The sequence below is a fragment of the Haemaphysalis longicornis genome, unplaced genomic scaffold (assembly GCF_048455015.1).
Source record: "Haemaphysalis longicornis isolate Haplotype H1 unplaced genomic scaffold, Haemaphysalis longicornis Haplotype H1 scaffold_1, whole genome shotgun sequence".
NCBI lineage: Eukaryota > Metazoa > Arthropoda > Arachnida > Ixodida > Ixodidae > Haemaphysalis > Haemaphysalis longicornis.
The window spans coordinates 373,650,454-373,722,542 of record NW_027526203.1 but is presented as its reverse complement, the minus strand read 5'-3'; the positions used below and the strand labels follow the sequence as shown (position 1 = coordinate 373,722,542).

Genomic DNA, 72,089 nt, shown 5'->3' with positions numbered 1-72,089 from the left:
TTGGTGCTAGGAGGTTCAAATTTAGTATAAAGGATAGAACGTTATGAAATCTCTTGAAATATAATAGGGAATTGCGGAAACGTGTCTTGTGTCAATTTAAAAAATTTGGAGGCATTCAAACAAAAAAAACAAGTGAGTGGGCTTTGATACCGACCGCACCGCCGACCGATGGAGCCGTCGGACAACTTCCCTTTCACTCTAGGCACAACCTGCAAAAACAATGCCCTTCAAGGTCTCCGCTTTGCATCCGATTGTCAAATGCAGCCGACTGTGCCAGGATCACATCGAAGACAATACAGTCATGCAAAGTAACCCTTCAAAACCTTTTATGGTGCGAGGGCCACGGCGCCGAATGCCCCTTTTTCGATATAATACAACAAGCGGGGTTTCGATGGAGCCTAATGAACGGGCCTAAGTTCTCCGCCCCGCATTAACTGAAGGTGGTTCCATCCAGTCGTCCAGCATTAAGGCGGGACACTTGCTGAAATGTAGGCCTTGCCTCCGAAGTAATGGTTCACATATCGTAACCGAATAATACGGGGTCGACGCTACGCCCGGCCCTCGTCCTACTCTTGGGAGCAGCGCGGCTGCCGCTGCTCGCGGACGCCGAAGATGAATTAAGGAGCCCTAGAAACCCGTCACTGCGAAGGCAGCTGACCAAGACACCCCGTATCTCCCTCACCGGCGGCGCAGCTCGGGAGCGGCTCTGGCGGGCTACGATGCACTGATACACTAACCAGAAAAGCTCAAATGCATGCGTCGAGCACATGGGCGAGGGCGGTGAAGAGGCATAACCGCGGGTTATTTCTTGGAGCTTCCGAGACGGATCTATCGCTCGCGACCTTTCACTATAAGAAGACTTGGTGTCCAGTCTGTAAAATCGGCGAGACAATGTCTGAAGCCGCTTTCGAGCAGAGTGTTGGAGGAGAGCCCCTGCTGCCTTTCACGGCACGTGCACAGAACCCCGGCGGCACGGGAGGCGTATTTGACGAATCTGCCCGCCTAGGCGCACCCCGCGGTAGCCTCTTTTTCGCGTCGGAAGAGCAAAATCGAGCAAGTAATAAACGCTTTTTTCGGCTAAACCGGCCTAAAAGATACCAATGTATCCTTATTTTCGAGAAGGATGCGCAGAATTGAACTAGGGGAGGATGTTAAAGGAAAAAAAGGTCGGTCTTACGAAAACATTATAGCCACCGGAGCACGAACCCATGCCGTTACCGCGAAAACCCGCAACTCTACCCTTATAGGCAATTGGGTCCGAACAGCGAAGCCTGTTTAACAATTTCAAGCGAATAGGAATACTGTTCCAAGGGAACCAGTATTTGGCGCTAGTGGGGCTACACCGAGTCGTTAGAGATGTCGATAGAGATATCGTTAGAGATGTACAGGGCAGAGAAACTGGACATCGGAAAGAAAAATTTCTGCGATAATTCCAAGGGCAGTGCTTTGCTTTTTGAGGCTAAAGCAGGTTGCGTAAGAAAGAAGAGCTTTCTGGGGAAGTATGCACGTAATGATTGGGCATGCCTGATCACGGGAAAGAAACAGAAACTATGCGGCGCATAGTGTTGGAATGCGAGTCTGTTTATCCAAATGCACATGAGGGAAATATTCGGCTTCACGAAGCCCTGGGATTTTAAGGCGCCATGCCGACAAAATACGAGTTTGTTTTATTTGAAAGATTTTATGTTTTATAGTGCTCCCAGCGCTTTTCCGGCAGCAACAAGTGCTGTGTAATTCATTGAGAAATTAATCAGTTTAAATTAAAATTTGGTTCTCCCGCCAAACCGTGTGTTTCGTGGCGTCTGCCATGACGTCACATGTACGGGATTCAAGTGCGCATTTCAAGTGCCCATTTCAGTAGGCAGCGAATTGCGGAGCCTTATTTGCCGTCAGTCCTCCTAGATGGCATCACCATACTGCTCCGCACCGCTATTCGCCTTCTCTTTGTTTTTGACTGTATTTGCACCTGGTCAGTAGTAATCGTTTCGTAATGTTCAACAAATAGCGTCATGTAGGTCAATGGCGCTTACGGCGATCGGCCAGTGTCACCTGAGACAACCCCAAAGCGTCGCACTGCTGTGCAGCTATGACAAGCATAGCACGTACAGTACCAACAGCAGTGCGCACTGGTCCTTCTGTGCTTACGTGTACTTTCGTAACTTCCATTGTTTCCCCCCATCATTCTTACTGCTACAAAATCAATATGAATTACACTTATGCGAAAATAGCTCGTTCTGCAAGCTTATAAGCCCTGCCTAACTTGCGTTTACTTTTGCCGGCCTCAGCCAATCGCACGGCTGTGTAATGACATCATAGGTTCAGTTGCGGGAAATGAGGTAGCGTGGTCATTCCCTTGTTTCCTAATTATGTAACTCCTTTGAGTGAAGTTTACGTTAAAAGTGGTGTCAGTATGATTCTAACGAGACAATCTTTCGAATAAACCAAACTTGTGCTTTGTCTGCATGGCCCCTTTAAGGGTAGCACAGAGAGAGTAAACTCCGATGGTGCCGAGGTGACTAAAAGAAAATTAGAATGCTGGTGGAAGAGGGAGGGAGAGGGAAACACAGTCGAACCTCGTTATAACGAAGTACTATCGGACAGTAAATTAGTTCATTATATCCGAGATTCGTTATAACCGTGGAGGTAAAAATCGGTTTTAATAAATCTTCCTTCTGGCTCGCACAACAATCCTATATAAAAAACGCATTTTTCTAGGCTTCGAACCCACTATAAACGACGTAGTCCTTCCTAATCTGTCTCCTTGTGGCATTTCAAATTAAACAGACCGAAACGTGAGAAAGTCACATTAAAACGGAACAAAGTTCGTTCAGCAAAACAGGCCGGCCTTCCTATTTACTTAAAGGAGGCTTTTCACAGTCTGAGCGGAATAAAGTTTTTCACGGTGTATCGGACTACAAAACGATTGTTCTGTCTCACTTTTTTTAAATTTTGCTTTTAGTATGCTAGCTGCCGAGTTTTGAGCCTCGCGGGAACCAAATATTTCTTCCTTATAGCCGACATCGCGTGGCTCTCGAGGATTCGGTTTCGTTATTAAAAGAATAGGTGTCATTTAAAGGAAGCGTGACCAAACAAACTTCGTATTTAGTTCGCTATATCCGATAATTCGCTATATGAGGGTTGACTATAATGCGTTTCGACTGTATTGCTTAGGACAGCTGCCGCATGTAGCAGAACAAAAGTTATTTTGACCGTGCCCTAAAAGCAGCGGTAGAATTAAACCAAGACTACAATATAGATATATTAGATTCTTTGGTGAGGTGGCACGTCATCACGCAGTTACAAAAAGCATATCATTAACAATCAATCAAGGCGGCCGGGTTTGTCATCACTAAAAGCCAGATTTTGAGGTATTAAAAAAGCGTGTTTTAGGCGCAAAAAACAGGCACGCAAGACAACATTTTAGGCCTCCAACGTCGCAAAAATTAGGCACCATAATTTTTTACAGAAATGCAAATAATTTCAAACGATGACGTGCGCGACCTGCATCTAGGACAAGAAAACCAAACATGTTTTTGTTTATGATGGCACAAAGGCGCCAGAAGTTGAACATAACCATTCAATTGTCCCATAAAACTGCTGGACTAATAGCAATCCATTGCCTTAATTCAACAAGCGCACTGCTCACAGAAGAGCGGAAAGTTGGGCTAGTTGGTATGTGTTCATTTTGGTATGTGTTCATGCGCTTCTGTTTTCCACCAAAATGAGCACTGCTCACATTCGTGTTCAATGGCCACTATCGCTTGCTCGAGCGTCGCATATATAGTGAAACTGGCATAAAGAAGAATACTCGATCGCTGGGAATATTGATTAAAAAAGTGTACTTTACTTGTACCTGACACAATTTATTTACGGCACAACAAAAAAAGACAAATGATAAACGCAAAAGAGACGACGATCTATCAAGAAAATAACGTGCTATTGTTAAGTACAACTGTAGCAATTTTCTCATGTAGAATGATAGCATCCCAATTCTACAGGCAAGACGTCCTAACATTGTCAAATACACTTCCACAAGTTTGAAAAGCATTTTTCAAAATTTATTTATCAACCGAACAGGTCTGGGATAGAAACCATGTTTTAGAGCCCTTCGGTAATGCGAACTTTAAGGCGTAAGGAAATGCCGTTTTCTCGTTGGCTCTTCGATGTACACACTAATATTCTTTACACCATTTTAAGTCTAAAACGGTGTTGTATAGGTGTAAAAAGGATCTTTGAAGGTCTTTTCCACCCTTTTTCTTATTAAGTTCCACCACCCTTATTTGCAGCTTTACACCCTTTTTTTGGAGCAAAAAGGGTGTTGACCGACTGCAACACCATCTCTTTTCTGTAGGGTGTTAAAAGGGTGTGAAACGGGTGTTTGTTGTTTGATTGCGGCGATGATTATTAAGGCAACACACGTAGTTTAAAACACTCCCACTTCACCAATGCATCAAGTCCACCGCCGTATATCCTTTCGAAGCAGCAAGGCCCCCTTCATATTTGGATCAAATTATTGTTATGGAATTAACAGATGTTACACAAATATTTACAGCACACCAATCAGTCGTAGTCCCTGGAAATTATATCGTTGTAAGTGCTGCTGCAACTTAAAAATTGTGTCGTTCGATTTTTTCATATTCTATATATCATTTGCTCCTATCAATACGAAAGAATTTCTTTAGAATAGTATAAAAAATAATTACCTGAATGCGCACACTAAACCCTACGCACCCTCCACACTCTCCAAAAGCCGGGAAAACTGTTGTGAGGGGGTTACGCCCCCTTTTGGTGCCTGAACACGCTTTTGCACATTTTCTAGGTACACCCTAATGCTGTTAAAGGTTTTGTATCGTGGTATTAGTGTGTTTGGAGGCGATTACACCCTTTTCCTTGGTGCCTTAACACCCTTATTTTAGTTATGGATCTAATCACAACCATTCTGTGCAGCGGAAAGGGTGGTGGCCGACTGAACACTCTCGGTTTCTTGTTGGGATACTGAAAGGGTGTGATATAGGTGTTCAGTTGTAAATACATTGGGCCCATATATATTGTTTTAAACACCATGAGGTGCGACACATACCCCCGCTCGTAGAAAATCTTCAAGTTCACCCCAGTAGCTCCTCGTTTCGAAGTAGTACGGCTCCCTACAAATCTGGATGAAATAATCATTATGCTAGTAACAATTGCGGCCCGATAATTAAACAACGCACCAATCAATGCTAGTCGCCTGAATATTTTTTCTTGCTAGTATATTGCAATGAGACTGAAAATTGTCGTAAATCGAGTGGAATGATAACACGATATTTGCACAGTTTGCTCGTATCAATACAATAGATTTTTGAAAGGAATTGACAAATTGGTTCTCCGAATGCACACACCAAACATTTTACATTCCAGTTCTCTCCAAAAGCTGAGAAGAGTTTTCCAAGGTAGTCACACCTCTTTTTTGTTGTGCCAGCACCATTTGACGCATAGTATAGCGTGGTAAAAGAAATCAGTCACTTTCATCTGGCGAGAAAAATGGCTGAAACGCGAAGCTTTCTTTACGCGAAATTAAGCAAGTGGGTGTTCGGGATTGATTTGTTTTAATTCGCCTTATTTACGAGTTGTAACAGCAGGGGGAAATTTAAATTCCAATATATACTAACTTCTTCGACCGTGTCGGAATGGCGAAATCGGCTAGACGTCGGCTTCACAACGCGAGGAACCCAGGTTCGATTCCGATCACGGGAAGCGCGTTCTTCTTGTTTTATCATCTATCATCATTATCATGTGCCCTGATGATGATTGATGATTGCTATTGGTTTCCCCTTTGAAGCGGGGTGATGACATGTCATCTTACCCTCCCGTTGTGTAATTTTGGCTTTCCTGGAGTGCTTTTAGGTAGTAACAGCGCTATCAGTCAGACCAAGAAAGCTTCGCTTTAATAATGAACACCCTTCTTGGAGGGTGTTGAAAGGGTGCGGAATAGGTGTTTGGCAGGTAATGAAATCCCGTTACTTATCGAACATACTAACTGTAGCAGTTTCCCCAATGCGCATACGATTAAAAAGTGCTTGCAGATCTGCGTGTTTACTTGTTTTTGGTGACAATAAAGAGTCTACTTCCAAAATTACCGCTAAAGTATTTCATTTTTGCGACAAGTTCACCGACCCTAGCAAATTACTTTCCTCTGCTGGCTATAAAAGCAAGTAGAGCAGACGCATTTGTAAGGCAACGCAACTACGAAGGCTTTACTGATGTTCCCACTGCTGTGGCGTGTCATTTGGAGCGTGGAGCGTGTCATATGAGCCATTTGGAGCGCGAGTGGCACCTATAGGAGTGGAAGCCTTCCTTTTGCGCTGGTCTACGCGCATTATAGTGGTCAGGAGCAACATTTTGAGCGTGTCTGTAGTGCCTTATTGAGTTCAGCATAGTTTATGAACTCTTTCTTTAAACGCTGGTGAACTTTGTGTGAATTGATTTGTAGTAGCTTGTTGCCCACCCCATACAATTTTTGTGCAGTGTATTTATAACAAATTCTCTTTACCCCCCCCCCCCCCCCCCCCTTATGTCCTCGCGAAGGTCGTCCCGCCTCCTATTTATCGGCAACCTTCCGAGAGCGCGGCAGGCACGAACGTATTGAGGCGTGTGCTAGCTCTTCCTGTGCGGCCCGTTATGACGCGACAGTGTTGCCCGTTTTGACGCGACAGGAGTCTCGGGGCTTCTTTATACCGCACGGCGCAAGGTGCATACTGTCTGGGCAAACTGAGACGTGTGAGACCGTCTTCCTTGCATGCAACACTGCCCACTACTTTTGGGACGAAATACAGACGTTCTTTCGCTTACGATGGCAGATAACCTGGTCGATCATCAGGCACCTAAGTGCGAAAGTGGAATGTCCGATCCTCCGCGATTGTGCTCTCGTCCTGGGCCTCCACTCACTCTTGAGGGCATGGGTGGACGCGGTCGAGTGCGCGGTGAGTTCAAAACCCACTTGGCGCCAATTCGTTCAAAAGTTTAACTGGGAGACGAGTGCGTTAGAGGGACCCGAGTCGGACCAGGCATTGCGAGAGGCACTGGCGAAAGGTGGTCGGGCGGGGAGTTCCTTTAAAACAAGGGAGGCCATCCGCCGAGACAAACACGTGTTTGTCTCGCCTACTTATATCGCGTAGCACATACGTTGCACTGGGCGAGGGGGCGTTGAACGCATTCACGCCAGATACTGCAGGTTGCAGTACTTACCTTATCCACCTCTGTATTTTCGTTCTTTTCCTTTGATCCCTCGCGTCGTCTGATTTATGATTTGTATATATACCACAGAATCCGCAACAAGTTAGTGGCGTGTTTTTTTTTTTTTTTTTGATGAATTGTGAAATATATTTTCATGCTAGAAGCCTGTACCCGAGACCTTTTTCCTATATACATATGCGTTTGTGTGTCCATATGTAATAATGTCTCTCGGCTGTGCTCTTGTGTTTTCATTTCACATCTCTCGCTTCCAGGTCAATTGTACCCGTATTTATTTGTGTAGTAAAGTTATTGTTGAGAAAAAAAGTATATACTAGCTCTCTTCGTGTATCCAATTCGTTGGTTATCTTGCTCAATTCATTTGTGGTCCAAGTCTCACTGTTGTTCGTGTTGACTGTATCTGTATATCGTACTGCGCCCTCAGCCCCCACCCTTATTTTAGGGGGTTATCAGAGTTACACTCATACTGCAGGGTGTTCACAAGCACACCCTTTTTTCATCCTTACACCATTTTTTAGTCAAAACACCTTTTAAAGATGTGCGCCATGGGACAATATTTTTACACCCTTTTCTAGCAAAAACACGCCTTGTTCGCTGATCACTCCTAGAGGAGTAACCTGCGAACGAGGCGTTTTCGATGCTCAACCGCTGCGTTGAAAATAGAGTTGGATTTGAATATGCTTCCAGAAACAAGGATGCGACTGCACATGTTAGAAGAAATCGGTTTGGAGAGCATGCAGAACGTAATCTAAGAGTAACTGCTAAAATTGTGGAAGCAATAGTAAACTACCACCATCTCCAGATTTTTTTGTTAAAAATTGTGCCTCTTGTCACTGAGAATGAGAGTTCCATTCCACTGTTGCTAGCGGTTGTTCTCCGGGACTTGGTTGAACTAGAGGAGGACTTGGTTGAACCATATAGACTTCCGTAGAGTCAATGCTGCCCGGTAACATTAATAACAATCTGAGACTGCACTCGAAAGTAAAAACTGAGTCTAATTGGTGTTCATATAGACAGCGATTTTGAAAATAGGCATTTGTAGGCATTTATAGACGTTTAGGCAGAAATAACAAAATAGGCATTTATAGGCACTACAAAACACAATAAAAGCCCGTCTGAACCTATAATTCGTGATCATATGTCAAAGTGGCACAATAGGAGAGCAAGGAACAAAACAGGAAGTTGCCTAAAATCCGGTCTCTAGTCATCAGGCGCACGGTAGGGAGAAACAATAGTGATGCCGCTCTCGGCACCTGCAGTTTATAACTCGCTCACAGAAAGGTTGATAAGGTTGATGTGCAGTAGAGGAAGGGGTGGTGCGGGTATGCCATGTGCCGACGTTACGCCTAACGTCATCATTTAAAGTTTAACGTCGTCAATCGGTGCCCGCAGAATTACTTAGAATTACTTACAATGCGTATGGCGGTGCTTGGCTTGTCGTAAGGCTTATCTTGAAGGTGACCTAACGTTGATCTAACTATAAAACGTTAGGTTTAATACCATGATGATTTGATGTTTAACGTAATCAACCAATGGAAAAAGTAATCGTTATGCTCAATGTACTTCCAGCTGCACGTACCGGTTGATGTCGTAGAACCTCAGAGGGAAATGTTGAGGCTAAGCTCCGGCCGTCCGGCTCATACTCGACAGTTGCCGCTCTCATTCTAGCAAGGCTGTTTATAGATTGCCGTCCAACGGTACAATAAGCTCTCCACTATACTGATGTCCACTGGCGTTTCGGGGGGAAAAATACCGCGCCTGGCACTGCACCGCTCTACCTAACGTAAAGTAAGATCACCTAACCTAAACCAACCTAAACTAGCATAACATGACCTAACGAACACGAAGGATAATTTAAAATGCCAGAAACTAACCTATGTCATTAAATTATAATTCAATTTAAACGTGAAAAAAAAACACAATCGATTTAACAGCCGGTCTCGAACCATCGTCCATGGCATCAAGAAGTTATGACGGAACCCCTACAACACAACAGCTTCGTTTTTACATGGGATTTATTGCACTACAGGCAACTGTAGGAAATGATTTTTACAACACATATACAGGTATTTACACATGCAAATGAGTTGAATACAAGATGAAAAATAAAACTAAACACAATGAACAATTATGTACATTTGGTTTAAAATGGGTACAACAGTTAACAACCAATAAGCAGGGAATACCAGTCAGGGCGAGAATCATTTCGGTCGGAGACATATTTAAGACATGATAATTTGGCAGAAGTGTAATCTGGAAGAAGCCATAGGTTCAGTGTGTCTATCCAGCATTAGCGGTTTCCATAGACTATGCATAGCTATTAAAAAAACAATCATATGGCACATCACCGTCTGCGGGTGATACGAGGTACCGTATACTATGTGGAGTCAATTTATAGTCCTTCTTAGGAGTTCTTTGGAGGACATCCCAAAATAGTATGGCATCCTTACAAACTCTGAAACAGTGCTCATTTCCGATACATCTCACAGGCAACAGTTTACAGAACACACAAAAATGTTCCGGCTGTGCATCAAATCTTAACAGGCAAAGTTTTGGTGTGCAGTTTGAAGAAGAACGTTTTTGTTGAGAGAAAACGGCATTTTACGAACACGCAAGAGTACATCTTGTCCAGCCAAGTTATAATAAGCGGTTCTACACAGTGGTACGGGGGAAAGCATAGAAACTAGGACCTTGTAGAGTTCAACACGAGACACAGTGAACATATAATCCGAGAAAAAACCAACCAACAAAAACCGTAATGAAGTGTACACTTCATACATAAACCCCCACAAACAAGGTCTGGTCGAGAATGATGATGGCACAACAAGATTAAGCAAATCATTGGCGAGGTAAAAAAGCTCTATTGACAGGGTGGGTTGAGTCCAGAAAAAAGGAGAACCGTGCAACTAATTCTCGCACAGAGATGGGTTAAGCCCAACCCGCCGGTGCAGACCGGTCTAAAAAGGTTGTCATGCCTCATTGGCTCTATGGTAGACGACCACACAAATGTTTCAATTACCCGATGGAACCGCTGTATGGGACTACAAGCGCAATGAAGAATTTGCATTACATAGAAAACGTTTGATGCCAAGAACATGCTACATGGCTGGACCCTTCGAAAAATTGACGGGTTATGTGGAACGAAAGACTGTGAATGACTATAAGCGGGTGCTGTGTAGATAGGAGTCCACCGGAACGCCGAGATATCTAGGTGGTGCACAGGAGCATTGGATGGCGGCATACTTGGTTGGTGTTAGTGTCCATGAGCCGAACTAAAGTCCAGAGCTCTTCAAAAGTTTGACTTAAGCACCACAAACTAACCCGAATTCGTTTGTCATAGAAATAACTTTATGAGCGCTTGGTTTATCACTATACAGAAAAAGTCCAAGTTGTCAGCCTACACCACTTGTTTGAGTTCGGTTCCGAGGATATCAAAACCCCGAATGCTACTGCATTGGAGTACACTGCGACATAAAGGCTCTAGTAGTGTTCAAAAACTAAAGGGAACAGCGGGTAGCCTTGCTTTACTGACGAATGTAAAGGCGCGGACTTCGAAATGTGACAATTAACAATTAGGCGGGTAGAGGAGTTACTATAAAGACGCTCTCCCTTTAAAACGACCGAAGCAACGTTGGCCGGCTCTCACAAAGGAGTGGGAAACAAGATCAAACGCTTTTGAAAGATCTATCTGAAGTAACGCAAGCTGCTCATAGGAATCTTTACAGAACTGAAGGCATGTTCGAGCAATGTGTAAATTGGTCTGTATTGATCGGTCGCGCAGTCCATATGCTTGATGCTGCCCAGTGAGTATGGACATGTCAAACTGCAGATGATTAGATAATTTGTTCGCGAAAATGTTGTAGTAAACATTTAAACATTTGTTAGAGTGATTGGCCTGTAGCTATTCATAAAACACAATTTTTCACGGTCTTTACTCCTCGGAATTAGTACTGTATGGGTTATTGTGAGTGAAGGCGGAAGAAAATTTACATCCAGAAAGGATTCACAAACTCTAAAAAGAACTGGACATAAAAGAGACTTATACCCCTGCCACACGGCAAATTTAATGTCCTTCTCATCGAATGTAGTTTATTCAAAATGACATTTGTTTGCTGGCACACGATAAAATGTAATGAAATTCGATCAAAATGACATTAGGGATCGAATGAGTTTGCGGAACCCATTCGACTGCGTTCAGCCAGCAAACGTACTATCTCGAACCCAGAGACTCGGGGGAAATGCCCACCCAAAACAGATTACTAAAGCGTCAGTACCATTATAATATTTTTACATGCGTATAATGTTTTAGTCCTTTATTTAATTATACGAAACAAGCCGAATAGAGTTGTAAAAAAGAAAACTGCTAGTATCGCTACTAGGCCAGCCTCAGCCGGTGGGTGCCAGCAGCCATGTTTGTTCATATGCTCCGTGCTGGTGCGGCGGCAGTGGGCGACGTTGAAGAGCTCCAGCGTCACTCGTCGGAGTTGCCGCCTCAAAGTTTTCGCAAACATTGAAGCGCTTACTAAAATATTTTCTCTACGCAACTTTTTACCCATCGCTGCTGCCATAATTTGCACAAGGCATGAATTTTTGCCGTGTAGCAGTGCGTCAAGAAATTTTTATTAAGTCGAACGAATGACAGTCCATGGAAATGATATTAAATTTGCCGTGTGGCAGGGGTATTAGAAGCCTTATGCAACTCTCCTGGCAGTCCTTCGGGGCCAAGGATTTTGAAGCCCGAAAACTGATCGACTGCGGCCTCTATCTCGTCCAGAAAAACATAAGGCGGTGCTGACCTTGTCCTAATTATTTCATTGTCGTCGGGCGGCACTCTAGACACAGGGTTCTAGCAAAGTGCTATATACCGCGAGAATTGCACATAGCCAACGCTTTATAAAAATAATCTACGCTGCTGTAGCACGCATATTTACAGACGCTGCTGCTGGGACATGCACCAAGCAATCAATGAATCAATCAATAAATCAATTACTTAGAGCGCAAGCACTACATCGGACGACCACAATAATTCTGTTCCCGTAGTCTTACTCCTGTGCGCCTACTCTGAAGCATGGCAAGGAGTCACACACATGCAATGCAGCCCATACCCGCAGTGGGGTATTGGACAACACTTTAACAAGAACGAATGCTGTCTACGCGCGACATTCCGCGTTTGGCGCAACCAAACCGACTAATCAAAGCTTTTGTAGAACATTAGCACTCTTGCGCGTAGCTCGCGTTGACGTAGTTAAAAGTTCCTATAGTTCTTTACTAATTACCCCGCAGCACGCTTCCTTCCTTCGTGGTCTAAACCAGAACGGCGCAATGAAGAAAACACAAGCATCGTATACGCGGCCACACTTCTCTCTGAAGACAGGTCCTGGGAGAGGGATCTGGACTCACCGCCGAGGTCGTTCTGTTCCGTCTCGTCTGCTGATGCGGCTCCGCCGCCGCAGCTCACAGTGCCGCTTTCTATTTTGCTGCCAGCGTTCCCTTTCAAACAGAATGTCCTGCGCCCCTCCTCACTCCTGTCCTGGGCCGCTAGACGAACCCCGTTCCGGCGCGTATATAAGGAACTGACAGTTCGATCGTCAGCCATAACGCAGCTTGCTCTTCGCCAGACACGAGCAGCATGAAGTCTACGGTGAGTCTGAGCGTTGCTCAGGAACTCTGGGCACTGCGAGCATTCATGACTTAGCATACTATAAAATTGGGCCGAAAGGGGTGAAATCTGGCCTTACATTAGCCCCATAAGGGTCGTTACGACGCGTAGAGCGCCAATGCCCCTAGATATGGCGGTTCTGTAGTGAGCTCATTGGCCGTATAGGCAACTCCCCTTCGGTTAGGGTTCGTTCACGCCAGGGAAGCGCCGAATTTGAGCGTAATGCATCTGACTATTTAAAACGGTTTGAAGTTATCTCAAGACGTGCATTGATTACCTGTCAGGCAAGAAAGACTCATATAATAGCATAAGAATTGCTGTTGGATTGAATATCAATAATCAGCGAGATGTTGCAAGCATACAAAGCAAATTTTTAAAGAAAGAAGGAGAAGGAGGTACAGACGCCACGTTCTTTTGCAGAACCAATCTTCAGCCTTTAAAATCGGCAGATGGTGGAAATATAAACCAAGCCTATGGTATATTTTTTCTGGCATCTATAGGTTTTGTGGAGAGCGTGTATTTCGAATTAGGCCACTAAAATGAGGCAAAGCAGAAGTAAAGAGAGATGAACGTTCTCAGTTCGAATGCCTTCTTTCCTATTCACATAAAATATGTTCTTCCCGTTTTCGTCTTACCAGAGGAACATACTATAATTGGTGCTTGGTAATTGTTTCGGTCACTACCATGAACAAGCGCAGTCACGAAAAGCCTGGAAGTAAATCTCGGTTTGAAAAACTACTGTCAGTATTTGTATATTTTGTCTATAGCTGCAAATGGGCGCAACAGGTAAAATGTGTGAAATTTCGGTCATAGCAGATAAACACACAGACCATAAGGCCACAAATGTATCTTTTATTTTGGTATTGGAAGATTCGAGTCATCTACATTAATTTTACAGCCTCCCCTATTCTGGGCAGATTAAGGAATCGAATGTTACGCGTCTCAAGTACCGATATTTTAACATATCCATACATGGATAAGTCGAATGTTTTTGATTTTTCAATCAATGGAGCTAACAGTGAAGTATCTTCGCAATGCAATGTCTACCATACAATTTGATTCAAAAGTTCGGTCTGCGCTGGTGTATCACGCAAGATGCCCGTTTCAAAACGTGGGCTCTCCGTGAATCATCATTTACTTTGTGACATCAGTGTACGGTCACGAATCATGAAAACTTAGGCGCACAAAGATGATATTTGGACGTCAAGCAACATGCGACCCGTAAGGAACAGCGTATGTCTGACCATGTATGCTGTTTGTTACTGCGTGATTACATTAGTTGTGTTCGTTATCCGCGTTAATTAGTTACCCACACCATCGCTATCAGGCCAAGCAGAGGCTTCAAACTATTTTTACTTGGATGTATCTCCCTACCTCACTTCTTTGTAACAATAAGCGCACAACCGTGCAATAAAAATGCTGATTTCTAAATTACTTCTTCTGACAGGTATAAATTTTTATTATATGCCTCCGATTGAAAGCTTTTGTAAATTAATCGTACCTCGCACATTGTTCTGCACTACCATCCCAATTTCGTCTTTTTTCACTCTCTGGGAAAGCCTACAAATATTGCAAAAGATGGCGATTAGCGAAGCCATTGGGTGCAACCCAGTTTCGACGTAGCTTTGCTGACCAAAACAACCTGCGCAGGCTCTCCTGTGCGGTTTCCTGCTGGTTAACGCTGCCAAGGCTGGGTTCCTTGGAGGCGGTGGTGGTGGACTCGGAGGCGGCGGACTTGGAGGTGGCTCATATGGTGGTGGTGGTGGACACGGAGGGTTTGGCGGCGGTGGTCTCGGTGGCTTCGGCGGTGGCGGCTTCGGAGGCCACCACGGGGGTGGTGGCTACGGAGGTGGTGGATACGGAGGCGGAGGCTTCGGTGGCGGCGGTGTCGGCCACAGCTCTACTTACCTCGTTCGTACCGTGAGCACGACACATGGTGGAGGAGGCCTCGGCGGTGGAGGCTTGGGCGGCGGCCTCGGTGGATACGGCGGTGGCTTCGGAGGCTACGGAGGTGGTGGATACGGAGGCGGAGGCCATGGTGGCTACAGCGGCGGAGGCTACAGCGGTGGCGGATACAGCGGCGGAGGTTTTGGAGGTTTCGGAGGGGGTGGCTACGGGGGGGGAGCCTCCGGCGGTGCCGCCAAACTCATCATCATCAAAGGCGGAGGAGGCGGGGGACTAGGAGGAGGAGTCGGCGGATACGGAGGTGCCGGACTCGGAGGTGTGAGCTATGGTGGCGGCGGATACGGCGGCGGTGGATACGGCGGCGGCGGATATGGTGGCGGCCACCACGGCGGTTGGAAATAAGGATCTATCAATAGTAAGTTTTTTTATATCAAAACTTTCTTTGAGCACGCTAGTGGGCTCCTGTTCCGCAGCAACGTTTATACTACTCCATTAATTTTTACTGCCTACCAAGCTTCTGTCGACAAGCCAATCAACGCTTACCTCTATTTTCTTCCACCAGAGGTGACTAATGCTGTTAGGCAGTGAGGTGACACAAGGTTTGCGGGAAACATGGTACAGAGAAATTTGATCAATGAAGAAGAAGATATCACTCTCTATTTCGGTGCTTAGTAGTTCAGGTTTTACGGTCGCACACATGCACGCTCAAAAACGCAGCTCATTAGTAAGGAAGGGTACAATGGATTGCTAAGATAATATTGATCTCAGTTGAAAGGTGATATGTTCAGTGCAGACGGAGCTGTCTGATACTGCTTCCAGTTCCTGTAATGCCGCCGCAGGTAACATAAGCGTTCATATCCCCGCAAGCATTAAAAATATGCTTGGTATGCTCAGCTTGAGAAATGCAATGTACTCTTGTTTTTATGGAGATTTATAAATTTCTTGATCTTGAGTTTCGTGCATTCTACAGGCGCCATATGTTGAAGCACGAGGTTTGAGTAGTGACTCTGCAAGGTGATACATAACTTCATGCATAGAGTGAAAATAACCTCACTTTTACCTCATATTTTCTACAATCGACGAACTGCTGACCTGTAACTGTGTTCTAGGTTTTACAATTTTTAGATTATACCGCTAAGATATATTCTTCCCCCTCCCTCCGATTATTCTCCCGTCATAACAACGTAGAGCGGTCCATACATTTGCCTGTAACACAGCTCTTCGTGCTTTTGACCCTGAGTTTACTTGTACGAGAGTAACCGAGCAAAGCTACTAATTTTCTGGGAACTCCAAGCCGACTACATCAGTCTACCATTCGTTTGAAGAGTTTGCGCCGGCACTATTTATTCACAGGTATAGCTAGTTATAGCTATACCTATAACTATGTATAACTATAACTCTGGTATAACTATCTATAACTATAACTATCTGTTACAGACAACTGTGTTACGTGTTGTACAATTTCCGGACTCCCTCCATTCTCCTGGAATATAACGCAGATGTTTTTGTCCCACCCGCAGCTGGAATGCATCGCTCGCCAGACGACGTCTCAGCCGGCCGCGATCCCCATCGGGCTATGGAAATAGCAGCCACTAGAAGAAGCTGGAGTCGACCGGGCCGCATAGACCCTTGCAACGTCACCTGATCGTCATGTTGTTATTGTTATTGTTTTTGTTACGCTCGTTGTTGCTGGTCCACGCATCTTACCTGTGGCAGCTCGGTTGCATATCTCGTAATATGCAGCTTAGCCATGCACTACGGGTAAAAAAATCACCCGAAAGAAAAATTGCCTTGTAGCTATTCCTATTTTTGTTGATTCTCGAAATATCGTCAGCCTGCGCTGTTCAAAGTTGTTTTTTTTTTGTGTGTGTGATTCCGTATGTTTAGAACAGTGTGACTTTAACACGAGTGGATTAAAAAAATTGAAAAACTACTTCGGCTACGTGTCACTTCCGTGTCTTGCTCTCTACTCTCACGGAGCGGGAACCGCGGATCCAAATGCTTTTGTGCTATTTAGACTTTTTTTGATGCTGAGCATCAATGTTTGACATGAGAAGAAATGCGTCATGGTACTTCATGAAAGCTACGTCATTCGCAACAAAAAGGTAACACGAATGAATACATGAGGGATAATTTTCGTCCAAACCCTCTGTTGACTTGGTTATGCCCACTCAGGGGTGATGGCATGGAAATAAAGAAACCACATCCTGCTTAAAGGTACGGATGATATGCTCCAGTTATTCTAGCTTACAAGCGATACACACAGACTCTACCAGAGAGCTTAAAAAATCCGTCTAAAATTGAACACACCAAGTAGCTCAAAGAGCAAGAACATTTGATGTCGAAAGGGTAATTACTGTACAGCATTGGTTCTTGCTGAATGAAGTAATACCTAATTGTTAGTCATGCGCTGAATAAATGCCATGTATTACTTTCGATCACCCAGATCTATTTCTGTCTAAATCTGTTCCCGTGCATTTCTGAGCTTCTAGAAAAATAATTATTAAAAGCTTAAAAATGTAACACCTTCAGGGTCCGTTTAATTATAGTTTTGAAGATTCTAAATAACTGTTCTTGGTCAAGTAACTACATTCCAGGGCAATTCTGTGGTTCAGCGTCTCCCCAATGCCTCTTATTTAACCATCGATGGAGCCAAGACTAAAACATCGTCGTGTGACGATGTCGAGCATCCGATTTGACTGAAAAGTTCGGTCTGTGCAAAAGTGCCACGCAATACCAGCATGCATTACTTTGTGAAGTGCGCGGTGCGTCAGCTCAGTCCACATTTTTAATGAAATGATGTGCCCGTTGCTTTCATTCGCCAAACTTGCTTTGTTGGCGCTATGCATTGGCCACTCGTGTGCATTCTGGTGAAGCTGCACCACGGGATTGACTTAGACAGCGTATACTTCCATTTAAAATCCTAGGATATAACATTCCCGAGGTTGCAGGGTCTAATAGCTAACTGGTCATCGCTGATGCTACCGTTTTTGAAGTTATCCTTACATTGAAGCCATGTATTTAGTGAATTCAATAAAACGTGTCGTTGGGCTAATTGGTACATATGTATACTTAATGGGAAGCTTAGCGCAAGGAAGACATACCTATGGTGCATCTATTATTTTATCTATTATTTTCTTTCTTTTTTCTTCAGGGTACGTCTGTCATATATATGCGTTTCCTTAAGCGCTTGTCTCGTCCGCCACCGTCCTCGTCTTCCTTGCGCTAAGCCTCCCATTAAGTATTTAGTGAAACACGCAACAAAATATACGACGTCATTAAAAATTTCCCAGGCCTTCATTCTTATTGATACGTTGGGGTCTGCGCTAGCACTTTGATTCCACCTGTGTGACAGATTTGTGTTGACGAACTGAGTTCACTTCACCCCCCTCCCCTCCCCTGTATAACTTTCATCTCGCCTTGGTGCTTTCTGCGCACGTCTTAACAAACATGCATGGGATACGCGAGTGGTCAGTTTATCTTGACATTCAACTCAGAAGTTCCTATAAGGTCATTCGACTCTGAGGTGCTGAGTGATTAATTTCCAAGTTGCACCGAACCGCTGCATCAGAATAGTGTTATATGGAACGTCATATAGAACATGTCGCTGTAATAGTTTCCGTGTCCGTTTAGTAAGCAGAGTTTCGATACTGTAGTATATATTGGTCTTCAACTTGCGGCCTACGGACCCGTTTCAAAATTATAGTATGTTGGATTGAAATTTGGGAAGGCAGTCAATGTGGTTTTGTGACCGACGGTCCGTGCATGGGCTGATAATATATGTGGGAAGAAATGGAAGAGAACGGGATAATGAGACATCTTGAAGGTAGCGCACTTAAAACACGGACACTAGGGAAGAAACGACAAACCACAGCGCTGACTCACAACTGGTTTTTATTAGAACAGACACACACTTAAATACTACAACCTAAACCCATGTGACCAGACATCATGCATACGTCACAATCCAGCGTATCATTTCTAAAACATGACAGGCATGAAACAGACTGTGTGGATAAAAATCAGACTGTGTCTAATAAAAATCCGTTGTGAGTCAGCGCTGTGGTTTGTCGTTTCTTCCCTAGTGTCCGTGTTTTAAGTGCGCTACCTTCAAGATGTCCCATATGCATTACCAACTAGTTGCATTACTAGTTGCATTAATATGCATTACCAACCAGCCCAGTTGTCACTTCTTCTACAGGATAATGAGACCCCTGGCCTTTATATCGGTCATCGTCACCGACTTGCAGCAGGCCTGCCAGAATTCCTCTAGGGGTTACTGTCAGAAATCAATCAAGGTTGTGTGGGCTCCGGCGCATCACGGCATCCCTGGAAACAAGGCGACTGACGCCGTCGCTAGTCGATTAACCCCTCGAGAAGACGCCGAGAGCCTCGTTGCCGAACCCGAGTGCATGTAGTCATCGAGTTCTCGGGCTGATATTACGCAACATTATAGACTGTCGCGACAAACACTAGCCCCACACAGAAACGCCTATCTCGAAAGCCCAAATGGCATTTGCGCACGCCCCTACATACTAGGCTTCACCTATTTAGCCTTCAAAACTCCCCACGTTGTCGATCTCACACGGAACCCGCAATGCTGAGACATATGGTGGGCGGGCACGACCAATTTCGACTAACTCCCCCCAACCTTTACCTTTCCGCAACCGACCTTTGGGAGGCAGCCTTGGCGGGCTCCAGCCAGCTTCCACTGTTGCAAAGGGCTTTTCATGCCGCCCTTGCTCATAGCATCTTGGACTGAGGACGCCTCCCTGAAGCTTGAAATCAAGCATTATGTAATGAATAAACGCTGATCAACTCTCTAGGTTTGTCGTGACATGCCATCGGTTTCCTTGTTGGGAAACTCATTCAACTCACTGTGAAGGTAAGGAGAAACACTTTCGAAGAAAAAAAAATATCTAGGGGCTCACTTTTTTAGTGTCTGCCCGCCTTGAGGTTGGAATTTATCATAGGTGAGTTAATATGACCATTTTCTCATAAAACCCGTGGTGCTCGTGGAAAGGGACACGCCTCAACTATTGAAAACCTCGGATCAGACGCGTCCTTATAGTATAGTGCCTAGAATATACTAGTGCCCAGTATATTCTAGGCACTATACTTATAGACGTCAGTATACAGGATGCATGCCACGGCCGTTTTGGCTATCGGAAGCACTGCCAGGGCTCGGCCCGTAGAGGCTCTCTCCCTTTGGCGCGAGTTAGGGTGCGGTTTAGTGCTGCAGAAGGAGTGTGAATTGGACAAGTTGGTACTGGTTCCTGATGAAAAAAACAGCGCAAAAACAACGGACTTGGAAAAGACGGATCTGGTACTTGCATGTGACTCAAATTTAATTCGACAACCTCCGCATAATTTCAAATATCTTGGAGATCGACTTTGTTACACACTAGCAAGTACTACAAAGGCGTGATGGTCAGTAGCGTCCCCCCGTCGTGGTGGCTCAGTAGCTAAGGCGTTATGCTGCTAAGTACGAGGACGCAGCTTCGATTCCCGACCACGGCGGCCGCTTTTCTGATGGAGGCGACGAGCAAAAACACCCGTGTGTACGAGATTTCGGCGCACGTTATAGATCCCCAGGTGGTCACGATTAAACCGGAGCCCACCACTGAGGCGCACCTCCTCCCCTGCGTTGCGTCGGCGCGGTAAACCCTACAATCAATCAGTAGAGTCAGCTTGAGGATTTTCTTAGAAAATACCTGAACAGCGCCACAGCAATAACCTTCGATTTTAAAGCGAAATCTTTCTTACGGGACCGATCAAAACTAGTCAAAAAACTAGTGCATTTCCCCACAGACCGGTTGGTCGACCGAAAAGCTCTGATAAGACCTCTGGACACGCGGCGGGTACGTGAAACCAGGCTTTCATTGTGTCATACCGCTTACTTGAAAATCGCGAAAATGGAATGGTCCCAGGTAAGGCAATACACGCGTCGATCATGAAGCAGGAGTACAATAGTGTACCTTTTGGCGCACTTTCAGAGAAAGCTGGACGCACTTTTAGCGAATGTTTTGACGCCCTTTTGACGAAGTTTTGATGATGGAACATTTTCGCGGTTCTCTCAACTTTCTTTAGGAAGGGATGGGAATTTTTTTGGACAAGTATCACGAAAGTAGAAACATTACCGAGTAAGGTCCCAAAGTCGTTAATGGAGCCCACGGTGTTAACAACGGGGGTAATGATATAATAAATTAGGCTGCAATAAGTACCAATACAACCAGTTTGTTAGGGAAATTTTAAGAAAGGCACTACAGAATAAAAAGCATGAATTTCTTTCATGTAAACAATTGAAATGTAAAAATTCATCAGTGTAAAAGAAACAAAATCGCCGCATCAATTAAAATTGAAATTCTGCTTAGAATAACGCCAAGTACTCCCAAAGCTGTTTGTTGCTTTCTGAGTAACCATTTACGCTCGTTACTTACAGTGCTTTATAATTGACGTACGCGTGGAAAATGGTTACGCACACAACATGGGGCGCTTTCACGCGCTGTAGACATTTTGACGAATGCCCGATACACTTTGTGCATTGGATTTTACCAAACCCCCTCCCTTTCCGCTTATTGTTACCATACCTGTCCTGTCATACAGTGCTTTCCGGGATGGCTCACTCGGTTTGACCAGCTTTTATTCTCTCTTTTTTTTTTTTTGAGCCTACTGTAGTACGTGAGTCCTGCTACATGCTACATTAGCGGCTGTAGTCGGGCGTGTTTTCCTTAGTCTTAGCTCACATATTACACAAATCCTCGCTGTAAGTTGTAAGTCCGCACCGCGCAGTAATTTTGATCAAATTTATGTTCTTTTGCACAAGTGAATTCCAAAGTACGCTCTCTCCCTTTTCTGTGTCGAGTAGGCCAACAATTTATTAATTGTTGACCTACTCGTCACCGGATTTCTTTTTTTTTTTAACAGCATGCGCATTTTCTTACCACCCTTTTCCTGTTTCGCTATAATTTGTGCACCATTTTCTCTGAACGAATACAGTCTGAACGCAAATGAGCTACATGGTCGACTAGTGTCGATGCCAGGCTGTAACTGCACCTAGCATAAAATCCAGCCTTCAGGCAACGCCGCGCACCTGGAGCACAGAAACCAAATTTCCTTTAAAGGAGCCATGAATAGAAAATGCAAGTTGGTTTTATTCGAAAGATTTCGTGTCTTATAGTGCCCCCAGCGCTTGTCCGGATACAAACAATGCTTTATTCACTGAGAAATTAAACAATTTAGGTTAAAATTTGGATTTTCCCGCTCAATCGTGCGTTTTCGTGTTCCCAAGTGACATCACAGGAACCGACCGCTCTGCAGCCTAGAATACCTTCATTCACGCATTCGCCGTACAGGGTAGAGACACGTATACGCTGGCGCCGCCATTTTCAGTTGCTCGCTCGCCGCCGAAGCAAGTCATTGTGTCAGAACCGCTCTAAAATTATCGCCGCAAAGCGGTTTACTAAAGAATTTTGAATCATATTGTCTGTTTCGCGTTGCTAGGTCTCGTGGGAAACGAAAAAAACAACGCAATGAGCACGTTGGCCCAATCGCGGCGGCACAGGACCGATGAAAGGTTGTCTCCACCCTGTATAGCGGTGTTGGTTTGTTTCCGCGTTTCTTTACGTTTCCCGAACCTAGATGGCGCCACCATACCGTGGCAAGCGTTTGGTTTGTTTTTGCCCGTATTTAAACGTGGCTTATTTTTTTTCTGGGAGAAAATATTCGTTCCCTGAAACAGTGCTCGCTCGACAAATGTGGTCACGTAAGACACCGTTGCTTGCGTCAATCGGCCAGTGTCGTCTGAGACAACCCCAAGCCCCGTTGTGCTGTGCAGCTAAATCAAGCATGCTGTGCGCAGTACGAACAGCAGTACGCATCAGTCTTCTATGTTTACATGTGCTTTCGTAACTTCCGCTGTTTGTCCCATCATTCTTATTCCTTTGTAAAGAATGCGCCCTAAATTTACGCGCAAATCGCTCGTTCGGCTAGTTTGTAAGCTCTACCTAATTTGCGTCTGCTTCTGCCGGCCTCCGCCAATCGCAGAGCTGAGCTCATGTGACATCATAGGTTCAGTTGCGGGAAATGAGCTGGTGGGTCGCATGGCCATTTCCTTTTTTCATAATTATGTAGCTTATTTGACCGAAGTTTACGTTAAAAGTGGTGTCAGTATGATTCTAACGAGGCAATCTTTTGAATGAACCAAACTTGTGTTTTCTCTTCATGGCTCCTTTAAAGTTCCCGACCTTAACGTTACGGTGCTCCAGTGCGTATTTCGTTTGTTTGGTGGCAAGGATCTGACAAATGTCGCTTACTCTGGGAGACATATTTTTAGGTTTACATTTACTTTTATTAGCGGAAGAGGTATTGAGTTAGAATTCAAATTTAGCTTCCGTTTTCCTAAAAGCTGGATTGATAAAATTCCGCGCCCTCCTAAGCACGGCATAAAAATAAGCCCCAGATACGATTGTATTTGCGTTTAAGGAAAACATATATTTTGTGGGGAGACGTCGCGTTATTTTTGGGTTCTCGCTGAAGCACGGAAGAAGCGGCCAAGTCCCCAAGTACAACAGGCTTGCTTCACCAAAATTTTTATCTCTTGCATCAGATGTACACATTGACGGTGGTTACTGTGGTTAAAATGCTTAAAAGAACGTGCTAGTAATTCAGTTCCCGCAGACTAATGTTTGCTGTACTTCAGCGCGGCTTCCTCGGCTTTAGCCGCCGTGTGCTATATCGACGCAACATCCCGGCGTACATGATGATAATGACATTGGAAATCGTGGTGCGGTAAGAAGTCTTTATCAGCATTCCAACACACCTTTTGAGAATAAAAAAATGCAAGAATAAAAGCAGAAAAAAGGAATGGCATAGCCCTTCATATGTGGCGAACCCACCGGGAAAACAGCGAAAATAGCAGAACATAGGTGGGTGCTCATTCCAGAAGTTATGCTCGTGCCGTTAGTCCAGAAGTCCATGTGCCTTGTCGGTCTTGCCGTGTGGTCTTCGCTCTCGTGAAAACCCGCGGGAATGTAGAGGAGGATCATTTGTTTGAGTATTGGATCGCTTCCATCGCAGGCACTCGGGAACTGAACCAACATCGCTTTCAAATCTGGAACCGCTTCCTCTCACATATACTGCAAGACACCAGTGTAGTTGCTCTTATTTTTATCAAAATAATAACGTCCGAAATCCCATAAGCCCCACGGTGGCTTTCAATCGGAACCATTCGTGTATATGCATTTTCTATATATTAGCGACATGGGGTTAATCTCACGGGCCTAATTAAGTCTGTAGCATATTCACGTGCTATCGGCCACCTTACTCTCCGTGAACGGTTCGTTCAAAGCTCTAAGACCACGTCGATTTGTATTTATAATAATCATGTACGTCACGCGGGAGTTAGCTCAAATTTCTGCCTTTAACGAAGCTGAACTTTTAAAGCGAAGCTGTAGTGTCATCACTGATGCCGTTGTACGCCAATACTCCGCAGGAAAGCCAACTTTGTCTGACAATGATGAGGACTGATTGTGGGTGGAGTGAAATAAAAGGACGCTTCCCGCGGCCGGAATCGAGCCTGGGTTCCTCTCGATATGAAGCCGGCGTCCATCCGATTGCTTAGAAGCGAACGCCAAGCAGCAGGTACCGATATGCCGTACACCCCAAACCCAAACGTTAGGCCTACGGAGTGTACACCCGAGATTTGGTGTGGGTATTCTAGAAAAGTGGTGCGTACCTCCAGGATTGCGCATACTCGCCGTGGGGGATTGGCCAACCAAATAATCCATCATGAGAAGGCTCGCGTTCAACCGACGTCGTCGTCGTTAGACGGAGGGGTGCATGATTTTTTATCAGGGCCGTCAGCGGAACGGTGGGGAATTTGAAAATGCATATAAGAAAAAGTGACGCGTCGTCTTTAGCGCGCATTTTAATTGCACTTTTGAACGTACAGTTTGCTTGCTCCGATAAACACATGATAGGTCTAATTAGATCACCGCTGTTGAGGCTAACGCAACACGTGATGCTAAAGCTTTCTGGGGCCATGTCCGTTCACAAACATCTAAAAATTCTCCAGGAAATACTACCTCCTCGATGAGAACGGAGAGATCATTTCTGACATTTCTAATGCCTTTGCAGAACAATTTCTTTCCTCACACGGCAAGAAAAGTGTAGCTGGCCCCCCTCAACTATCTTTGGGGCTCTATAAATGCTCAGAAATGTTAAGGTCATAAAGACGTGTCTCGAAAGCTCTAAAGGGAATGAAGTCGTCATTTTCATGCAGCCCTGACGGCATTCCCTCAAGCAGTATTTAAGGCTTTTGGTGCTCTCCTTGTAACTGTCTTGACGTGTATATTTCAAACTCCCCTCAATGCGGGCCGATGCCCCGGCCGATGCCCCGCTCGCTGGAAGACTGCGCGAGTCGTTCCTGTTTTTAATTGTCATGGTCAAAATTCAAACCCGCGAACTACCGGCCAGTCTCTATTCTATGCGCTGCTTCCAAGCTCTCTGAGACAGTATTTGCATATGCTACTCCCGTTCAGTATAAAAACATATTAATTCCTGAGCAGCATGCCTTTTTCACTGGGTGATCGACACATCCAATCTCGTCAATTTCATGCTGCACGCCTCGGCAGCTGTGGAGGGGAGAGGCCAACTTGATGTCGTTTATTTCGATCTAAGTAAGTCTTTTGATGTCATCTTCCACGATCTATTATTGAACAAAGTGTGTAAACTCGATATACACTCCTCCCTCACCTGCCTCTTACGCAATTATTTATGTGAAAGGTCATGTTTCGGTAGTGTAAATGGGAAGTCCTCCCTTTGCTATGAGGCGACTAGTGGTGTCCCTCAAACATCTGTTCTATGGCCACTTCTCTTTTCAATTTTAGATGCACTCTTGCTTGGTGCAATCGTCGAGCCCCTAATTGTGCACTTTACGGACCACAAGGCACTCATTCTCGTCTGAAATAAAGACCGTACCTGAGCATACGTGTACTGCATGTGCATTGCATGGTGAAAATGGAAAATTACGCCCACCTCCCCTTCGTGTGAGAATCCCTGCTATAAGCGTAATCAATACGATGGGAAACGCCAATGGAACCCGCCATGATATGCGTTGCATCACACCAGGGTTCCCGCGAGGGGAGGTGGGTGTAATTTTTATAAATAATGTTTCGCCAGCATTTAAGAATTGTAATTTCCTCTTATATGCTGACGATGTCAAAATATTTAAAATTGTTTCGAACACTGCAAGCTGTTCTGCTCCCCAGACAGCAATCTCGTCATTTTCGCACTGCTGCGCTTGCAACAAACTTCTTATCAGTAGATCTAAAACTCAGGTAATGACATACACAAGCAAAACTGACAACATCTTTTTCTCACATAACATTAATGGAGAAGTGCCACCTAGTGTGGCAGAAATTAATGACCTAGGTGTCAACTTAGACAGCAAGCTGAGCTTCTCGTCTCATATCTGGTTAATTACTCGTAGGGCTGCTCGATCCCTTGGTGTTGTGTGCCGGATATCGAAGGAGTTCAAAGAACCGAATTCTCTTGTCAATCTCTGCACTACTATTTGCCGCTCACAGCTTGAGTATGCTTGTGTTGCTTGGAATAACACGTGTAAAACAAACTGTATGCTTATTGACAGGGTCCAAAATAAGTTTATATCTATCTTTAACTAACGCTTCACTGGCAATAATAACTCTGGTTCATCTTCTGCATTAACGCTACCGCGATTAATCTCCAGGCGGAATAGGGTGGATCTCCTTTACTTATTCAAAATTATTCACGGCTCAGTGGCTTGTGAAGTAAAGCTACAACATAATCCGCAGAAGTTGACCAGGAAACACGATGCTTTTCATGATCCGAAATGTCTGTGTGGATTGAGCCCTCTGTTCCGAATGCAGTGTTTGTACGACCGGTACTCTGAATACTTAGATATTATATAATTCCCCGACTCTGTTCCGTAAGCATGTCCGTGAGCTTGTCATGCCATAACTTTACGTTTTTCATTCTTGTAGCCTTGCCTAAAGCGCGAGAAGCAAAAATGTTTTTTTTCTTCTTTCTTATTGCTTTTTTTTATTTTCTCGTACCTTTCCATGTATACACTCTTTATGCTGTTTATCTCAAGTGGTTGCCATCGTAGATCACTCCGTTGTACGGCGTACATTATTCCATCTGCTTATTTCTCTTGCCAGGATGTGTGCACGCGTCAATAACCGTTCCCGTGCTTTGCCCTTTTGCTATAGGCATTAAAATTTTTATGTATGTATGTATGTATATATATATATATATATATATATATATATAATGTGTGTGTGTGTGTGTGTGTGTGTGTGTGTGCTTGTGTGAGTAAAAGCATGTAATTTTTGTTCAGTGTAACCAAGGCTATTTTCTTTTATTGTGTGAGATGTTTTTGGTTTTGCTTTCCTCCAGCTGTTCCTGGGCACATTATAAACACTGATTGATTGATTGATTGATTGATTGATTGATTGATTGATTGATTGATTGATTGATTGATTGATTGATTGATTGATTGATTGATTGATTGATTGATTGATTGATTGATTGATTGATTGATTGATTGATTGATTGATTGATTGATTGATAATGTAGTTTGCGTACAAATAAATTACAGGATTTAAATCTGACCCTTCTATTAAGCAGTCAGTGACTAGAACCGGAGGCAGTGATACTATACGAGTACTACGTAGCCGGTGTCACGCGTGATGTGTATGGACGCTCTTCGCAAGTCGCAACAGGCTCATGCACCATTGTGTGCCCAAGTGAAGAGTACGCTGTTCTGTGCTCCTTTTTGTAAAAACGGATGTGAGGAAATGGCCCCACGGTGACACGCTGATTAAACATCCGAACTACTACACCGAATCAGACGGGAATGCTGCACAGCACGTGACCGACAACCAAGCAAATTTTGTCAGGGCGTGCTCTGTTATTGCGTCAACCAACGCGGGTCGCACTAAGCCACCTTAACGATACCAACACAGTAATTCCTATCGTGATGTGGGGCACCTCCTCAATCATTTTCTCGCGCAACTCCTGATTGCATGCGTCGCGAGCGCGGAAACTTTGACACCTCAGGTGTCAGCGTCCCTGCTCCGGAGACATTGCGTTGTCCCTATGACGTTTAACTCTGATTCTATCAAATACGGATGCAGCCGGCTGGTTCTCGGGGCCATCCCGGCCCTCCTGCAACCCACAGCAGAGAATATCCCATGATCAGAATTATTTGTATGCATGTTCGCTTCCTCTTCTTTGGTTGTGTTAAATATATCGAAAAGCCAGAACATCTGAATGACACACTTTCTAATTAAGTTCTCACGTTTTATATAACGAAAACTAACATTGTTATGCAGGTCTATTCCGCAGACCAGACATATTATTTTACCACTTTGGGGTGATACAACCAGTAGCATCTTCCGAAACTTTCAGATCCTTGCTTTCGGGTAAGGATGCCTGGACAAAGCCGATGGTTGGTTGACGCGTTTTGTACGCGCTTCTGTATCATGGGAAACGTAGTATGTCACTACGGTTTTGTATGTTACTGCAATTTCCCTGCGGTCCACACAAAAGGACGTCTTTAGCAAAGATTACCTCAAAAAAAGGCTCACTGATGTAATTTACAACACTTTTTATATTACGGAAGTTTGCTATTCAGCATAAGGAAAAACTGAATGTACAAATACACTCCAGATTCCCGAAGGAATCGGAGAAGGGGGCCATTATGTGGGCCTTGTATCCACGCCATGAAATCTGGCAGACGTCCGGGGCGCGGGCCGCAGGAGGCGATGTGCGAAGGGCAGGGCGGCTCCACACCAAATGCTCTGCCGCTCCACAGTGATCTGCTCTATAGTTGTTGTCTTCCCCGCTGAAAAATGTGCAAAGGTAACATAAAAGACTCCGTACTATCATAACGCCAACTCACGGCGTGCGTTGGCGCGAGGCTGCAATTGGAGAGGGAGGGAAAGGTAACATTTCATACTGAGGCCATGCAGTTCATTCTCGCTTGTCACGTGAGGTCCTTTGGAGAGAGGAATGACGGGATGCGCAATGGAGCTCCAACCCGATTTTCAAAGAGTGATAAATGCGATAGTAGTTCGACTCCTCAACTCCTCAAAATACTGCCTTGCTGAAATATTTGCATCACAGTGAGAGAAAAAGTGGGGCAGCTTCTGAGAAATCGGTAATCACTGGTTAGGCTTTCCATGTTTCGAAGACTGTCATCTATTTAGGAGGTACTTGCCTCTAAGAAGTGCGCTAGCCGCGGGCGTATCGTTCTGCTCATCTGGTGCTACTCTTCACATACAGTAAAAGCTCGTTCATTTCACCTCGAAGGGGACCATAAAATTGTTCGAATTAAGCGGAGTTCGAATTACCGGGCGGCCGCTAGAATGAATGAAAATCACGCCACACTGCGAGGGCAGAACTCAAAGAAGCCACCTCTGTACTCGTTATCGCGAATGAGGCGCTAGTACACGTTTGTGGCAGGTGATTTCGCAAAAATTGTTTCGTAAATAATAATGGCGTGCGCCGGAGCAGTGGCGCCGGTGGCTCGGCGCCCTCTGTAGAAGCGAAATAAGCTGTTGCAGGAGCGTAGCGTGCGCTCCACGCTGTTGTTTCTCTTTTTTGTTGTTTTGCATCTCTGATAAATTTGCTTTCGTTTGGATTTGAACACATTGCAATCACTCTGGGTAGACTTCTTCTGTTAGGAGCGATGGAAACCAGGGGATCATACTTAGAATTAACCATTCTGGATGCCGACGCGTTCGAAATATCGGGAGTTTTCCCTCATTGAAATATACAGGGCTGTGCCGCGACAAGAGCGTGAGTTCGAATTAACGAAAAGTTCGAATTAACCGAGTTCGAATTAACTAGCTTTTACTGTACCTGCTTGCCGAAGTATTGCGTCACAGTGAGGGCAAAAGTGAGGCAGCTTTTGAGAAATCGGTACTCGTTGCTTAGGCTTTCAATGCTTCGAATAGTGTCATCTTCTAGAAAAATTGTGCTTTGTAGATATCACAGTTTCTGTGCTTCAATGGAGCATGCCACAATTTCTGAGCATACCAACGCTCAACAACCGCCCCCCATCACATTACCGGGTCCTAAATGCTGCCTGATCCGGTCATGACGTCGCCGGATACCAAGGGAGGTTGTACAAGATAGGTTCAACTATGCTAGGTGAGGCTCCGAGGGACACAAAACAGCATTTCCTCACCAGACAAGGATTTGGCAGCCCTGGTTGAGTAGATTTGCTAAAAAATCGTAACGATTATACAGTCACAGGCAATCGATAAGAGTGGCTGGAGACCTTTGGGAGAGGCTTTAGTCCGGCAGTGGGCACAACAAGGCTTACGACGACGATGACGGCGACGACGACGACGACGATGATGGTGATGATGATGACGATGAAATGCGATTATGAGGCCAACAAAGATGACATGGTTCCTGACCTCATGGGCCTTTATTCAGGTTCTTTAAATAGAGAAATACCCGCTGCCTCCTAAGGAACAGTGGTTACCTCTGTCCCTTGCGCGCACGTCTGCAAATGAGGACGTTCATATTTGCGGGGACTAACGAGGCCATTTTGGGCTCACACTTAACGAATGCCGCAACTAATGCGTTACCTTATCCACGCGCTTGTGCTCCGGGCTGCTTAAAACCAATAGCTGTTTCACTTAGCATAATCTCTGCATAAATCACGTAGCACTCTATTCTCACTGCGCCTTTGATATTCTGAAGAGTTGTAGCCCTACCACCACAATTATGGCGATAATCATCGGTAGCATTCCCGCTGCCTCCATACGAATGTCTCACGCCCGCAAACCCACGCGCTCACGAGCTATTTCTGAATCTTAGTCGTAAAATACATTTCAGAAATCCGCCAAGGCCTTCATTCATGAACACAGCATTCTCACTGATATAGTTCTTTAGACACAGCGAGTACATGTCCCAGTCATTACCATATCGAAAACTTTCTAAGTGTTTCTATCTCTTAGTTAAGCTCCCCCTTTTAACTTATTTTTTTTTTTGTAACGGAGGCGAAAAATAAGTGGTCGCGTGCCAGAAATTGCGATGTGTTACAGATCTCCAAGTATTCTAAATTAATCCATAGCTTCCCACTATGATTTTACGCGCGCCATAGCCTCGGTGTGCCTTTGGCCCGTAAAACCTCATTTTCAGGCCTTCTCTTGAACGTATTACCGACAGCATACACAAACACATGTCTACAGGCCAGTAACTAACATCCTATCTTTTCGCTGTGGCACACTTCACTGACGCTAACGCAACCACAGATCGTACAATGCTTGGATTAGTTTACAGTCTACCATTTCTAGGCAGTCTGATTTAAGCTCAAAGTTGTAAAGTTCTTGTGGAATATATGTAAAGGTATGCCTACACCCCTGGTATGAAACTCATCGAGGGGCTTGAATCTGCGTCAGCAATTCAGGAACGACTGCTCTTTCACAGAAATAGAGCAGACCACGAAGCACTACTGTTCAAAAATCTTCATCGAACTCTACTCCTTAGACTTTCATGTCACAGTCTAGCGTCTGATGGCTAGTGCCCACAACGAAGTCGCACTGTTCGTAGCCAGTGAACACAAGACGCCCTGTGCCTGATAATAGCGGGCGTGTTTCTCTTTCAACTTCACTTCCTTGTCTACCAGCTCAGAGCAGAAAATTTGTCCCAGCAGGCTTGTTCATGTGTAAGCCCTTTTTTTCGTACCCGTGGCCTCTGTACAATTCCATGCAACAAAAAAAAACCGATAATCTCTGCGGATGTGCAGCCAGTTGCTAACAAAGTAACAGAATTCTCTACAAGGTCCCGCAGTTCCTTGTGTTGCTTAATTCCGACAGGTTGTATCCGTTTATCTCAATTCCCTCGGCTTCTAACACTAGAAGATGTCCTTCAGGATGCTGCACGTTTTCCTGCCCTCGAACCTGCTTGAACATGTAGACCATCATGCAACCAGTTCGTCCCAGGTACCACTCAGTGTTGTCAGTTTGGTCAACGGTGGTCAAGCGTATTTGCTGTCGTTAACGCTCACCTATGCCCTGTGAGTGCCATGTGCCCCAGGAATATTTCTGCTTTTAGTGAAGTGCAGATCTAAGGAGTCTGGAACCACAGGAACCAACTTATATACAGTACTTCCCCGCCAGTCGCATGGTCAATAAAACCACCTGCACCTTCAAAAGCGTCGCACACCGAAACCTAATGAGGCCAGGATTAGCGCTTTGAAGTTGCTGGGACAACGCGATTGCATTGACGGTAGCTGGTGCCAGCTTGGCATGCAGCTTCCTAGGTGTTCCCGTTGTCCTAGCCTTTTCTGTCTTGACCTTCCAGATTGGAAATTCTTGGAAGAGCACAGCTAGTGGGCGCTCATGTCTTGATCGATGTAATAAACCGACTATTATTTTTCTTGACAAAGTATTTGAACGTCCAAGTATATTCACTAAGCATGAGAAGGAACCTGGTGCACTTTCAAAATTTTTCGCAATGGCACGAAAGGCTGTGATTGTGAAATATAACGCACAATGTAATAAAAAGAATACGCTTTTGCATCAAATAGTGCCTGTCCTGTTTGATATCCTGGCACTACCTGTTTGGTCAGGAAACACCTGTCGCTGTGATTCTGATGAATGAGTAGATACATCAAGCCTGCAAGACGGCCCAATCTGTGCGAATTTTTGTACGCTGTTTTCCGTGTAATTACTATATTAATGTTGCAGAAAGGATGACATGCCGTTGCGCCCACTTATAAAGAACCTGTCCACTGCAAATAGAATGATCGACTGTTACGGCATTTTAAACTTCATGTATTTATGAGCTGGGCTTTAACAAAGCAATCAAATGGGAGCAAGAGGTACAGTGCAAGTTCGCTTGCACTGAACGTGTCGGACTAGTTGGCTTCTCTGACGATGCCAGCTACGTAACTTCTCTCCCCCTTTTTGTCCTTTCCTCTTGCTGCAACTAAATTAGGCCACTGTTGGTTTAGCCTTATTTTATGAAGGCTGTTCCTCATGCTCGTTTTGAAGGAGCATGAGGAACCTATCCTTATAATGTACTTAAAGGAGCCTATCCTCATAATAGGCTGCTTTTTGAAGGAGCCTATCATGTTGTTGCGTGCAAGCAACACAATTTGCAAGCATTGCAGATGCTGCATGTAGTCGTGGAAGATTTGAAGAGCAAAGTTGGAATGTCTTGTACCAGGGTGTTTACATACATAAAATTCTTTTGCACAATTCTTATTCTTCGATGCGCTCATGAATGGTATGCGTTTTGTGATAACAGCTGAATTCTTCACAACACAAAAACTGGGCAATGAAACGGAAAAGGAGGCGCACAAAACTAAGAGACAACTGATGGTAATGGCTGGCATTTCAAGCAGAAATAAAAAAAACATTGTCTGAAAACTTCATTGTAAGTGAGCATTACAAACTCATGCGCGCACATTGCAGAAGCTAAGGTGTAAACAAATATTGGAGCACTTTAAAAAGTGCCCTTATCTTGTATTTAACAACAAGAAAGCCCCAGTTGGTTTAGTCTTCCGTTGTGAACGTTGTCCGTCGTGCTAATTTTTGAAGGAAAGCACACTGAATGCGCTTTTTATTCGAGCACAGTATATCATCACTCGTGATACCGATGTCTAGACGATCACGCAATTGAATAAAAGCGTTGTTGTGAGCTGCAACACTTGTAAAGATGTCTTATCGAAGCCGTAGCAGAGGGGCATGCGCGGGCATGCGCACCAAGTACTAATGGACTTTTTGTCTTCTTGTAGCCCAACCCACGTGTTTTCATGTCTATGCATTATGGACTGGGCAGATCAGCAAGTGCGTATAGAAAGACCGCAATGTGTTGGCATATCAGTATAGTTCGGTATTGGTATAGTGAACAAAATTGCCTGTCGAAGATACAAACGATTGCCTTCCTTCAGAGACATTATCAATTGGAAAGCGCCATCGGTACTTTCCGCCTTTCGCACATTCTTTTTGACCAGAAGAAAGGAAACGCGCAGACCATCTGTGGTTGAAATAAATACCTCAATTCTAACCTTCCGTTACTGGAGACCTCCAAACCCATACCAATGGTGTGTGCGCACTAACGTGTCGCTCAACAGTGAGTCGAAGTAATTATGTTAAAATATGCTTTAGAACCACTGCTCACAGCATGCATTCGATTCTCACTGGCTGTAAATATTATCTGATCACCAACATGTACTTTTTTTAATTGATAAATGATGGGTACCCTGCTTATTGCGACCATAGATTGGCCCAGGAATTTGTGTGATATCTACAAAGCTTTGATATTCCTCGAATATAAAACAGTGTAGACACAAACAAACCAAACCAACAAAACGCTCTTGCTTGCCGTGAAGTCCATCATTTCCTACAAAGGCGGAAAGTCGCTTCTCTTTCTCCCAGAACCGCCCAGGACTAACCCTTCTGCGCCGTCTTAGTCTGGTCTTGCAGAGGCACCTCGAGGAAGGCGGGCGCACGAAACGCTGTAAAGGCCGCAGGTTTTCCCACAGGGGGAGCTAGTTTACACGGCGGGCGTTTTGAAATCCAATCGAAGTGTAAAAGCTCAATTTCTTTTTTTTCTCCGCCGATATCATATATTTGGGCATAAAGTGAAGTTTGGTTCATGAGTTATCGGTTAATGCAATATAGTTACCAAAGTGCGGGAAGGTTCGGGAATACGTACATCCCAGTGCCGACGAGATCAGTGAGACGTACACACCTATACCTTTCATGTCCCATACTCGGGAGTACTAAGTCGTAGGCTAGACGTTATCATCTGTCTTAAATATCATCAAATCATCATTTCGCCTTTGCTGCCTTGCTTGTTTGCTTGAAGTAAAATACGAACCTGTGCGTACGTATATGCTTACAAAAATGTTGAAATTGACGGCAATGAGTTTGGCATAAATCAAACCCACTCAACGTCCCTACCACACAGGCATGGTGTCGAACCGAATTTTTTCGGGTTCGGTTACGCGTTAGGTTCTCGAGCACTATTCCGTTCCTGTTCGAACCGGTTCAAACGGGTTCAGAGGGGTTCGGAGGAGAAAAAAACACGAGTGTCTTTTTTTACTTTTTTAGTGCTGCGTTTTCGTTTCTTCGTTTCTCTGTCAGGTCGGTATAAAAAGAAATTCATAATGTAGGTTTTTTTTTGTAAATATTGACTTGGCCAACTTGACTGCGCAATCCACTGCAAAATGGTTTTATGAGGCCAATGATTAGAACACTAACTCATGCGGAATAAAAGGTTACTCTTTATGGCCAAAAGTTTATATTTATTAATTAATTTTAGTACATTAATACAATTAGATATAGTTACATTCTCGCCTCATAAACCCGCAATTTAACAGAGCGCAATTGCTTTATTGAAAAATTACGCCCACCTTCCCTCGCAGGAACCCTGGTGTGATGCAACGCATCTCATGGGGGGTTCCATTGGCGTTTTCCATCGTATTGATTACGCTTATAGCAGGGATTCTCACGCGAAGGGGAGGTGGGCAGACAACCGTCGACTGAGACCGCCGGAGCGCGGCATGCCGCTTTATATTCACAGCGCCCGAAGGAGAGGAGAGCGCGGAGAGAGAGAGTACTGCACATCCGCAGCGCCGAGCGCAGCGCCGCCCACCGGCGCCTAGCAACGGAGTGAGAGCGCACTGCGCCAACCCGCAGCTGTTTGGGAGAGAGTGTTCGCTATTGGAGAGAGGAGAGAAGGAGAGGCGCAGCTGTGCGGACAACGCCGGATAGACGCAGGAAGGACAGAGGGGTGAGCATGAGATGCGTTGCATCTAAAAGAAATGGCTCTACGTAGCCGCCGTGGCGTCGCTTTATGCTCCAATCCCTCGCCGACCAGTGGCGGGCAGCGCCTCGTCTCCAAATAATGCATCTTTGGGAAGCCCATTTTCCGGCAGGCAACTTTTCTGGACAGCACAAGGCCTGCCCGACTGCCATCTTTCTTGGTACCATCAAATGTCGTCCCACACACACGCACGCACGCACCCGCACACCCACCCACACACGCAGGACATCCACACACACGCATACACACACTCACGCACACACACAACACGAACACACACAACACGCACACGCGCACACATCAGTATTGCGGAATGGACAACCCATTCCATTGCAATTCCATTCCGAAGAATTAAAAATTTCGGCAATTCCATTCCTTTCAATTCCGCGGAATGCCAAAATTTTGCCCATTCCCACTGCCGGAATTGCCGGGAAGTTGAATTCCATTTATCTAAGTCCTAAACGTAGAAATTACTTCTTGGTGGCTGTATCGAGTTACAAACGCAACCTAACACTGACGTCATCAGACGCGTTAAGAACTGTAAAAATTTGCCGGCAGGTAGCCAAAGTCGAGGTATGGCAGCAGCTTGCTGACATCTCGTGCAGAGATATATAAAAAACTATCATAATAATAAATAATAAAAACAATAAAAGATATCGTAATAATACTATATAAAAAACTATCGTAAAGAGCATAACTGCTCTTAAATCGCGCATAAATCGTGCAAGTTAGGATTAACGTCGGGCCATGGCCTACCCGCGTCCACCACTTTTTCGCCAGTTGTTTAGCTGGTTACATTTCGACAATTTCACATCTTTTCTTAAGCCACCGGCCATTCCTTGCCCAATAAAGATTTACGATACACCATCAGCCTTTTTGTGCAGCCACATATCGCGTACCAGCCAGTGCGGACGTCAGACCGGCGCATACTCGCGTTTGCAGCCAATAGAGTCGCTGGGTCAAATACCCGCATTCGCAGCTAATATAAATTTTGCGCCCATGCCATATATTGCCCCCCACCGTATATTCCCCGCTATGCTGCTTCTGCGAAGCCTTCGGGACACTCTTTCAAATGGTAGAGGGCTTTGCCCACGCCCCAATACATTCGCGCAATCCCTCGCTTTCTTCGCACGAGCTTTGGGAGAGAGCTCTGAGCAACTCTGACTTCGATGTTCAGTGCCTGCTGGTGTTGAGGGCTGTTGAGGTGGCGAAAGCTCAAGGGGTCTTGGACGGAGGACTCCTCCTTGTTGCTTTTCGCAATAAAGACGTTACTCTCTCTCTCTCTCTCTCTCTCTCTCTCTCTCTCTCTCTCTCTCTCTCTCTCTCTCTCTCTCTCTCTCTCTCTCTCTCTCTCTCTCTCTCTCTCTCTGGCGTCCCGCATATACGAGGACAGAGCGTTTTTCGCCCCCTGCACCTCGTAATTCTTGAGCGAGGCTCACCTCTAAAAGGGTTCCCATGCGTGCCACCCTTCCCACTACATCCCCTGGTAGCATTCCGCGTCATACCCCTTATAGCGCATGTTATGTGCGCAAAGTAAAGCTTGTACGCATTAAATTAAAAGCGAACTCCTGAACTGAAATGTTGGGGCGTGAAGCGGTGACAAATTCCATCACGTTGCAGTTCTGTCAACGTATTGAAATATAAGGCCGCAAAGCAATTTGAAAGTGTTACCGTGTCATAATCGCTCCCAATTCATAATCGCTCGTGTCATAATCGCTCCCAAGATGAGATCCACGGCAGCAGAGGTTGGAATCTCCATGGCGGGGAACAGTGGCCGCACTTGCTGCTCTGGGTTTCGACGATTGCGCGGCTGAGGAAGGTGATAGTACTCGCGCTGAGAAGTCACATTGCCGCCCTTGCGTGCCATAAACATTTTACCGGTCGAGAGGTTTTCTTTTGGCGGATACACTGGGTGTCTCCACGTTCATCCACGAGTTCACAACAGACGCCGAAAAATTATACAGCAATTGGCCGCTTCGGTTGCAGGGATGCTGGTTCCAGAACCAGCTTGGCTGTAGATCGCAGCTTAAAGGGACACTGAAGTGATTTGTAAACATTGCGGGATTACGAGCGCAAATTGTAGCCTGGAGCCTATATAGGCCATGTTTCGACCACTCGCGCTGCGTTTACGCAAGTTTATTCACAAGAAAAATCAATTTGAAAATGCTGTCCTCCACTCTGACACCTCGCCCATTTTCTGTGGCATTTCGTATGACGTCACAAAACGGTGGCTTGGCTTGACTGCGCTGCTGCACGGCTCGCCGACCCACCGACAGAGTCAGTCGGCCCAGCGTTTAGGCCACCGACAGGTCGTCGCAATTCGTTAGCTCAGTCGAAACGAAGCCACGACACGTTTGTGAATGGAAGAATCTGCCTTTCTTTACTTTCTTAGTTTATACACTGTATCAAGTAAGTCCAGGTAGCTCCCCACAAGCGCTGCACAGCGCACATGCGACGCTTCGCTGACTAGCACGGTAGTAGGAAAATTTAAGACCAATTGAAGGCGGGAGAAGAGTCAGTGAAGTTAATATATAGGAAATAAAATCAACCTAAACTTTTACCGAACAGCGCAAAACTAGGGTGCCGGAAGCACTTTTTTTGCGCTAGGTGAATAAGCACAGCGATCAGCAGCGCGACCACTAACCTGCGAGAGCTTTTCTGTCTAAGAAATGCAGTTGCTAGACTGGAGATATTGTGGGAATTCGGGGAACAACTACTGCACAAGCGCTATACAAGGAATATAGTCATCTAAGCTGCTTCAAATGCTAAAATAAATAAAAATTTAAATGGGTTATACATTATATACCTTATATTTCGTACATTAGCACCGCTGGCTCGTGGTCCAGTGGTCTGGAGGTCTAGGTGCTGTTGTTTTGCAAGTCGCAAGTTTGAATCCCCGAGAGTGCATGCTCTTTTTTAGTTAGGTTTTTTTTTTTTTTTGGCCGATGTTTTCTACAGTGAATTCCCCATTTTTGCGCTGCCACGTTCATTGCTCCACGAGCGAGTTCTCAGAATGGATACATGTAGACTGATACTGACGCGCTAGCGAGTTCTCGTTCGCGTGCTGTTGCCATACGCACCGACTTCTTGAAGCCAGAAGGCACAGTCCCTAATCCACAGACCCTTCGCCTGGTGCGAACATGCTTTTTACGATACAGGCATGAGCCAGGCAGGCTCCAAAGATGGGGGAAAAGCGCATCACATTTGAGCGTCTGCGGTGACGCGGAGGGTGTTCATCCACTAAGCACGCTTCGGCTAGTCATTGCTCCGACTCCAAGCCGTCCAGTACGCTTATCCGACGCATTTTACAGCCGACAACATGGCAGAAGCGCGGTACGATGATTACTGAGATATCGAGCATGCCCATCCAACGATAACATCAAACGCCAAGCATTTTGTTTCCCACAACCGAAACATGTTTGAATGCATCGTCCAATCCCGCAGCACCTTTAACTGACGTCACCGCTGTTAGTTGGTGCGGCCGTCCAAAACCGCGCATGGTAGTTTTTCTGCTTTCAGGCTTTATAAAATAAATGCCTCCTTATCGCCCGGATAAATGATGAAAATTGTGTTTATTTGAGCTAGTCTACGCAGTGCAAGCAAAAACGGGAGCTTGACAAATTCACTTCAGTGTCCCTTTAAGATCGACACAGCTAGTCTAAAAACAGAGTCAACCAATTATCATAATATTTCGGGCAAAACGTCCATAATTCTATTCCTATTCCATTCCTCAGAGTTTTGTCGGCATTCCATTACCATTCCATTCCGAGGTCGCGAGAAAGTGCCCTGAATCCGGAGTCATTGCAATTCTGGAGTGGTAACTCCGCAACACTGACATACACACGCACACATGCACGCACACACACACACACACACACACACACGCACACACACACACACACACACACACACACACACACACACACACATACACACACACACACAGGCACACGCACCACACACACGCACACACGCACAGGCACACGCACAACACACACGCACGCACACACACACACACACACACCCGTACACACACACACGCACACACACGCACACGCACGCACACGCACACGCACGCAAACACGCGCGCGTGCCCGTATTTTTGCTCAATAAGGCAAGTAACGCTTCCGCATTCAACAAGAATTGGTTAGTCTGCTACGGTTTTCATGTACTACCTATATACTTTTTATCCTTAACGCGGGAGAATTAGCAGTGCTAGAAGTCGAAAACTGTCTGGCGTCGGCGCCAGTCTCCACCTGTCAAGCATGGCAGGTGGCATTCAGAGGGATTTCATTCCCCCATCTTCCACCTGCTAACAGAGGGGCTAGAAGGAAGGAACAGCTATAATGACTCACTGATTATAGGGAAACACCGGCGATAGCAACTCGCTAATGACACTTCAGCGACAGCTGAGAGCGATTGGGTTCTTACATGTACATGTTACTCCAAATAAGTAACTAAATACCGTTACTCTTTACTCGCTCAAAAAGTAACGAAGTACGTTGCTCGTCCCCGATTCTCAAAAAGAACGCGTGCCTTGCCCGAAAACTAACGAGTTACTTTTCCCGTTACTTTGCCGACCAAACGCACAACTGTGTTGTTTTATGGTTCATTGTTTTCTTTTTAGTAGTGATGGCACTTCAGCAGTAGCTGCCTTTCGAATTTTTCATCGGTTATGTTTCCCCGCTTCCTCGAAAATACATCTCCGGCGACGCTGAATAGGCGTTCTACCGAAGCGCTCGAAGGAACGGCATTGTGCTTCATGAAGAGCTGGTGAATATTCGGGAACTGCGCCTTCATTGAGGTCGACGGGTACCCATCCGGCACAATTAAGGAGAAACCGAAAAAGTTCGTCCGGGTCATCGGCGGACGTTGACAATGGAAAATTTCATTTCATTTCATTTATTTTACCCTCAAGGCCAGGGGCTTTACAGAGATGAGTGGGTAAACACAACAAAAGATACAACAAAAACCAGCATGAGTGTGATATACATTATCAGATAGTGCCGGCAAAAACGGTGTCAACTAAGTTCCTTCGGAATTGTAGAGGCTCTGTGATGGCAGCTGTTGGCCCGGGAAGGTGGTTCCAGTCCTGCGATGTCCTGGGTATAAATGACTGCGAACATGTCTTAGTGTAACAATGCATTACTCCTACTTTATGTTGATGATCAATGCGTGAAGAGGCATAGGATGGTGAAGGAATGAAGGATGTGCGGAGAACCGGAGTATGGTAAAAAATCTTGTGGAAGAAACAAAGACGGAAGTACTGGCGACGAGTTGCTAGTTCTGGTAAACAAAGTGAGTTTTTCATGGAAGTGACACTCGATGAAACGGGCGGCATTATTTTGAACACGTTCAAGAGAGTTAGTCCGAGTTTCACAGCCGGGGTCCCAAACTGGTAAGCATACTCAAGGTTTGGGCGGACTAATGTTTGATACAGCAGTGTTTTTAGGGCAACAGGGCAGTACAAAAGTTGCGGCGGAGGTAGCCTAGCGTTCGATTGGCATTGTTAATTATGTTATCAATGTGAACAGACTAGGTGAGATCTAAGGATATGTGTACTCCTAAATAACGGTAAGATGTTAGAAACTCGAGAAAAGAACTGTTAAATGAGTACTGACACCAAATTTTGACGCCTAAAAATGATACAATTGGCTTCAGTAGTTTGTACAGATGCCTCACAGAAATTTTTGCAGCGATCCGAGGCCGGAATCACATCTAAAATCGATTTTGATTGTCCCGGCCGCGAGCTTCCACAAATCGGCAGCACTAGCGAAATCGCTTTCGGCGTGACGAAACATCGGCCGGTGTGTCTGGCCGGTTCAGGGTGACGTCATATAGTCGTTTTCGGAACCGGAAACGATATCCTGCGCTGCTGTTGCCGGTGGTATTCGTCTGGGCAGGAGACGTGGGCGTAGCTGTGTGAGCAATGCTTGTAAACTTTGCGTGTTCGCCGTCTTTGCTCTTCAGTTCGTGGCCGGCGCATGGTGTTCTCTTGCACTGGTGCCAAAAACTGCGCGGTGCCCGCACCGCGCGGTGCGCGATGTCGACGCGCACCGCGGCGACGCGGCGCGTCGCCGAGCTCGCCGAAGTTGTGCTATGGCAAACTCGCGGAATGCGAAGTACTGCTCGTGGAAGCCTGTCCGAGCAAATCGACGACGACGCCAAGATGCATTATTTTCCACGCGACGACATGCAGCGCTAAACGTGGACTGAGTTCGTGCGCGGCGGCGGCCGCAAGAACTGTCGCCCAAGCCAGCGGGCTCGGCGTTGCTCGGGTTAGCTTGGGTGTTGGGAACTTTAGGCTTAGTATCGTGGCGACTATTTGATCGCTGGTATCTGTACAACTGCGTATGACCATCCCTTACACAACTTTTCACCGCACTATCATCCCCATTTTCGCATATGGAGCTTTATTTTGGCGATAATTTCCGTTTCAGCGATCGGTGACCAAGACATCTGCCGTGGCCTGTTCTGATTCTAGCGCGCAGGTGGCGCCATCTTTCGGCCGCTCGCCGCACCGCGGTGCCGGCAGTGCTGGGTCGGAGCGGCGAACCGCCGCTGCCTTACCATCGCGGCAAATATCTGAACGCCGCTTTTAAATTCAGCGCTGATAACAACCCCTAGCACAATTTTTCAACACACTAACATCTACTTTCTCGCATGTGGAACTTCTTTTTCGCGATCAGGTTGATTATAAGAGTGGCGACAAGCCGTTGCTATCACGGTCTGCGCCGGTTCGAGCCGCAGTGATATTAAAAAACGGACGACGGCGAAGACATCGCCGGCGTAATCGCCTGGCCAAATAAAGTTGTTCTGTCTGTCGGGTGGCAGCAACTCATCCGAGTCTGACGATTCAGACGACATGTCGACTGCGCGGGCGAGTGCGGACCATGTGCAATCGTAGCAGACGAAGCGGCGAACGTCCCTGATGTCACGGGTGAGACCGTGACGTAAGACTGGCCCGCTTGCAGGCTGGCCTTCGAACGGCCATTTTCCCGCGCGGCGACCGAATTTGAAGCTGGTTGCAATAAACGTGCTATAATTAATTCTATGTTGGCGGCTGACGGCTTTCGGTTCGATTTTCGTAATTACTGGTCCAATAGGTATTCTTTACAGCATAAAAACTGAACGTGAGAAATTTTGTGTCAGTACTCCTTTAAGGCGATAGGACGGTAGAGCAGAAGGTTTAAGTCTTGAAACCCGCAAAATTTTGCACTTGTTAGCGTTGAGTCGTAGACTAGATCAAAAGTCGTAGACTAGATCAAATTTCTCTGGGTGCGTGGTTCCATCCCTGCTTCTTTGAAACTTTGAGAGTTCGTCCTTCACCATGCTTCTAGTCTTGGAGCGTCGTGAGCTACCTGCGATCCACGATAGCTTAAAACCTTGGATGATGTCACCGCCAGGATCAGCTACCGATCACTGATGTGATGGGAAAACCTGTAAAGTATTAAAAAAAACAAATTTCAGTAATTAGTTTTCTGTTCACGTTCTCTCTGACCGCCATGTCAGTTACATGTTATTTCTGAATAAAAATAAGATTTGTAGCTTCAACTTTGGTACTAGTACAGGAGAGCTGAGGCAGGGCTTCCTGACAAACCACGAGCGAAATTGTTTTGCAAACTACGCTCTAAAGAATAATACCAACATAAGAAGGTGCATGTTCAGGTAAAAACGTGAACATTGATATTATAAGCCGAAAATGCTTACCTTTTCTGAATTCCATTCAAGAGAACGGTGACAAGAGGTGCTCAAAATACCAGCCCCTTCATTTCCTCGTACTCCAACTTGCAGATGAGCACCGTTAGCGCTGCTAGCTGGTATCCGAAAACACATGTGTCGTTCTCCTTGAAGCACATCCAAAGCGCAAGCGAGGTGCTCCCTGACCTGTGCAAGAAATTCTTTTCTTTGCGACTGCTTCTCTGCGTGGAACCGTACACGCACGGAGTATCGGGCAATCCGGTATACCATTGGCGTGGCAGTATTCACATTTATTTACGTGCAAAATTATGTACTCCCGCCGCAGTACTCTTCAATGAACTTGATGTCGTTTGGCCTTTCCAGAACTGGTATCCCAAGTCTTCAAAACAGTCCGTCGATGTCTTTCTCTTCGTTTATATCCTTCACGATGCACTCCACTGCCCGATAAAAAGAGTTCCAGAGAGATGGAACTGGGCGTAACATGCATATACCACAGAACATTTTCACAATGTCAGCGGCTTGCATTGACTGTCCTTGCTCGTTCCACGGGGAGTTGCAATTTTCGAACAGGCTCCTGGAAGCTCGTGCGTAGTACCCGTCATTCTTCTCAGCTAGCAGAGCATTTTTTGTTGTTACTAGGTTCAGTGTATGGGCGGCGCAGCGATGATGTGGTGGCAGTTGTCTTGCAATGATAGCGTCGTCCTGATCGTCAAGCAGCTCGGTCAACTCGTTGGGCTGGTTTCCTCGTCAGTGGTTTCCTCGTTTGCCCCGTAGACCCTGGTAAGAAAAGAAGAGGTGTTGAAAATGTGACGTCTCGTGCATCTCGTGCAAAGTAAATGGGTGGTTTCAAGAGAAAACGTGAAGTATACCGAATAAGACTCATCCGTGATAGCATCTGCCCCCTCACCAGTTGTGTCGGTACTAGTTGTGCGGCTAACGGTACTTAGTTGTCCTCGCTTCATCCTTTTTTTAAATGTCCACCGTTCTATATGCACGCGCGTGCATTTGAGAAGGGGAGATAAAGAAAGAGTTGAGAGTCTCTTCCCCTCCCTTAAAATAACTTTCAGTTACAGAAATGCTCCTATGGATTTTGTATATATCACTGCACTATTTTTGTTTTGTGATACAAGGATCAGAAATTGAAGTACTCATATTGTGCAATGATACCCATGTATTCCATAGAATTAAAACAGCGTCAGCATGAGTCTGAACACATTATAGAGGTCGAATTCTGAAATTGTATGCCAATAAAGAAATTATTTTAATTTTTTGACAATTCGATATCCCTCTATCATTCCGAACACGCTTGCACGCAGGAGAGAGAGAGAGAGAGAGAGAGAGAGAGACGCATATTACAGACAGTTGGGTCAGACTTCTTCCAAGCGCCAAGCCTCGGTAAAAAGACCTCGAAGGGGGCAACCCGTGCAAGCTGGAGTTCTCGGTTTCAAGTTGCCCATCACAGCGCCTGAATCAGTTTACTTTTCTCCACGCAGGTCTGGCGCACCCACATGATAGCGGGGCCGGAAAGAACATCTATCTTCAAGATAGCGACGTTGCTGAGCTGCGTCTGCACAGCATTGGCCAGAAATATAACTGCGAGCGGCGGGGGCAATATGGAATCCTTCCGTCTGCTCTATTAAGAAACCCTAAAGAAGCAACGATTTTTTTGAAACCATTTCATGGCACTTTGTGGCACCCGAGTTGCAAACGGTGAGTGATATGTTCCGATGCATCCCCTCTGTGCATGTTTTCATGCTCGTGCATGGCGGTATTGAACACTGTGTCACCCTCTGCACAGCGTATACACTCTTCTTTGTGGCTGAACGCGTTTTTTCTCTTTTTCACGTGTTTTTATACTACCGATAAATATTTCGTTCCTGGAAATAATCTCATCAGGTGCTACTTAGTTTTGTGATTATGACTGAATTGCATCTGGCATAAAAGTGGTCCTCAATTATAGGCTTTGCCGGCCACCTTTTATTCACCGGTATACACGTCCTGTTGCATGGTACGATCACACGGTTGTCTCTGTCCAAGTCAGTGGCGTTTTCTTTTACCCCACTACAAGCTACAACGTACACTGAATATAGGAATCGCACTTTAATTCCTTATTTCAAAACACGACTAATTTAATCACAGTACAAAATGTAAATGGGCAAATAAAGATCTTGACTTTCATTTTAAGCAAAAAGTTATACATTTTTTTGGGTCGCTTAAAAAGTGCAGTAGACTCTCGTTAAGACAAACTCGATGGAACCGTAAAAGGTTGTTCGTGTTATCAGAAATTTGTATTAAGCGGAGTTTTTTTTTTTGCATTTTGGACGTTACAAGAGAGCAAAAATGTTGTTCGTCTTAACCACAGTGTTCGCCTTAACCGAATTCGTCTTAACGGGAGTCCACTGTAGTGAGGTTTTAGGTACCGCGTTGGATTACGATGGTCATGAGGTAGCCGTTAAAAAGTCTGCTACCGCCTTGTTCACACTAAAACAAAGATATGCAAGAATAATTGGGGGAAAATCTTGGTTTTCTTAAAACATATTCCGCAGTACAGCTCAAAGCTATGCGTTCATGGAAGCCTGTGTACGCCTCGTGAACGTAAGATATTCTTCTCATTTAGTTTTTGTCTTGAGTGGTGCACCGGTTACAGAAATAGAGAGGCAATGGAATGTACAGTAACAGAATGTCAGTGTTAGAATGGCCTCCCTTCGCAAGGCTTGAAGAGTTTGTCTATCAGTGAGTTTGATGGTTCCCTTTGAACACAGTGTGAATAGAGACTTCTAAGCCATAGAATCGAGCCTTGGATCATGAGAAGAACGCCAACAAGTGTAGTGTTAAGCAGAATTCACTTAAGAGAAATTCTTGGATACGTCGGACTATAGTGGAAATTTTTTGCTTTTCTTCTTTGGACCCAAGGCGACACAAGCCGGTCAACGCGAAGCATTGCTAAGTTCCATTAATAAATAACGCAAGCATTTGCGTGTCCCCTTCAAATCCGCGCCGAAAAAATTACCCGTATTAGCAGGGTGCTTGCTTACAGGTACAAAACAGTGGTAATCATGCCCTAGTGTAGTTAATGAAGACCAAAAAATGCCTTGAAGGAGATCTCTCCACAAATGATCGGAGTGAAGACGGTAATACAATTGAGGTCTAAGAACGGTAATAAACTCTATTCTCGCGGGATTTAAGCAAAATAAACGAGTTTATCAAATTTAAGTTCTCGTAGTAATGTTGTTGGCTGCTCTATTTGGTATGAAGTGGCAATGAGAAATACTTAACGATAATCTTGCCTATTTAGGTTGTATTGAGCTTTCGATGAACCGATATATGACTTCAATTGCTTCAGTTGTCTGCTGAGCAGGAGACTGGAGTAATTACTCCTGATGTATGTTCAATACGAATGTGGGTGGGTGACGGTATGAAGACGACAGTGCCAGAAGTTCTGAAATAGCTGGAGCATAAAGTTTCTATAGTAAGGCATGATATTTACGAGAGAACGTCGCTTGGCCAGGTTAGCGAAAGCGCACAACCACCTGCCGTACCACAAAGGCGTCCACAAAAGCGCGCAAAACTAAGTCATCTCGCTAAAAATAAACGAGGCATTTATTATTGTGTAACATTGAAAGCGAAGGCATTAGAGTCCAATTGCCGAACGTGTCTCTCATCTTCAACACCATCATTTTCTCTTGTCTCTCCGTTTTTACAGCTCAAAAGCTTAGCCATTGCCCTTGCTAGGCCTATGTCTAGGCTTAACTTTGCGTAGCCGTAATGCTGAGCCTTACAACGTGGCAAGCAACGTCAAACTCTTCGTACGTCAAGCTGCGTCTACCGGTTGACGACGTTCTTTAGTTCTTTAAAGCTCAAAGCGTAACGTTAGGCCTAACGTCAGGCCGGCACATACCCGCGTTAACACTGCTTGCGCGCCACCTGTTGGGGAAGTATCATGCGATCGCAAGTTTCAGTGGATGCCGGCGCTACTAATGTCCAGCCAGCTGGACTGAAAAAATAAGTATTTTGTGCCTAATAAGTTTTTTGTGCCTGCCCTAAGAGCAGCGCTACTATTAAACGAAGAGTGTAGAACATGGGTATATGTTTTAGTTTCTTTCTAGATTTTTGGGGTAAGATGACGACTCATCACCCCGCTACAAAGAGGGTACCATCATCAATCATCATCAATCATCATCAGCTCATGCTCGCGTCACATCCCCAAGCAAAGAAGGTATTTTGCGGGAACGTACTTTGCGGCTCATCTAATCGCTGCTTTCGTAATTACCATGCTCAGATTACTCATGCAGGCATCCATTGCATGTCACTAGCACACGTTTGTAAATCGAAGGCCACTGCACATTCACTAGGTCCCCCTCTAGAAAAATTGGCCGCGTATCTGCTTCTTTCGTTGCAAATGTCGACAAAAGACGATAGTCTTTATCGACTTTTGCCAAGTAAATGCCTCCCTCCTCTTTCCCGCTCACCTCTCATGTTGTTCCTCTTGTGTCGCGCTCCTCTCAAGGTAAAGACACCGAAGGTTTGCTTAAATCATTTTAAATTTACCGCGTTCCACTGCTCCAGACCGGGTATCTCGATGCCAACGCTGCCGTACGGCGGAGACACGCGTGAATCGAGACGCCCTACTTCAGCGTTTATAGAACCGCGTTGCCCTAATCCACGTGCGTTTCAAGCTGAACGTGGAACCTATCTAGTAGAACCTTTCGTGACTGCCGCCGGTTTATTTCTTACAATGGCACCAGAAGCTAAGTGGCGTGGGCGACAGCAGGCGATGGCGGAGTGAATTTTTTTTCTGCAGTTGATGAAGTGTTTAATTTCGCAAAAATCAAGCATGTAATATTTTTATAAAGAAACGCTGCAAATTTCACTTCTGTGTTAATTTGCTGTGTTATATTTGCGTAATGTCTTGTTTTTCTTCAACAATGTTGACAAGTATGAACATTACACCGGACTTAGACGGGTAGATTTAGGTGTGACTATATAAGACTACTGCGCAGGCATTGTTTTACTTTGGCCGGGTGGCTGAATCGAGTCACAGACAGACAGACAGATAGACCAAAATTTCTGGGTTTAAGTAGCCCAAGAAAGACTATCGTCTTTAAAAACCATTAAGCTTTCGTGGCGTTGGAGGTGCCGGTTCGTCCCGCCGTCCGGATGTCCTGGGGTTCGATCCTCACACAGAACCAGATTTACCAATTTCCCTTTCAACTTTTTTACCATATACCTTTATTCTCTTTGAGACGTCAGCCATTTATCTGCCATCTTTCGATTATATACGAGACCGGATTTTTTTACATATCGAGTCTACTAATGCTTCCGCATTGAAAGACCATGACAGGGACGGGAATCTAAACTCAAGGACATGCAGGGGCAGGCAGTGGACCTTTTCCACTTCAAGAAAAGCACTAGTAGTTGCGGGTAATACCGAAAGCACAATTAGTGGCTCTTTCGACCGCGGTTGCCGGCGAAGCTGTTGGCCAATATTGCTGATCGCTGGCTGCGCTCATAGGGATAGCTAAGGGGCTTGCTTTGCATGCTTGCTTTGTTTTCAGCCCCTCACTGATGTCGTCTGCAGGCCACCCAAAACACACTGCAGGAAAGCCAACTTTTTCTGACGATGATGAAGATCGTGAGTGAAGTGAAAAACAAAGGTAGAACGCTACCCGTGGGCGCACTCAAACCTGGGTCCCTCGCGTTATGAAGCCGACGTCTATCCGATTGCGTCATTCTGGCACGGTCGAAGCAGTTAGGATTTGGAATGGGGTGCATAGACGTGAAAAACTAGACAGGAAATGCACCCCTTCGCTTATAACTACGACAATGGTTGAACGCTAGGGGAAGCCATGGGGTGCCCGTATCAGTGAAGCACTGGACAGCACAATCGCAGTGCAGTAAACTGTCCTGATAAGAAACAGGTGCTCGCTTCTGGGTTGGTTCGTTTGGTGTTGGACTTGCTTTTGGAAAGCTTTTGGAGAGGTTGCGTTCTCCCATCGTTGTCGTTTCGACAGAGGAGTAGTTGATTTTTTAACCTGATGCGCGAAAACCGCTCTTTGGGTGTGCGGTTGATAAAGTTCAAAAAAATCCCGGGCCCACCTCTACTAACGTGAAAGGGGCGAAGCATGCGGTGTACACTTATCCAAGGATACACTTATGTGTATTATTGGTGCCTTGGTGTTTTTTAAAGACGATATTCTTTCTTGAGCGACTTCAGCGCAGACATTTTGGTCTGTCTGTATGTCTGTCTGTCGACAAGTGAATTTATTAAAACTAGTCCCAGCTAGGACCCGCTGTAGTTAGCTACTACACGGGTCGACAGGGCACACGATATACGCTATGTGCTACAGAGGAAGCGAAGTGACCATCACACTAGTTCACAAAAAACAAGATCCGCCGCACCGAAGGTTCTTTGCATTAATATCCACGGCACAAGGTCCAGACACCAGAGTTTACGCATGGGAGTCAACATAAATAATTGGCCGCGTATCTGCTCCTTTCGTTGCAAATGTAGTCAAAAGACGATAGTCTTTAACGACTTTTGTCAAGTAAATGCCTCCCTTCGCTTTCCCGCTCACCTCTCATGTTGTTCCTCTTGCGTCGCGCTCCTCCCAAGGCAAAGACGCCAAAGGTTTGCTTAAATCATTTTAAATTTACCGCGTTCCACTGCTCCAAACCGGGTGTCCCGATGCCAACGCTGACGTACGGCGAAGACGCGCGTGAATCGAGGCGGCCTACTTCAACGTTTATAGAACCGCGTTTCCCTACTCCACGTGCGTTGCAAGCAGAACGTGGAACGTATCTAGTGGAACCTTGCGTAACTGTTGCCGGTTGATTTCTTAAAATGGCGCCAGAAGCTATAGTGGCGCGGGCGACAGCAGGCGACGGCGGAGTGAATTCTTTTTCTGCAGTTGATGAAGTATTTAATTTCGCAAAAGTCAAGCATGTATGATTGTTTATAAAGGAACACTGCAAATATCACTTCTGTATTAATTTCTTGTCTTATATTTGCGTAATGTCTTGTTCTTCTTCAACAATGGGCCTCTTCGATTTTCCACTTCTGGCTCCCCGCGGGCTGCCCGCGGGTAGTCCGAGGATTCCCCGAAGCCATAGGGATACACGGGAAAATCGAATGTTGGACTGCTTCTCGGGGAGTCCGCGGTGAGCCCGAGACTGTAAATCGAAGAGGCCCAATGTTGACAAGTATGAACATTACACCGGACTTAGACGGGTACATTTAGCTGTGACTATATAAGACTATTCCGCAGGTATTGTTTTACTTTGGCCGGGTGGCTGAATCAAGTCACAGACAGACAGACGGACAGACAGACAGACAGACAGACAGACAGACAGACATACAGACAGACAGACCAAAATTTCTGGGTTTAAGTAGCCCAAGGAAGACTATCGTCTTAAGATTTCACCCACATCAGTTCTACTCCGTACTCATGTCTATGTCCGTACATAGAGGCATGCTCAGGCAGGCTGCCTAAACTGCGCCTTGGCCTCTGAACATACGACCTTCCCTAGACAAGACGCAAATGTTACACCTTGTTAATAAGGCACTATACACCATTGCGCGGTGTTATTGGCGACCTTGATGGAGCGAGTCGACCAACGCAGGAGGATAAGATTCTTCAACCAGCGCCACCAGCTCATGCTGCAGGTGCTCTTTGGCCATTTTACGAACGCACAGCAACAGGGGGTACATGGCACGCTGCGGTCGTGCCTACAAGGCGGCTACACCTCGCTGGCACCAAACAAAAAAGGCACCCACCCACACATAGCAGAAAGCTGACAAACGGATCTCTTGATTTCGTGTGGGCTCCCAGCCTAAGCTCGAACATTCTGCTGAGTAAAACCCAGAATGTGGCGGCCACATGACACTCAAAAAGAGCATGCTCTAGAGTCTCAGTGTGTCCGCATTGCAGCCACCAGATAGAGGAAACCGCACCAAATGATGCAAGGCGGTCACACGTCGGCAGGGCTCACCAGCCACGCAGCCACCCGAAATCACTAACGCCTGCAGGAAGCACCGCTGGCGTTGACTGTTGCCAGCGGGCATCCAACTGCCCAATAGCCAATTTTTGGCACATTTCTGTTGCCAATCCCAAATTGCCAATTGCCAATATTCAAATCTGGGTTGCCCGACTGAAAGCCCCTAATTGTTTTAGCAACGTAAGTACCTATAGAAAGGCGGCGGCTGCACGGCTGTAGGCCCGGTAATGGACTCATCATAAAACATTAAGCGAGCACTACCCTAGAAGTAGCGACGCAGAGCCTGCCCCGGGTACTGATCATTATCTACGAGCAAGCTTACGCCCCCATGCTTCGGGGCAGACGCAGCAGAGCACGCGCAACTGACTCGGTCTTGCCAGCCCAGAAAAAGAACCCGAATTTTGTGGCCAGCCGACGGGTTAAGTCACGAGGTGGTCGAGCTACCCAGGCCACGCAAAAGAGCGCGCTGCAACGCACGACCTAATGATATAGCTCCTCTCAGAAAGAGACAGCCTAAAAGTTGACGGTATGCCTATGCGTTTGTAGCCGTGTCTAACAGACCCTTCCACGTCTCACGAGCAACTTCTCCAGACGCATGGAAGACTACGCCTAGCACCCGGACTTTCCTTACCCGCTCTGTCTGCGATTCGATTCAGCCACCCGGCCAAAGCGAAACAGAAGCTGTGCTGTAGTCTAATATACCCACAGCCAAATCTAGACGTCTAGGTCCGATGTATGTGTTCATACGTGTCAACATTGTTGAACAAGAACAAGACATTACGCAAATATAAGGCAGAAAATCAATACATAAGTGATATTTGCAGTGTTCCCTTATTTAAAAATTCATAGATTCTTGGTTTTTGTGATAGCAAATGAAATGCTACATCAACTGCAGGATACTGTCGCCTGCTGTTGCCCACGCTACTATAGCTCCTGGCGGCATTTAAGAAATCAAACGGCAACAGCAACGACAGGCTCCACTAGATAGTTTCCACACTTACAACGCTCGTGGAGTAGGGCAACGTGGCTCTATAAATGTTGTAGTAGGTCGCCTCGATTCACGCGCGTCTCCGCCGTACGGCAGCGTTGGTATCGAGGCACTCGACGTGGAGCAGTGGAACGTGGTAAATTTAAATTGACTTCAGCAAACCTCTAGCGTGTTATCTTGGGAGGAACGAGACGGGAGAGGAACAGCATGAGAGCTGAGCGGGAAAGCGAAGGGAGGCATTTACTTGGCAGGGGCGCCAGTCGACTATTGTCTTTCGTCGACATTTGCAACGACAGGAGCAGATACGCGGCCATTGTTGCCTACGGAGATGAAACCATAACATGAAACCTGGGGAGGGGTAAAGCATGCGGTGTATAAGTGTATTCTTGGCACCCTGGCGTTTTTTGCCAACGGAGATGAAACCGTTGGGAGGGGGGGGGGGGGGCGGGGGAGAGGTATACAGCTTTGCTGTAAGTCTCGTGTCCTTGAAGCACGAAGCGTTCCAGCGCGAGGCGCTGGAAAACGAGTGACCCGGTGTGTTTTTAGTACGCGCTTTTCCCACGGAGATGAAACGTTCTAGCACGAGGCGTTGGAAAACGGGTGTTCCGGTGTGTTCTTTTAATACGCGTTACGTTCTAGCGCGAGGCGTTGGAAAACGAATGTTTCGGTGTTTTAGTTCCGTGACTACATGATACTACGACGACATGAGACGCCGACAACCCGAGCTCTAAGGGGCTTCGCCCCTAATACCTTTGCCGGCCACTGTCGGCGACTGGTCGTCCGATGAGACTTAACGCTATCGCAGCGGCCAGCGAACGCCCCACAGAATATGTTTCTAGTTCAGCCTGACAAGCCCATCGCACCCATGTGGAATGGTGGCTCCGATAAAAACGAGACTCGAAAAGTATGCCGGTGCCATTGCAAGCGCATGCGCAGCTAAAGGTCGCGGAAAAGTTCCGTTGGCTAAACCACTACTCTACGCCAACACCACGCAAAAGGCATCGCTTAATAAATGTACTTTAAATATCAACGAAGGGGTTCAAGGAGGAGAAACAAAACACAAAAGAATCGCGCGCCTAATACAAAACTGAAGAAAAGGAGGGTGTTTATAGTTTCTAGCGAAGGTGTAGAAACATTGACCGCTGTGCACGCGGCTGGGGGCTCCCTCGCAGGTGATTCCCTAGATGGTGCAAGCTAGCTTAAGGCGCGTAATTTAAACCCGAGGCCTAGAAATGCGTGCTGTAACTCCTATCAGTGGCGCCACTGTAAGCGCTATGGAGCTTCTTCGTCATAATATCAATCGCTTGCACGCTTTCGGGTTCTCATGCTTAGGGATCCTCTGCAACTTTACGAACGTGTTTCAGGCCACTGCTAGAACTCCCTCATCTCGCCATTCAATTCAAAACTGAACTGACAAAGCCAAACAAAACCCAACGATAACCTAATGTGACAAACACGCCCCGAATACATAGAAATGACCGACCCCTTGAAAAGCACCGTCCTCACCACAACGTAAATATTCACATGCTTTCATTTGCTGCCACACTTGTCATTTCATCTCAATGCTTGGTTTTTTACAGTGTGGACACTGATGGATTTCAAGTTATCGTTGTTAGCACTCATAGTGCTCCAAGGCCAAGCGGATCGTGTCAACGTTCCCGGCGACATCATCATCGGGGGTCTATTTCCAGTTCACCACAGAACTGGCAGCAGTGGCTGTGGCCCCGTCAATGGTGAACGCGGAGTCCAAAGACTCGAAGCGATGTTGTTCGCGCTCGACCGAATCAATCGGGACCCCACACTGCTCCCCGGGATATCGCTCGGTGCAACTATACTGGACAGCTGCTCGAGCAGCTGGCACGCCCTTGAGCAGTCTCTCCACTTCGTCGACCCTCCGGCCGACACGGAAAGCTTCCGTTGTTCCGACGGTTCTGCGCCCTCTTTAGTTTCCGACAGACAGAAAATCACAGGCGTGATTGGCGGTTCTTACAGCGAGGTATCGCAGACGGTGGCAAGTTTTCTGCGGCTTTTTCATGTACCCCAGATCAGCCCGGCCTCCACCGCCAGCTCGCTCGGCGATAAGACGCGCTACGAACTCTTCGCGCGAACGGTGCCGCCGGACACACTGCAGGCGCACGTCATGGCGGACATAGTGCGCCACTTCAACTGGACCTACGTATCGCTCGTTACGTCTGAGGGGCTGTACGGCGACTCCGGCATGGTATCGTTCTTGAGAGACGCCCGTGCGGGCAACTTCTGCATCGCCGTCATGGAGGTGGTGCCGCGCCTGGCAACCAATGCTACCTTCGACGATATTATACATAACTTGATGCGGCGGCCGCGGGCACGTGTCGTGGCTCTATTCACCAGCAGCGAGGATTCTCGTAGCCTCCTAGCTGCTGCCAAACGGGCGAACATCAGCGACCACCTGCTCTGGCTCGCAAGCGACGGCTGGGGCCGGCAGAACCAGATTGTCGAAGGGGTTGAGGAGCAGGCAGAGGGGGCGATCACCGTCGAGCTCGACTCCCGCTTCATTCCCGAGTTCGACGAATACATGAAGAATCTCACAGCGGAGACGAACAAGCGCAACCCATGGTTTCGAGAGTACTGGGAGGGATTGTTCGGCTGCAGCACCGCCCGTCAGGACGAGAACAGCACGGCGGTCACGTGTTCTGATTCTCTGCGTCTTGGCGAAAGCTCGGGGTACCGGCAGGACGCGAAGATTCAGTTTGTCATCGACGCCGTGTACGCAATCGCGCACGCTCTGGACGAGGCATCCAAGCAACTTTGCAGGGAAACCAACGACAGCTACTGCAACGCTATGCGGCAGCTGGACGGAGAAGACCTCTACATGAATTACTTCCTGAACACCACCTTTCAAGGTGGGTTAGCAACCCGAACGCACACAGTACTCGCTGCACGTAACGCTTTAGTTATATGTTTGAAATGAATGAATGAATGAATGAATGAATGAATGAATGAATGAATGAATGAATGAATGAATGAATGATCAAAGCGGAGAAACACATGTGCCCAGGGTGGGGACCAAACCCACGACATTCGGACTACGCGTCCTATGCTTGCCACCTCGCCTATCTGGGTAGCTGTATTCTCCGCCACGTTCTCTGGAATTCATGTTAATATAGCTGTACCGTAAGCTTGGTCGGTGCAGCGCTGGCCACCATTTGCAAACTAAGTATCACGTTGTATGTCATGTTTTTGTTGGCGTGTGGCGCCTGTTCAACGGTTTCTATTGTTTATTTCGTGCTTCATTAAATCGTATTTAAGTGTTGCTGGTGTTGTACCTCCCTTCCAGATCTCGCCGGCAGCACTGTTCGCTTCGACCAGCTGGGTGACGGCCTGGTCCCTTACCGCGTGTACAACTACCGTCGCCTGGACAACAGCTCCACTTACGACTACGTCCCGGTCGGCCGCTGGGAGCCGTACACGTTAAACCTCGAGACCGAGAAAGTGCGTTGGAAAACGGGGGACGAAGGGGTGCCAGTGTCGGCGTGCAGCTCAGCGTGCAACCTGGGCCAGATCAAGCTCATCTCGCCCGGCAACCGGTGCTGCTGGGTGTGTGCGGCGTGCGGGCCTCTGAAGAGGGTCATCGACGACTTCACGTGCTCTAACTGACGAATCCACGTGCGGCGAGGGAAAATAAAAAAAATCAAACCTACACCACGCATTTTCAGCGGACCATGCGCCACGCATCCTGAAGAGGGGAATAATTTTGAGCATTAGTAGCCGAACCTGGAGATGAAGCGATAGGCTGTTGGGTATAGGGCAGTTAGCCCAGATATATGCGCAACAACACCTCAAAACCATTTATCAAAATCAAAACCACACTGAACGCGTGTTGTGTGTTGGTCAGCGCTTCTCGTGGGCGCGAATGACGGCTCCAAGTTTACCACGGCCGAGAAATGTCAGCATGGACGACTACTTAGGCCGCTGGAACAGCAAAGACACTGCGGTGTGGGGTTTTGAAGTTCTTGTGGGTTTCATGAAAGACTCGGCACTGAAGGCAAGCTTGTCACTGCCTCTCTCTGTCATTTATTTTGTGCGTGCGTGCGTGTGCGTGTGGGCGGGTGGGCGTGCGTGCGTGCGTGTGCGTGCGTGTGCGTGTGCGTGTGTCCGCTGTTTTTTTTATAACTATTACTTTTTAGCGTTCAGTCCTCCCCACATATTCCCCAACCATCTGAAGTGGGGCTGACCTCGTTGATCTCATTACAAAATCCTCTCCTCCTCCTTGGCGACGCCATGTAGCCGATGACTTGAACAAATTATCTTAGGGGAGCAAAGTCAAAGAGATAATTAACATATTTGTAGTGGCAGTAAGCCTTTTTAATTCCTACGCTACCGCTTATTAAACAATACACCGTTAGCATTTAAACATACCACCTTCTGATGTAAGGAGGTGACGCGCCGAAGTGGAGGCTAGCTCCAGCGGCTATGCGAGATTCTATAGAAAGGATTGTGATTTCGACGGAAAAGGAAGCGGAATTAAAATAGCGCGAAAGGTAACGGGCGCGAGTTGAGAGGTAGCTCGTAGGAATAGTCATGTATTGGTGCAGCATGTAATTGGAGTGGGAAAATGCGATCTTCCCTTTGACATTGACGGAATGCTAACATGACATTCTGCAATGTGTGATGTCCCGTGGGCGGATGGCATTTTCGAGTCAAAGCGTATGTTGCGCCTCGTCAGTTGTCAGATTTGTTCACCTGAAAGCCGCGATTGGCCCCTCGGATGCAGTGTAGGAGAACACAGCTACGGAAACTATTTTTAGTGCTTGAGAGTGGCTTCTGTGTCCTCGCCTTTCTCGACAACTCCGTGGGTTGGTCCCCTTCAGCATAATGACGTTTCACGCTTTAAGTTGATCCAAAAAGAAATCGCCCGGATCATGACGGTCAGCGCAGAGGCATACTTTAAAAACAGCTAGGAAGGAGCCGCACCAACTTGACAAAGGCCGCCCAGACAACTTACGCCACAACAAAAGCTAGAAGCTCTATTCAATTCTCTTTAACACCGTATATAAAAGTGACACTGCCAATAGGGCAGTAATAGTAGTTGTTGCAAATGAAGAAGAGGGGAAAGCGGGCAGGGGCACGCGGCGCATTATCATCATGGGTAGCTGTCTCTTCGGGCACTCCAAAAGAACGAGGACGTATTAACGTAACCTCTAAAGCGGCACCCGTATATACTCCACCAACACGCACAGCCTAAGACAATACCTTACATTGGTTACAATTTGTTACTAGGCCTATGTCAGTTCGAGAATACTTGACGCCCCTGAAGATGGCTTTCAAAAAAGAAAAAAAAAAAAACAGCGGCACAAGGAACCGCGCAAAGAACTATACATACCGACTGACCAGGTCCCGCTGTCAAAAAAGAGGGAAAAAGAAGGCCCACCCACGTCGGAGTACATTTGTCTATCCGGGCGCGCCCAACGGGGGACATTTGTTCGCTCCCAACGAAGGCCAAAGCGTCTAAAAGTGGACCAAAAACACCGCTAGGAGTCAGGTCGTAGCGAGAGAGTGGATTGGTATGCGCGCCTACCCGTTGCTCCCGCAGCGTCCGGGGTGTTTTCGCTGAGCACGCGGAAAGAGTCAGTAGTGAAAATGGCTCGCCCGACCGCAGTAGCCGCTCCTCAGGAGAGTAGCGAAAGTGGACCGCCGCTTTGTCCAGACAGCCGCGGCGGCGGCGTGCGCAGCCCAGTGGGCATTGATTAGGAGAGCCGGCCGCTCGGATGAGCTGGCCGCCCGCTGGAGGAAAAAAACGTGGGGGCCCCACTTGTCACACGCCGAGCAGGCGAGACCGAACGAGGGGTGTCCCACTCCGAGGGTCAATGAATCCCGGTGATAGCGGCGCACCACGGAACCGCCTTTCGTTAGGAGAGCGCCAGAAACGGACGAATATATCAAGGTCTTCGCGGCGTATTTTTATCCCTCAGTGGGACTATGCGTATGCAACGAGGAAGCGCCACGGTAATGAAGCCCAGCTGAACACCACGGACAGCCGGGAAGAAGAATAGGGCCGTATACGCAAAGAATGTATTAATGCAACATCGGAGTATATCTGTATCAGTATATTCCGGGTGGCAATTGTTACGGTTTGCTTTGTTTTATGTTTTCATTCTGGCGCCGGCAGTAAACACGTCAATAATAAATAAGGGGAGCTATTGTGCATAACTGAGCTCGACCTGTTTGCCTATGCGTCCGAATAACATGCATGACGGACGGTTGTAGTACAAAACCCTTACTTTACGTGTATAGCCATAAAAATGGGCTGGGGATATCCTCAGTGCTTTCGGCTTGTCTGCTAAGAATAATCAAGTTTATCAACAAAATAGTATCCGTGGCATTTGTAACCGGGTCACAATGTTCATGAATACCCGTAGTCGCTGTTATAGCGGACGTTTCATCAATTACACGATATGAAGTGGGTTGACGTACCTACTACTCGACTTTTTTTTACATTTTCCGCTTCCAAATAAGTCGGTGCATAGGTTTATAAACAGGTATAGAGCCGATGCTGCTGCCGGATCTAGCCTCGCTGGCATTTCCTTCACAACAGCGCCTTTAATTATGCGCCCATTCTGGCAAGTATATCCTACAGTGCGTCCTAGATAACGACGGCTGCCAACTCTTCACAACGGAGGTAAAAGACGCCGCTATGTAATTCTGAACATGCATCTCTGACTCAGGTGGCATGTACTTTTGAAAGGAAATCTTCAAATTCAAATTTGACATTCCTCAAGGACGTGGGTTCCATTCCCGGTCGCGGCGGCCGCTTTTCTGATGGAGGCGAAAAGTGAAAGCTCCCGTGTGTTCGAAATTTCGGCGCACGTTAAAGATCCCCAGGTGGTCAAAATTAATACGGAGCCCTCCACCCCGGCGCGCCTCATCATCGTCTGTGTAGAGTCGGCGGGTTAAACCTAATGAATCCATCAATAAATAAATAAATAAATAAATAAATAAATAAATAAATAAATAAATAAATAAATAAATAAATAAAATTTAACATTTTAGCGCCCCGGAGGTGCACATGGCTATGCGGCCAATGGCAATGCTTCGAAATAAATAAGCCTACCTGAGATTCAGAGGTCTGTATTTAAACTCACGGGCATGTGCTTCAGTTAGCAGAAAATTTGCTTCTCTGTGAATTTTTTTTTTCTGTGCTCGTGCTCGTTGGAGTGGGAAAGTTCCTATACCGCATTTATTTTAGCATCTACTTCCCTCATCCCCGCCTAATTACAGTCGACCAGCAGCCCACGCGTCGCTGACGTTCCTAAATCAGGGCGCTCATAAAGTGCGTTGCGAATGGTATCCCGTCAGACAATTGTATGCTACCCACGGTCAACAGCTAGTAAAACGCGAACGCAGAATAACGAGAGTCTCAATGCTTTAAGCTCTATTTCTAGATTCATACCGCAAAGAAATGTTTATCAGCAAACACTCCCTTAGAAAATCTGGATTAAACTGCGTATGTTTTGGCAACATACACTTTAAACTCCAATTCCCAGCGATACCTAGCCATTTTGTTTACTTTCAACTCGTTCCACGATTTCTACTTCCAACTTGGCGACATAAGCACTCTGTATATTTAAGTAACTTTCATTGTACTTTTCATCGAGATTCCCTTCAGTAGAATACTCGCTGCATGGGGAATTTTCGCCTAGAATAAAGTTTAATCAAAGTTCAGGATGATGCGCGGGAAATATACTGACAATAATTCGTTTAATTGGGGGTAAAAATTCCAGTATCGATGTAGGAAAAGGGAAAAAAGGATACCGTATAACTGCAACCGAATATTAAAAATAAACTTAAAGTTCTTCAACCCATCTACTAACACTAGCGCTACGATTACGATGAAGGTCTGTAACATAGCTGTACTATACCCCAAGCGGCTACATGTACCCATTCGAATACGGTGGTAAACAACCAATCAATTAATCAATCAATCAATCAATCAATCAATCAATCAATCAATCAATCAATCAATCAATCAGTCTGCCTGTCTGTCTGTCTGTCTGTCTGTCTGTCTGTCTGTCTGTCTGTCTGTCCGTCTGTCCGTCTGTCCGTCTGCCCGCCCGCCCGCCCGCCCGCCCGCCCGCCCGCCCGTCCGTCCGTCCGTCCGTCCGTCCGTCCGCCCGCCCGCCCGCCCGCCCGCCCATCCATCCGTCCGTCCGTCCGTCCGTCCGTCCGTCCGTCCATCCATCCATCCATCCATCCATCCATCCATCCATCCGTCCGTCCGTCCGTCCGTCCGTCCGTCCGTCCATCCATCCATCCATCCATCCATCATTTTTATGCGATACTTAGTACACAGTTCATATTGCATTGGAGGGGTCACTATTACAAGTGATGCGGGGGATATAAAAAAAGACTAGTGTAATGCATTACGCTAGAGTGACAGCAAGGGTAGACTACATATCGACGATACCACAGAAGAATCATCCAGATATGTACAGAATGCGTAAGCATATGAAAACAAAATTTAGACAAAAGGTATGAAGGCCACAAGTTTCATTCTACAACCTTATAACCAGGGAGCAAAACGGTTTGGTCAATCCTACACTGTAGAACCCCGTACAATATACGCGTTCACAGCGCGTATCAACACTTACTAATAAAGTCAATCAACTGTTGATCAGCGTGCCCAGGAACAGTCGGAGGACGCCTCTGTTCGAACGCGGCGCATAAAAAGAGAAGAAAGAATTAAGAACGCCTACTATACCTCGGATTGAACGCCTCAGCATGAACTGCGAAAAGGGCAGTCTACAACAGAGATGAATGAAAGGACAACCCGCAAGTGCAGTTTTTATAGTCATAGTCACAGCGGTATCATGGCGAAGGACGGATACAAAATACCCCACTAGTCTCTAGCTGGTACGTGAACACCGACATAAAAGCAGACATCAAGAGTAACAAACTTTACAAAACATACTCGCAGTCACAGATATCTCTAGATAACAAAAATGATGAATCGGAAATATGTCCATGTATTCCAAGAGCTGATTATACATGCATGCATATTGTAGTCTGCGTGTTGTTGACCCCAGTTCCCGAGAACAAGAAGGGTTATGGGAGAGAGCATGTTTTCTTCTATACTTATGCGGCCCACTAAGCTTAAGATGATTTAGTAGATCTGCACAGTACCGTGACGCCGCAATAAAGGATTTTGAGGAAGAAAGTATGGCTCATTCCATTTCGGGAAGGCACGCGAGTGTCGGCGCGTTTGGCGAACCGAAGTTATACTTAATACCACAAGAAAAGCAATGTTTGAAGATCGATATGAACTTTTGTGGACATTGTAAATCAGCGTACACTTGGCTTTGAACGTACCACTCCAAAGTACAGAAGCATGCTTGAGCTGTGGACGGCAGATACTTGTATATAGCTTTTAAGCGGAACTAGGCTCCTTGAATTCTTTTCACTGGAACACACAACTCTAACAGATGGAAGAGCATAGCGGGTGGTTATCCCGACTTGTAGGGAGAAGATTAGTTTATTGCCAATATTAAGTCATCACCCTAAGGCAGTCCCGTGGTTTAGCTTCACCTACATGCACTCTGGTGACCAGTCAGTCCATGCCGCCGACAGAGCAAATTCGACGAATGACAGCAACCGACAGCAACATGCATCCATTTGCCTCAAAAATGTGATCTCAGCTGTTGCATTGCGCAATGGGGAGAGTCATACTTGCATTGTGTGATCTTACAGCGCAGACCGAGCATGCGAGTCAAATCGTATGCTCGACATCTCCGAAATTTCATTGTTGGCTGCATGGGCTGGTCAGTGAAGTGCGTTGTGGTGTAGCTGAACCATGGGACTGCCTTAGGGCGTAACCTTCCCTTCACGCGGTGGCATTTCATTGTTAACACTGTATGCCGATATGAAGCTATTGGTTTAACGCGGCCTTGAAATTATTTGCGATTAAGTGAAATTGATAAAGGGTTTTTTTTATTGCACAAGCGTTCTAGACAGATTTTCGCATTTTGACACAATTAACCAATAATAAAAATGCGGAATTCTTTAAAAACGAAAAAACATCATTAACAATAAACGAAAACCAGTGAGGTCATGGGACGTATTCTTTATGGGAACCACTAGCCTCCGAGTAGAAAGAAAACGGCACATCGGCATGAGCAAAATATTACCCAGCAGGCAAATAGTTGTTAAGGGGGGGGGGGGTGCAAATGAACCCGGGTTTTAATAAATTGACATAGTTTTAAACGAATAGCATGTGGGAGACGATGTTCAAAGCCTTGTTTAAACTGAAGTAAACGACAAGGAGGTGGCGCCGCCCGACAAAAATTAATGTAAGAACTAGTAGTGGACCTTCAAAAAAGCGTGACCACCTCATTCCTCTCCTTCGCTAAGATGAGTCTCGGCCTGGTCCTAACGCATTCCTGCGGCTTCAGAAGTCCACAACGCGCCGTTACTCGCACGCCCCTCAGCGTACACCGTGCTAACCGTGCTTAGTGCTCTAACCATCTCAGTGTCATGTTTGCTCGCTTTTGCAGCGGTTGATCCTTTTGATCCTTCAGTCGACAAGGATCAATCAAGAGTTTATCCTTTTGTTGTCTACCAGTATCGGCATTTTTTTGCCGCCATTACCATTCGTTCCTCTTTTTTCTGCCCTGCACTGGTTGCACACCCCATTTTACAACGCGTACAAGCGGCGATGGCAGTCACAGAACCCGTCGACGTGGCGTACGATCGGCGCTTCGGCAGAGGCACATGGCTAGCCGCGCTTCGACTTGACGCCTTCCGATCAACGTCGGGATCAGTGCGAAGGCAGCACCACCGCAGCCACGGCTCTTTCATTCTGTGCTCTTATGGCACTCGCTGTGCTGATGGGTCGACAGCGAAACTCTGCTGACCAGCCTTTCCTGTTACTCGCGCAATGAAAACTTGAGAGTTCTTGAGCAATATAACTCTATTACTAGATGGGAGCATAGCGTGTGCACAATCAGCCTTAAACAGCTTAGAGGCTGTACGTGCTATAGAAATATGAGGGTAATAATCAGAAGACAAAGTATTTATTATAATAATGAATTGAGTGTTTACTAACGTGCCCAGTGAAGCCGATAGGCCTTGGTACTGGTGCACGAATAAAAAAACGAAAAAACACACACAAATTACGAAACATATAACACGGCCACACTACATGCAATTAGACATGAATTAAACTGTCGTTATACAACAGAAGAAACATAATTTCGTCATAGATACCTATGAGAACACATGCTCCTTACTTGAAGTTACAGCAACAATCCTTAACAGAGACAACATAACAAAACTGAAAACAAAAAATCTTTAGCATGGATACCATCCTACCCAAATATCCGAACAACACCCGACGTGAACAGCAAAGAAACGGGTCAACCATTGCTATAGAAAAATAAATTCCATCCCACAGGACAATAACAAAAAGATAACAAACAGTTTCATGAAAAGAGTGAGCGGAAGATTCTACTCTGAAAAAGTATGAACTGAACAGATTGAGCGAGCTGTATAGAAGATGTCGTCGCCTGCAGGAGAGACGTTATAAAAGCTGTTCTTCCTGAAGAGGGGACAGTGCCTAATAATCAATCAATCAATAATTCGATCAATCAATCGATCAGTCGATCAATCAATAGATTTCATTAACATGCCCAGGAACAGCCACGGCACTTCTGCACGAATTAAGATAGAAGACAAAGAAACAAAAGAATAAAAAGTTTTAACATAAATTATGTATACGTTACATACAATTCAACATGAACCAAACTGTCATGATGCAACGGGAAAATATTGTCAATGAGAACTTGCGTCTGGGCTAGTTGGTACATTACTTCTAGTAAACACTGCGCTAATTGACGTTGACGAATACAAAGGACGGCGGAACACAAGATGCACACTTACGAAAGCGCAACTATCAACTGGCCTTTATTTTCCAACCCTATCGGAAAGCATTGGAAACATAAACATAGAAAGGCAAACATTCAAAACCACCACACAAAACCCTATCTGTGTCCAATTCTTCATAGTTGTTGTCGTCACCTCTTTTCTCGCGGTCTCACTCAGAGCTGGCCACACGCGCCCGCCTTCCCCTCTCTCGCTCACTGTCGCACGGGGAGCGTCTTTCTGCAAGAGGTTAATTTCCTTGTTCTTTGGAAGCACCGATGGCTGGCTGACGCATGCGCCATGGCTCCCTGATGCCATGCCGAAGGCTTCTATAACCTCCTTGGTCGTTCTGCTGTGGGAGCGTGCTAATACTGTTGTTTCTTCGAACTGCGATTCACATTTGCATTTTTTGCAGTGGGAGGTCCTATATAGGACAAACCTAAAGGTGCCTCAACGAGCGGTTGCGAGAGCATAAGAATCCATTCGCGAGGCTACAAGCGCCTGGGCATTTGGCCGATCACTGCAAAAAATGTAAATGCGAACCGCAGTTCGAAGAAACAACAGTGGGCCTCCTCGATTTACCAGTCCCGGACGGTCCGCGGGCAGTCCGAGGACTGCGTTCGGACCGGAGGTCCCATAAGAATACATGGGAAAATCGAGCGCCGGATCGCGTCTCGGGCAGTCCGCGGACGATCCGGGACTGATAATCGAGGAGGTCCAACATTGGCACGCTCCCACAGCAGAACGACCAGGGAGGTTATACAGTTAAACCTGGATGTAGCGAAGTTGACAAATATTCGCAATTTTTCGCTACATGCAGGCTTTCGTTACATGCAGGTTTCGAGTTAAGGCCCGCGTGAATGAAGCAGGAACGAAAGCAGAATGCTGGAAATCAGTGAAGATGAACTCACCCTTCGAGGGTTTATTTCACGGTGAAAGACTGCGTGATTTGCGCCTGCTGCTTCGGCCCGAGCTGAGGCACTGCACAGCGCTGCAAAGAAGCGAGGTCACTCTACTCCCGCATTCGAAAACGTAACTTAAGTATCACTTTTGCCTTTTGACACTTTTGGGTGCCGTTACTAGTTTTAAGAAACAGACTTGTGCTGAAAGGGGGCCCTTTCGCGAACTTGATGCTCTTTTCGGCGCCCAAAATTGTTGACTGTACCGGGAGGCGACGTTGTTTTTTCTCGCCGGCGTAGGCGGCGTTTAAAATTGCCAGCTTGTCTTTAAAAAGCAAGCAAACCTTATTGTTTTCTGACAACATAACCCATCACCGACGAACCGACACCACAGGTAGCAGTACTATGCGCGACTGCACGCCGACAGGCAGGCCTAGCACATCAAAAGTCTCAAATCGGCACCGCACTCAGATGGAAAAAGTTTGCGGGGCGGGCGAAATTCGCTAAATTAGTGCATTTCTAGCCGATTTTTAGAAAAAGTGCGAGAGTCACTCACCAGCGTTGCACATTGGTTACATTAAGGTTAAACGTCGCAACGCCTTCGGTAGGTCGCAAACACATGAGTTTCAATAGTGTTCGCAATCGGGAATTTAAGAACGTTGTTATATCCAGGAACTCGTTACATAGAGGTTCGTTACATCCAGGTTTAACTGTAGAAGCCTTCAGTATGGCATCGGGAAACCATGGCGCATGTGTCAGCCAGTCAAAAATATAATTGCGCAAAAAAGGGGAGACACGGACGAAGTGAAAAACGGACACTCACGGCGCCGTGTGTGACGTATGTGTTGCGCCGTGTGTGCCCGTTCTCTACTTCGTCCTTGTCTCCCCTTTCTTGCGCAATTATATTTTTGCTATGGAGTACCAACAAGCCCAGGATGCTACCCTTTGTAAGTCAGCCAGCTATCGGTGCTTCTAAAACACACGGAAATTTACCTCTTGCAGAAAGACGCTCCCCGTGTGACAGTGAGCGAGAGAGAGGGAAAGGCCGCCGCGTGAGGCCAGCTCTGAGTGAGAGCGCGAGAACAAGAGGTGGCGCAACTATCAAGAATTGGACACAGATAGGGCTTTGTGTGACGGTTTTGAATGTTTCTATGTTTCTATGTCTTTCTATGTTGATGTTTCCAATGCTTTCCCATAGGGTCGGAAAATAAAGGCCAGTTGATAGTTGCGCTTTCGTAAGTGTGCATGTTGTGCTCCGCCGTCCTTCGTCTCCGTCAACGTCAATTTAGAGCAGTAATTTACAAGAGGGAAAATATGATTTCCCCACATAAAACAAAAAAAAACATTTACTCACAAAAAGTCTAACGCGTAAAGTGGCAGCAGGGAGGCTCATCCCGATCGATACGGAATGTAGTGCTAGCAGACGGTCGCTTAGTTCCGCAGTCCATATATGTCCATCAGCTGTCGCACTGCAAGAAAAAAAAAGTGGCCAACGAATGTGGTGTTTAGGTGCTGTTTCATGCATCTGGGTGGCTGATGTGGACGTGGCCCGCTGTAAATTAGCGAAAAAATCAACGAGGCTCAAAAGCACATTCCACTAAGTTTTTTACCATATGCAGTGGCCGTTGTCTACAGCATCCATTTGTCAAGCGGAAAACGCTACATCGAAAAGATTGGCGTTGTATATATGACCTTCTCAGGGAGTCCCGAGCAGCGGTTTTATCGCCAGCCGCAGAGTGGATGGACCCGCCGCAGTGGCTCAGTGGCTAACGCTTTGCGCTGCTGAGCACGAGGTCGCGGGTTCAATTCCCGGCCGCGGCGGGCGCTTTTCTGATGGAGGTGAAAAGCAAAAACTCCCGTGTGTACGAGATTTCGGCGCACGTTAAAGATCCCCAGGGGGTCAAAATTAATCCGTAGCCCTCCACTACGGCGCGCCTCATCGCCTGCGTTGCGTCGGCGCGTTAAACCCTACAATCAACAGAGTGGATGGGGGAGGGAGGGCACTTCAACCATAATTTTAGGTACTATAAGTGCGTTCTAGCAATTAGTGCTACTCGGTTGTTGGCCAGGGGGCGCGACCAAGTCAGCAGAGAGATAAGCGCGTTCTTTTAGATGCACGGACAAGGAGATACAAGTGCGCGCATGGCCTAAATCACACCTATGCAAAAAAGAGTCGAGTTCCATGACGGCGAGCAAGCGCCAGACGTATAAGGCTTCAACTTGGGCTAGTAGGTGCAGTTACAACATAGAGACCAAAAAAAAAAAAAAAAAAACCCTAGCGCTCGCGTATGTCAGCTATCGACCTCGTCTTCGTAGTTGTTTTTGTCAGAATAATGCTCCAGACGAACTCCGCACATGTGGAGTTGTACTCATCTGAGATGGCACATTACAATTTTACAGCGAAGTTACAGCGAAGCTGTATATGTCTAATACACCCGGACCCGTCGCGGTGGCTCAGTGGCTAAGGCGTTGCGCTGCTGAGCACGAGGTTGCGGGTTCGATTACCAGCCGCGGCGACCGCTTTGGAGACGAAAAGCAAAAACGCCCGTGTGTACGAGATTTCGGCGCACGTTAAAGATCCCCAGGTGGTCAAAATTAATCCGTAGCCCTCCACTACGCCGCGCCTCATCGCCTGCGTTGCGTCGGCGCGTTAAACCCTACAATCAAAACCAAATGTAATACACCCGGTTTTCATCCCAGGGAAGGGACTTTACTCTCATCCGCCGACGCCTCATTCACAAGTTTTAAGCTCCTCGCCACCGCTGATGCCTCTGTCACAAGTTGCGCAATCGGCTGATAACAGCGGTAGCGCGCCGTTATCAGCAGTTCCGCAATTAACTAGCTATTTGACGGACGCGTGTCGTTCGCTCGTCAGAATAAGAGCGGGAATTGAAGGAGCGTAGGCGTGCATAGAAGCGTGAATGGGCGCTAAAACAACAGAAAGCCGAAGAACGCGCAGCCGCCTTTGCGTCCTCAAGTTTCACCTCGAGGAGTAGTTGCGAATAACTTCTGGATGTAGAGCGAGGAACACCGACGTGAGCCAATAACGATAATGTATAAATTCACTATAGGCGGTATTCGTTGAAAAGTTTAGCTGTCGATTTCTTCGCTTGGCAACAATGGAAACGGCCACAGACATGGCCGGTGCGCCACGGACATGGCGCGGTTTGGGTATAGTGCCTAGAATATAGTATATTCTAGGCACTATAGCTTGGGCCACTGTGCCCGCACGCCGAAGAAAAAAAAAACGCCGGCGTGCATCGTATGCTCCGTTTCAACCCGATCCTCACCCGCCGCGGTGGCTCAGTGGCTACGGCGTTGCGCTGCTGAGCACGAGGTCGCGGGTTCATTTCCCAGCCGCGGTGACCGCTTTTCTGATGGAGGCGAAAAGCAAAAACGCCCGTGTGTACGAGATTTCGGCACACGTTAGAGATCCCCAGGTGGTCAAAATTAATCCAGTGCCCTCCACTACGGCGCGCCTCATCGCCTGCGTTGCGTCGGTGCATTAAACCCTAGAACCAATCAACCCGATTCTCAACGGTGGTGTCAACAGAGATGTTATTAATCGCACTCACATTGGACTCGAGGCAATACTTTGCGTTCGGTGAGGTAGAGTTTGTTAACGTGCAACACAGTCATGTGCTTAACACGGACAAGTACCGCCATCCCGCGGAGCCCGAAGTAACGAGCGACGGTGCACCCCGGCCGGACTGGAGGAGCGGTGCGCGTTCGCCGCTCCTCCAGTCCGGCCGTGGGTGCACTCACACTGTTGCCTGCATGCGCGCCTCGCCAGTGATAACAAGCAATAGCAATACCCACCATAGCTACAGCTTCTTTTTGTGTTTACTTCTTCGAGGGCTCCTCAATTGACATTTTGGTCGATGTTGTTTCCGTCCAGGTTGAATGGCTCCCGCAACAACGTTCTGGCCGACGTCTTTCACGCATACCTCGGCAAAACTGGGCGCCCCTCGCACGCGAGTGTGTGCAGGAGACCCTCCACAAGTCATGAAACGGAACAGTATCAGTGCATTACGGTGTCAGAAGTCCATCCAAATCATATTCCTATATCAACACGGCACCAGATAATTAATGCTAGGGTGCCATAGCAGGAGCTCAGTGACGACACATTTCCGAAGCTAAAAGCAATCCCGCCATTAACAACCATCCGAACGATCGGCTCCTGCAACGAATAGCCAACACGAGTACAAGCGCAATAGGGCGGTACGTAAGCCCCGCAAATGGCGCGAGTAGCGCGAGTGCACTCACGAGTGCACTCACGAGTGGTAAGCGGAGCTCACGGCGCTCGCACTCGCGAGTGGCGAGTAGGGCTCCCAGAGAGTTGCTCTCGCACTCGCGAGTGGTGAGTGGGGCTCGCCGCGAGTGGCGTTTCGCACTCGCGAGTGGACAGCGGGGCTCACTGCGCGTGGCGCTCGCACTCACTCGCACTCACACTCGCCAGTCCAAAATGATGACGAGGCTCACTCACCCCTCACTCATGAGTGGTGAGGGGGGGGGGGGGGGGGGTGAGTGCACTCGTGAGTGAACCTGCCGACTTATGCTTTCACGACTAAGCCCACGCACATCACCGGTTGCTCCTTTATGCGTTCTTTCGGGGGAAAGGGGGTGGGCGTGCACGCGCAGGCAGGCTTAACGCGCTCACCGTTGACGTACTCGTTCTGCTGGGGGTGACTCCTCCGTGGTAGAGCAGTTTATGTTGGTGTGTCACACAGACAGTAAGGTTCCTACGACGCGGGAGGGAAGCAGACAGCCTCATGTTTGTGCCCCAGAATAAAACTGTAGTCCTTCCAAGTTTAATTCACCTAAGTAACCAGAAAGTATGCTCAATCGCAAATTACAAACAAAAGCATTTTGTTTCATGCACTACTGCGCCCAGATTTGCTGGTCATCCGTCTTCTCAGGGTGAAAGGGCACTGATTTTTAGATGCGAAGCATCTCATGCTTGTGGCTGTGTCCCTCCCTCCCTTGTCGTTGTTGTCCGCCGACCGCACACCCATTGCGCATGCCTGGCCAGGCACCGCTGATGATGATTGTGGCAGGATGCCCCTAGGGATTGGCCAACCAAAGAATCCATCACTTCGCGTTCAACCACCGTCGTCATCTTCCCGTATGGAAACCCTGAGTAGTATGTGAGGCATTCCTCCTCTCCTCTCCGACACTCCTCTCCTCTCCGGCATTCCTCCTCTCCTCTCCGTAGCTCCTCTACTCTGCGGGATTGCGCAACGAATGGCAACACCTGCTGCTCCGCGCGCAATAATGCGAAGCAGCTTAGGGTTAGAGACGCGACGGTAGCCGCTGCATACTCCGCTGGGTGCGCCACTGTAGCTCCGCGGTATAAATGACGCGCGCGCGCGCTCCGCTCCCCTCATTCTCCTCCCACAACGCCGCGATCGAACTGAAAACTAATGGGAACTTGACTCGACCCCATGGCTGCTTCGCATACTACTCAGGGTTCCCCTACAGGAAGATGGTGAATTTTTTTTTTGTGTGTGAATGTTATCACTTCATGTTTCCCGTATTTTTGTGTGGAATTTCATTGGAAGACCAGCGAGGGTCTGGCGTGCTTTTTTCTTTGTCCATGTCTTTTTTCTCACTTGAGGCCATGTTTTCAAATCAACACCAACTGGACATACAACTTAAAGGGACACAAAAAGCTGAATAAAGGTTTGTTTTAACTGGAAGATCATACGTTCCGCAGCTATCTCGACTTTTCGATGAGACAGGATGCGGTATTTGCTGAGAAATAAGTAAATAAAGCTGGCGTTTCTGTCACCCGCTTCCCTTTCACTTTTTCGTGACGTAGCCACTGCGTCACAAAATAGGAGCGAATCCACGGCGGCGTGCTCACTCTGGGGGCTTGTGCAGAGGTGCAGAGCGGCGCGAGCAGAACAGCTTGCGTCGGTGGTGCGGCGGGGCGGCGCGGCGGCGCACAGGTCTCCTACGGCAACGTGTCTCTGGCTAAGGAGGCTGACTTGGAATTCGTTTTTTTCACCGACAGAATGAGAAACGTGTTTAGATGCTCGAGCGGCCGGTGTGCCTGCATACTCCGGCGTCCCACGCCCCATCCAGCCGGCTGCGAGCATGGAGGGCTGTGGCGAAGCCACTTTTGAAGCAACAAGCGCCGTTTCGAATATCAAGCGCAGCGTCCTGGGCTCCCTTCCGGCGCCGTTACATCACCTCTTCTTGCGATCACAGCCATCTCAAATTATCTGCTCTCGCGCAACGCGCACCTAGTGTGAAATAAATCTTCTTCACGGCAGCCGTGTCCAGTAGTCGTCGTTGCCCACGCCGACTCCGCAGAGGGACGCACGCTTTACGGGTCATCAACGGCGGCTCGCGGCGAACGGGCGGATCAGGCTATGTTCAGACTACCGACGCAAAAGCCATATCGGGATCTATGGACGTAAAAAAAACGGCGTGTCGCGCAGTTCAGTCGGCTAAGACGTGAAATGACGTCATTCTTTAAAGTTATTACGCTAGTTGCGGCAACTGTCTGAACCAGGCCTCAGTCACATAACCACTCGCAGTAAGTTAATTTCCCGGGCGATTATGTTCGAACCTGGCGCACTTTACCTATAGCAACATTTTGATTAAAGTGTTACTCCTCCTCCTACTCGCACTCCTCCGGGCGCAAAGAACGGGAGGTTGGAAGCTCGGGCATCTCGCTTAACCACCTGCAGTGCATCTTGTTCCCTTTGCCGATTCGAATCACGAGAATTTAGCTGCTCCCTGCCAAGTACATTGCTTGCAGAAGCTAGGGCGCTCACTGCCGTAGCTTATCGACTTCGCCCGTAGCGCCCCTCGCAGTGTATAAAGCAGCCTGCCTCGCAGTGTATAAAAGCAGTAGTCTGCGTTTTTAGATACGATTAGCTCACGGAAAGCTTTTATTTACGTTTATTTCACGTGATCAACCACGTAAGAACTGCATATTTCAGGAAAACATCTATACATGCTTCACCAATGA

At 46.7% G+C, this 72,089-nt stretch overlaps 2 protein-coding genes across 2 annotated transcripts; both read left to right on the top strand.

Moving 5' to 3' along the window:
* The first annotated feature begins 12,859 nt into the window (after nucleotides 1–12,859).
* LOC144160590 (uncharacterized) lies at nucleotides 12,860–15,196 on the top strand. The gene is made up of 2 exons (XM_077691838.1): nucleotides 12,860–12,871; nucleotides 14,540–15,196. Exons 1-2 carry the CDS (start codon nucleotides 12,860–12,862, stop codon nucleotides 15,194–15,196), a joined length of 669 nt encoding a protein of 222 aa, XP_077547964.1.
* A 29,687-nt stretch (nucleotides 15,197–44,883) lies between these two features.
* Nucleotides 44,884–55,997, top strand: LOC144155104 (metabotropic glutamate receptor-like). The gene is made up of 3 exons (XM_077686356.1): nucleotides 44,884–45,043; nucleotides 53,897–55,198; nucleotides 55,633–55,997. The coding sequence occupies exons 1-3, from the start codon at nucleotides 45,013–45,015 to the stop codon at nucleotides 55,950–55,952; spliced, it is 1,653 nt and encodes a 550-aa protein (XP_077542482.1). The 5' UTR covers nucleotides 44,884–45,012; the 3' UTR covers nucleotides 55,953–55,997.
* The last annotated feature ends 16,092 nt before the right edge of the window (nucleotides 55,998–72,089 follow it).

Bases quoted from the DNA above. Each gene is read 5' to 3' on its own strand.
- LOC144155104 (XM_077686356.1), top strand. From the start codon at position 45,013: ATGGCACTTTGTGGCACCCGAGTTGCAAACG. The intron at 45,044-53,896 runs GTGAGTGATATG...GGTTTTTTACAG, and splicing joins TGGCACCCGAGTTGCAAACG to TGTGGACACTGATGGATTTC. The intron at 55,199-55,632 runs GTGGGTTAGCAA...CCTCCCTTCCAG, and splicing joins CCTGAACACCACCTTTCAAG to ATCTCGCCGGCAGCACTGTT.